This window comes from Zea mays, chromosome 2 (assembly GCF_902167145.1).
Source record: "Zea mays cultivar B73 chromosome 2, Zm-B73-REFERENCE-NAM-5.0, whole genome shotgun sequence".
NCBI classification, from domain to species: domain Eukaryota; kingdom Viridiplantae; phylum Streptophyta; class Magnoliopsida; order Poales; family Poaceae; genus Zea; species Zea mays.
In genome coordinates this window covers 76045406-76117494 of record NC_050097.1, presented here as the reverse complement: position 1 = coordinate 76117494, position 72089 = coordinate 76045406, and the positions used below count along the sequence as shown (strand labels likewise).

Here is a 72089-nt window from a genome sequence, read left to right as displayed (position 1 = left end):
GCCCAGGGCGAAGGGCAGTGCTCTTAGTGCCGGTGGCGAGATTCTGGCACTCACTGCCGTCAGGGACGAGGCGGGTGCTATGTCCCGCCGGCTGAAGGAGCTGAAGGGGGCATTAAGTCAGGTACGTTGAGCTAGACTTTGGTTTTTTACCGGCTTCGTTGGGGCTGAGGCCTTATGTGTGTCTTGTAGGCGGCTGACTTCGCAGACCGTGCGGCATCGGGGGCCCTTACGGCAGTTGTGTCTGCCGAAGTCGAGAGACTTCAGACGCAACATGCTGACGCCGTCCGGGAGAAATCGGCCGCCGACAGTAAGTGCCGCAAGCTGGCGGATAAGGTGGCCGTGCTGGAGAGTGAGAGGACTGACCTCCGGCGCCAGCTGGCGGAGGAGAGGAGGGAGGCTAATGAGGCCCTCGCCAAGGCGCAGTCTGCGCAGGCGGAGGCCAATTTGGCGCGGACGGAGGGCAGTCTTGCCAGGCAGCGCGCCGAGCAGCTGGAGGAGCAGCTCAACGCTCTGCAGACTCGTGTGCAGAGGGCCGAGGCCTCGACGCGCTCGGAGGCTGAGCGGACACACAAACAGCTTATGGATTCATACCATGAGCTGGGTGCGCGGACCGCTGACTTCGAAGTGCCGGACCGAGAGCCCGGACTTCGCTGCCTCGAGTGGATACAGGAGGAGTTGCTGGCGCTTCCCGCCATCGTGGGGGGGTTTATGTCCTATGCCTCCCTGGTCACCTGCGAGGGGGCGTTGAATGCACTTTCTCGCGAAGGGTGTCGGCACTATGAGGTCTTCGACCAAGCTGATGAGGATTTCGAGCACGATATCTACAAGGTTGAGGACCCTGTGGTGAAGGAATCCGCGGGAGCCCTCTACGACCAGATGTGGGGCCCCCACGGTCGGGAGGTGGTCAAGGAGCGGGCCGAGACGGCGAGGGGTCAGGTAATGTTTGGCTTTTGTTTGGGTTTGTTGAATGTGGACTATATGTGGGTTTGCTGAATTTGTGCGTTGTGTCTCAGGCGGCGCGTGGCGAGAGGGTGGATGACTTCGGGGCTTTGAACAGCCCGCTGCCTGACCCGGAGCCAAACCCGGTGGTGGCTGCGTCCGAGGCCGCCCTGGAGCCGCCCCCGGAAACCGCCGAAGGCGTTCCTGATGCCCCCGCAGCCACTGCGGCCGGCGGAGGCCCGTCGCCAACTGCCGCGCCGAGGGCTGATGATCCTGTGGAGGTGGCGGCGGAGTCGGCAGCGGAGGATCCCGCGACGGCTAGGCCCTCGCAGGTGGCTTAGTGGGTGTGGGTAGTTAGGGAATTTTGGATATGTTGTTGAATCTTGGTTGCTGCGCAGGTTCAAGATTTTGGGCCTGCGCACGCAACCGCTACTACTAATTTTTTGGCGGCTTCGACCGTGGATGATGGTAATGAATCGGATGGGTCTGCATCTAAGTTTTCTTATTTTGGTGACTCTGGGAGCTCGGTTGAGTGGACTGAGGAGTCGTCGGATGAGGACTTGGACTACTTTGTGGCCTTGGATGTGGCAGCGGCGGAGGCTTCGCCGCATGCTGCGGATGCTGAAGCTGTGCCTGGTCCGAGCACTGGGCGTAGGCAGCGAAGGGCGGTTGCGAAGTGTAGAGTGAGTGGCGCGGACGGCGGTCGGCTTCGTGTGAGTAGGGCTGGCAGGCAGGAACTGTTGTCCTTGCCGGCCGCTGTGAGTGCGGGTGAGGGGGAGCTGCGAAGTCTTTTTGCGGGTGAGGAGCTTAGGATAATGTTATTTAACTATAGGGAGATGGGAATTATTCCGAAGGTTGAGCCGATGTAGAGTGTGATGCCCTCGCTTGTACGTGTGTAATGGCTTGTATGATAAGGTTGTGTGCCTTCGCACATTCGGCTATGCTCGCAAAGGCGTTACGTACTTGGTCTGGAGTATTTGTTATGTTGGTCTGGTGCGCATGTAGTCGGTCTTTGCGCGGATAGTTCGGTGTAGTCGTTTTCGCGCTTGGTAAGCTTCGTCCGGCTGCACCCTTAGGCGACTTCTGCACGGATAGTCTTCACGGAAGACTATGATTTTTCGCACTCGTTGTGCTAGTCCGGCTGCACCCTTAGGCGACTTTTGCACGGATAGTCTTCGCGAAAGACTTCGATTTTTTGCACTTGTTGTGCTAGTCCGGCTGCAGCCTTAGGCGACTTTTGCACGGATAGTCTTCGCGAAAGACTATGATTTTTCGCACTTGTTGTGCTAGTCCGGCTGCACCCTTAGGCGACTTTTGCGCGGAGAGTCTTCGTGAAAGACTTCGATTTTTCGCATTTGTTGTGCTAGTCTGGCTGCACCCTTAGGCAACTTTTGCACGGATAGTCTTCGTGGAAGACTATGATTTTTCGCACTTGTTGTGCTAGTCCGGCTGCACCCTTAGGCGACTTTTGCGCGGAGTCGTCGCACGCGAGGGTAGCTAGCGCTGGGCCTCGCGGTGACCTTGTATTGGTCGAATGTCGAAGACCGTTAGCGCGGTCTTTTTTCGACGTAGATTTTTGCGGGGGATTTTTCACTTGTATATTACATGACTCCGCCTCGTTAAAAACCTCACCCCCCGGGAGGAAAAGAGTGCGAGCCAGAATAAAATTGTTTTTGCGAATTACAAGGGCGAACTGGCCCTGAGTAGTTAAACAAAAAATTTGCGGAGATTATCGATGTTCCAGGAGTGCTCCAAGTCTTCGCCATTTGGCGTTGCGAGCATGTATGCGCTGGGGGAGGCCTTCGTCTTGACAATGAAAGGGCCCTCCCACCTGGGCTCTAGCTTGCCCCTGGCCTCTATCCGAGCTGTTCGGACAAGTACGAGGTCCCCCTCGCTGAATTCTCTCGGGATGACTGCGTGGTCGCGCCATGCTTTTGTCTGGGCTTGGTATTTATTTAGAGCCTGTAGAGCGAAGACTCGGTCTCCATTGATGAGGTCCTTCGACGTGGGTTCGTCTACGTCGGGGACGGCTGACGAAACTGTTCGCGGGACCCATGTTTTATTTCTTGTGGGGTCATGGCCTCCGACCCGTATAGAAGGCGGAAAGGGGTGAACCCAGTCGCCCTGCACTCAGTCGTGTTTAGCGCCCAGACCGCCTCGGGTAGCAAATCGGCCCACTTGCCCTTTTTTTGTCAAGGAGCATCTTTTTGACAGCTGTGAAAATTTTTCCATTGACGCGTTCCACGACTCCGTTGGACTGCGGGTGATATACTGAGGCGAAGGCAAGCTTGGTGCCAATGGAGAAGCAAAAATCCTTGAAGTCTTGGCTGTCAAACTGCTTGCCGTTGTCGACTGTTAGTTCAGACGGTACTCTGAAGCGGCAGACAATGTTTTGCCAAAAGAATTTCTGTGCGGTCTTTGCTGTTATTGTGGAAACATCCCTCGCCTTGATCCATTTGGTAAAGTACTCAACAGCGACGAAGGTGAACTTGAGATTCCCCTGAGCCGTGGGCAGGGGCCCAACGATGTCCAGGCCCCAGCGCTGGAGAGGCCATGTGTGGGCGATCAGCTTTGTGAATTGCGAGGGGCTGCCTGATCGAGGAGAAAACTTCTAGCAGGCTTCGCAGGACCTTGTGACCCGATTTGCGGCGCAGATCATTGTGGGTCAGTAGAAACCTTGGCGGATCACCTTTGCGGCTAGGGCCCTTGGCCCTGCGTGAGAGCCGCAGGTACCACTATGGACCTCGCAGGATCTGGACGCCTTCGGTTTTGGTGACGCATTTAAGCATGGGTGGCTGGCCCCCTTCTTGTAGAGTTGGCCCTCAATCAGTGCGAAGTCCCGGCTTCGATGTTTGAGGCGCTTGGCCTCGTTGATGTCGGTTGGGTGGTAGTACCCCTGTAGGAACAGAGTTATTGGTGCCCGCCAGTCTTCGGTCATAATAAGGTTGACTATGCGGTGGCCCTCGTTGTCATTGGTTATTTGGAGCCCTTCGGGGCTCCGGACGGCTGGTGTGCCGATAACATGGTGGAACACGTCGGAGGGCAGGGGCTCGCCTCTGGCGGCAGCCTTGGCCAATGCGTCGGCTTCTTCATTCTTGGCCCGGTCCACATGCTGCAAGGTGAATCCCTTGAATTGTCTCTCGAGACTCCGGATGGCCGCGAGGTATTGCATAAGTGCGGGGTCTTTTGTTGCATAGTCTTTCTCGACTTGGCCGGCAACTACCTTGGAGTATGTTCTGATAATGCAGGTGGTGACCCCAAGGGCCCTCAGCTTGCGGAGGCCGAGGATGACTGCTTCGTATTCTGCTATGTTATTTGTGCACCTGTCAGATTCCAGAGCGAAGCTGAGGCGTGCCGCGTATCTGTGCTTGACCCCGGCGGGTGAGGTGATGACTGCAGCAGCGCCTGCCCCCGCATGGCACCATGCGCCGTCGCAGTGGATCGTCCAAACCTTCTCTGCGGACGGGTCCGGCTATGTTATTGGCCCGGTCCAGTCGACGACGAAGTCTGCCAGGACTTGTGACTTGATGGCTGTCCTGGGCTCGAAATTGATGTGGTAGCCGGAGAGTTCGGCCGCCCACTTGGCAATCCTCACCGATGCCTCCGGGTTTCTGAACAATTCACCGAGTCCCCTGTCTGAGGTGACTCGGACCTTGAATGCTTCAAAATAATGGCGCAATTTGCGCGAAGACATAACAACTGCATAGGCAATCTTCTCCAGTTCTGTCATGTTGCATTTGGACGGTGTTAGCACTTCAGAGACGTAATAAACTGGGCACTGCCTGATCACGCCCTCAACTGTCTGCTCCTGCACCAGTGCCGCGCTGACCGCATGCGGCGAAGCCGCAACATAGAGCAACAGGGGTAGCGAAGAGTTGGGGCTTGTGAGGACTGCCAACTCCGACAGGTACTGTTTTAATGAGGCGAAGGCCGCCGCCTGCTCTGGTCCCCAAGCGAAGTCTTTTGCGCCACAGAGAGTTTTGAGGAAGGGGAGACATCGCTCAGCGGATTTGGATATGAATCTGTTGAGGGCGGCCAATCTGCCCGTCAAGCGCTAGACTTCTCTGGGTGACTACGGTGGCGTCATGTTGATGATGGCCTGAATTTTGGTTGGGTTGGCCTCGATGCCGCGGTGTGATACCAGGTAGCCCAATATTTTCCCTTGGCGAACGCCGAAGACGCACTTTTCTGGGTTCAGGCGAAGGCGTGCGTCTCACATGTTCGCGAATGTCTCGGCGAGGTCAGCGAGATGGTCCTCCTTGCTCTTGCTGGCGACGACGATGTCGTCCACATATGTGAATATATTTCTGCCGACTTGCCCCTCGAGCACTGTTTTGGTAAGCCGGGAGAAGGTGGACCCGGCGTTCTTGAGTCCCTCCGGCATCCTGATGAAGCAATATGTGCCGAAGGGTGTTATGAAGCTGGTGCTGGCCTTGTCTTCCTCCTTCATGTATATTTGATGGTAACCGGAGAAGCAGTCGAGGAGTGACATGACTTCGCACCCAGCCGCGCTATCGACTATTTTGTTGATCCGAGGCAGCGGGAAGTTGTCCTTTGGGCAGGCCTTATTGAGACTGGTGAAGTCGATGCACATTCGCCACTTGCCGCTCTTTTTCTGCACCATCACCACGTTGGAGAGCCACGTGGGGTAAGCCACTGGCTCGATAAATTTGGCTTCCATGAGGCGATGTACCTCGGCCTTGGCGGCTTCTGTCTTTTCGTCGGACATTTTACGGAGCCACTGCTTTTTCGGTCTTACCGAAGGGTCGATTCCCAAGCTGTGCTCAATTATGGATCGGCTGACCCCGACCAGGTCGAGGGCGGACCAGGCGAAGACATCTTTGTTCTTGGATAAGCAGCAGAGGAGTTTCTCCTTGTCATGCGAAGTGAGGTCTTCGCTGATGGTGACTGTCTGGTTGGGCGTGGCCTGGTCGAGAGAAACAGTCTTGGTCCCGTCGTTGCTCTGCAGCTGTGCCTTGTCGTATTCCTTGTCGGTTGGGCTGGCGGACGCAGGGACGTCGCGCTGGGCCGTGAGGCAGTGCACATTTCTTTGCCCGGGGACGAAGTCCCGCTCTATGCTGCGCGCGGTCTGTTGATTGCCATAGACCGTGATGGCGCCTAACGAACCTGGTATCTTCATGCATAGGTACAGTCCGTGAATGGCTGTCTCAAATTTGTTGATGGAGCCTCGGCCCATGATGGCGTTGTACGGATATACCATATCCACAATATCAAATGTGACTTGCTCACTTCGGGCATTGGGTGCTACACCAAAGGAGAGAGGCAATTCTATTTTGCCGACGGGAAACGTGCCCTTGCCGCCGAAGCCGTACAACGGGTTGTCCGAAGGCTTTAGCAGGCTGTGGCTTATGCTCATGCGGTCGAAGGCATGGAGGAAGATGATGTCTGCTTGACTGCCATTGTCGACTAGGACTTTGTGCAGGTCCCAGCCTGCCACGCTGCAGTTGATAACCATGGCGTCGATGTGGGGGGCGCTGCGCAGGTCGACGTCTCGTGCGTCGAAGGTTAGCGGTACATGAGACCACTTTGTCTGCACGACTGGGCCGGTGATGGCGACGTGGTTGATGCTGCGGTAGTGGTCCCGCTTCTGCCGCTTTGTGTCGAAGTCGGTGCTGGACCCCCCAGTGATCATATGAATGACTCCGCGATACGGCTGATCGGCGAAGTCCTCTTGTTTTGGGGCGTGGGGGTGGGGGATGTTTTGATGTTGCTGGTGTGGAGGTGGGGGTGGGGGAGGTACAATTTGTACTTCCTGGTGGTGTTGGTATGCGTGGTGCGGTGGATGTGGAGCGGGGGCGTGGATGTATGGTGGAGGGGGTTGCTGATAAGTGTGCGCGACAACCCTAGGGTTGTCGGCTGGCTGCGCCCGTGCCATCCTGTCTTTGGTGGCCTTCGTCTCTGGGCAGTCTCTGGTCTGGTGGGCGCAGTCTTCGCCATGGAAAAGACAGTAGAATCGGCGCGGCGGCTGCGCACGCCCCCGACCCCTACCGTGAGTGCCATTTCCGCGGCCCTGGGGGGTATTCCTGGCGACGAGGGGCGTCAGCAGCGGGGTGCTGGTTGGCGATGTTGTGCACTTGCTGCTGATTGCGGCTGTCTCGACCGGAGTCTGGCTGCGGAGTCCTCGTCCACGTGCGACTGGACTGTGGGGCATCTTTGGGTTTCCTCTGAGACTCAACCTTGCGCTGGTTGAGCTCTTCGGATTTGGCGTATTTTTCAAATAGCTGATATAATTCCTTGAGGTTCTTGGGTGGATCTCTGATGCAGTGGCTATAAAGGACACCGGCGCGAAGGCCACTGATGGCGTAGTGGATGGCGATCTGGTCATGGACTGAGGGCAGTTGTGACTTGAGTGTTAGAAATTTGCGGTAATACTCCCGCAGAGTCTCTTTTTCCAGCTGCTTGCAGAGGGAGAGTTCGGCCAAGGCGTCGGTGTCTGGGCGGTACCCTTGGAAGTTGAGCAGGAATTTGTCCCGGAGGCTTCTCCAGGAATCAATGGACAGCGGAGGCAATCTGGTGAACCAGGTGAGAGCTGGGCCTTCGAGGGCGATGATGAAAGACTTGGCCATTGTGGTGTCGTCCCCTCCGGAAGATGCAACGGCGACCTGATAACTCATGATGTATTGTGCTGGGTCAGTGCTGCCGTTGTACTTGGGATAGGTCCCTGCCCGGAAGTTGGCAGGCCAGGGCGTCACTTGCAGGTGTGGCGCCAGGGGACTTCGCTCGTCGAGGTAGTTGACCCCTTGGAATGGCGCGGCGTGTGGGAAGGTGTGGTCGCGCTAGGGGAAGTGCAGGTCTTCCATTTGCGCGCGCTGTTGCAGGGGTGGCCCGTGCTGCAGGCCAAGGTGGCCCTCGCACATGTCTTCCAGTTGTGCGCGCCGTTGCAGGGGTGGCGCGTGCTGCAGGCCAAGGTGTCCTTCGCGCTGCATCAGCGCGATCTCCCGCTCGAGGTCCTGGGCCTTCTGCTCTTCGTCGCGTATCATTTGCCGCACCTTGGCTAGTGCAGACACACGCTGACGCTTGGCCTCCAGTATCTCCTTTTGCCTCTGGAGATTGTGGTTCTTGATGCGCAAGGCGCGCAGCTGTAACTGTTCTTCCGCTGAGAAGCCGAGGACCTCGCCGTCCTCGGTGAGGTCCGCGCCCTCCGGTGGGGCGAAGCCTGGGGGAGGTTGGGGTTGTCCTTCGGGGCCGCAGGTGCGGAGAGCGTCATCTTCGCAGGTGCGGAGAACGTCGTCTTCAGTAGCCTCTTGGTGGGTGGAGTGGGTGAGGGCGAGGGCCTTGCCCTTTTTTGCGGCAAGCAGTGCTGCCTTCGCAGCCTCGTCAACCTTCGAGTTAGCTTTCTTGGGTGCCATCGTGGGTGGTTTTTTCGTAGCACGAACGGTGGGCGTCAAATGTTGGAACTTGCTACCAGGTGCAAGGAGATCCAACGGGGGTGAGAGTTGACGTAAACAGGGTTCTCGCACGAGATGGCAAAATCTCTGTTAATCTGGTCTCTCAAGGGCACTGTGCGGGGGTATTTATAGGTATCTGAGTGCCCAGCGTCCTACGTTAAGGACGCATGTGCCCTCAGGCACCTAGGTTATTCCCGGAATATTCCCATAAAGCGGGGTTACAGACCGTAATTACAGGGATGCCTTTATAAATTAGGCCCGTAATGCGCAGCGGCCACGCAAGGCCTGTTACAATGGGTCGGATCACATGTGGGCCTTCATGCTGGACGAGGTCGTAAGATGGGATGACCTCGTCACAGGTCTTCGTCCGGTGACATATGGGGCGAAGGGTGAACCTGCCCGTTGTCTTTCTCCGTTGGTCCAACGACTACGGCGAAGGCATCGAACGAAGGGTGGCGTCTTCACCTTCGCCCCAACAGGCGCGCCTGCACGACACGTGCTACTGTCTGCTGACCTTGAGACGACTCGTAACAGGTTGATACCCTGGGCCGCGCGCGCATGCGATGAGATGCGACCGCGTGGGGTGATTCGCTTGTCACGTTGCATGGGCGACCTGCCAGGATAGTGTCGTCTTGTCTGTATCAATATTTGTGCTACCGATCTGAAAAACAAGATCTAGTCGTGATGTAGATTTAAATGTCCAGAAGGTTCTCAAATTTTAATTTTAAGTAGACGGCCACCAATGTAACAAGACGTTGTACAAAACAAATAATTGAAAAAAAAAATTAAAATTTATCATATAAAAAATACAAAGTCCAATATGCATGTGCATGTCTGGTAGGTTCCAGGTAGTGCTCAACGGTGTGGCTGATCTAAGATTTAGTCAAAACGTTGCCGCATAATTTTGTTTTGGTACACAATTTGGCAAAATTGTTTATTTACTTCATAAGCAATTATAAAACTAAGTAACGTAACAAGTTCTAGATTAAAACTACAATAAAATACAGTGTAAATAGTTCAAATGCAATTTAATAATGAAAATATAGACAAAAAAGGTTTACTATACTTTATGTCTAACTTTTTATAGTAGTCCTTCTAAATAGTTGTTGCTTTTTTTGGAGATGATATTCTTGATTATGACATCTTCATTCACTTTAAAGAAATAATCTAGCTTAATAAGTATAACTATAAAATCATTTAAAAGATTACTACATATCTTATCCTACCTCCATTCTCGAGTATATTTTATAACTTTGTTTTTATTGAAGTCATCATAAAAACCCTTTTAAAAGTTTAACCATCTAATTGAACAGACGGTGAACTATATGTGAATTCGAGATGTGGTATGCACGCATAATTTTTTTACTTTTATACATAATACTATGCAGGGTCGTACCGGTAAAATCCGAGGCCATGTGCCATTTCTGAAATGAGGCCTCTTTTACTAGTCGAGGGCGTCGGTCATCGGTGAACGAAAAATTACTGCAGGCATGTAGGCTGTGACTAAACTCACGTCTCACGGTCATAGAATAGACGTATGAGTAAAGAATTAGAGACTAAGGGCAACTCCAAGAGACTCTGTATATTCTTTCTAATGGATATAAATAGAATTTTTTTATAAAAAAATCCCTTATAAAACAGCTTATTTAAATGGTTATAAAAAATAGCCATATTCTATTCCAACTTTCTCGCTAGCCAAAATAGAAAATGTGAATGATTCTAAAAAATGCAAACAAGATATAGAAAAGTTGTTAGAGATTAAAAAAATATAGAAAGTGATTTTTATATAAATCACTCGAAATCATAATTTAGAGGGTAAAATTTAGAAATACTATTGGAGATGCTCTAATGTAGATTTTCTATTATATAAATGTACTATAGACTTACACATTTGGGGCCTTAGAATTTGTGAGACACTGTTCGAACAAACACCTTGCACGCCCCTCGCACAAGCCTGATACTATGTAGTATTATGTCTAGACTAGAGTACATCATGACATACCGAGCATGCTATATATGTATGGTGCTCAAGACATATGTGCTTTTAAAACATGGTTGGCTCCATATTCCATGGACAGACTGTTGATTTAAGGCATGCTTGGTTTGTTGTCTAACTTGCCACACTTTGTCTAACTTTTCTGTCTAAGGTTAGTTATTCAATACGAACGACTAACCTTAGGCAAAGTGTGGCACAATTAGCCACAAACCAAACATGCCCTTAAACCTGCAAAAGCTAGCCGGAGGGTTACAAGTGGCTAGGGAGCACCAGGAGAAAATGGAAAGGAAATGTTACCATCATAAAATTTGGATGAAGAAGGTGGCCTTGTTCCTCGCAGTGTAATTGCTAGGGTGATGCTAAGCAGGGGAGAATTGGTTTTCGGGAATCAGACCTTACGATGGTGATGGCTCTAGAAACCGGACTTGTGGATAAAGTGTACACCTCTACACAGAGTTAAAAATCTATTGGAGTAGTTTATGTCCAGCGGTATGGATGAGTTATGGATTGGTTCTAATAATTAGTATTTTTTAAAAATATTTTGAAAAATGGTTTTGAAAGGTCTAATGGTTGAGTCGTGAGCTACGATGGACAGGAAGTTGAAAGGGAAATGGGCATTAAGCCATTTCTATAATGGTTTTGGTGTTTGATGACCATCACAACCTATTGGAGTGACTAGTTTGGTAAGTGTTTGATTACAGAATCAGCAGATCAAATTTAGAAGATCAAATGCATAGATATAGCTTAGAATTAAAGAAAGATGGCATATTGAGTAGAAAATGTACTTTCGGCCATTGAAATATTTGCATAAGTTCTAAAAGTCCCTAGCAACATTTTGGTACCCACCGGAAAAAATGGAAAGATCAAATTTAAGATTTGGAGTTCCGTGGGTTAATTAAAGTCAAGTCTGAGTGTGAGGGAGCGAAAAGGTTTAGAAGATCAAAAGAGCCAAGACCTATGATTTGAAGTGGTTGGATGGACTCAAGATACATTTATCTAAGTCATAGAAGTACCCAAGACATTAGCTAAATGAAGTCAAGAGAGATCAGCCTATAGGAAAAACTTGGACGGCTACAAGGTGCACTAGACCTATAGTGATAGGTTTGGTGAGTACCCATACTGGGCACACAGAGAGGATATTTTTGGTACTTTGGCGGATTGGCACACTACATCGGAATTCCCTCTGGATCCAGCATACAAAGAGGTTGTTTTTGGACTTCGATGGTTGGTGCACCGAACCAGGTCCGGTGTGCATCGGATGCACAGTACAACAAACAATCATAAGCGAAAGATCCAACGAACAGCTAACATGGCGCTCACATGGTAGGACTGGTGCGCCACCAGACCAGTTCGGTGCACACTGACAACTAACAATTTTAACAAACAATCACTGAAGGGACAATCTATAGTGACAGGTCAGGTGCACCAGAGAGAGGCCCGGTGCGACTAGTTTCTGACCAGCTCGTGGAGGTAGGCCTCGGCCGAACCACGGGATAAATCGCCGTTGCGGCGACTCGACCAGATTTATAAGAGGTCAAGTATGAAAACCAACTCCCAACAGTGATTTAACACACTTGAACCCATATAAACCTAGGGGTCTAATGAAATCGCGAAGGATCTCAAGCTTTTTCCTTCGCAACCAAGATCATAACAAAATTAACATTCACTGCATCGCGTGATACAACATTTCATAGAAAATAAAGTAGATCGGAGTAAAATAGAGTTATTACAACTTAGTCGGCACAAATGCCCAAATGTATCATAACAAGTAGCATCACCATTGAGATAAGTTTTAGAGGACGCAATTGTTCAAGTAGCTCCCACAACACATGTGGGGTTTTCAAAATACAGTGCTAACATTAGGGTTGTTAACCCACCAAAAGCATGAGGGAAGAATGGAGAAACCATGCTCATGGCTTAGTCATCTCCCGTAACCGGGTATAAGCAATGCTCACAGTATCCATAAAACATCTGGCCATTTGCAACAACATTGGGACTATAACCCTAAGTACTAAAATGTACTCAGCTACACTGACCCGTCCAAAACCAGGAAATAAGAAAGTAAAAGACACCAAGGATCATGCAAAGCTTTATCTGTAGTTGGCTCTTTGCTATGTAAGAGTAAAAGGGGTTAATGTAATTATTAACAGCTTAAAGGGGTATCAAATTTTTTAATCCAGTTTTAGCAGTTAAGTATTAATACCTATTTTGCTGCAAAACTAGATTTGCACCTAATTATATAAATGACCATTGCCAAATTCACTATGAGTCTAGTTATGACTTTAGTGATGAATCAAGCTAAGAAATACTATTGATGATTAACCAAACAAGAATAACCCAACCCTTGATTCTAATCATTAATGTCATCATCTTTAATCCCTATCACCCTTCTCATGACTATCATGGTTTATACTATGATGATATAGCTCAAGTCAAATGCTCACTATCTAGGAGCGATGGCGATTCGAATCGTTTACTGACCAGCTGGCGGGGTACTCCTAACACAAGCCACATCCACAATACTTCGTGAGATACGGTCACCACCAAACGTATTCCAGAAGCGGCGCAACTGCACATCGCGGATTCCACAGGGGCCACCATATCCAGGGACCACCCTAATACCAGAGGGTTAGGGCGTGCCATGCACCATGGGTCATCTCGTCGTGTCCCCGTCACTCGTCAACCACACCAATAAGTGCACCCAACGAGCTCGAATCCAGCTGGAATAGTATTGTGGCTTCACTGTTGGAACGAGTTATCCGACCAGCTAAGTGCTTAGGCATAAATTCAACATGACTCAAGGGACCACAACGGAACGGTTCTTAATCGACACAGGCGAGATCACTATGGCCTACTTTCCCCATAAGACTCCGCCCGATCTCAATTTAACCTTCACACTATCATGGATATTACCCAATGATTTTGCCCCAAATCAAGTACAAGGTAACCACCTATATCTCGTAGGTGACAGGAAATCACATGACTTCTACCATTTAAGCAGGCCTAACATTTTAACGTATTTAATAAATTACCCAGGTGACAAGGATAGGATAAACAAAGGTTATCAAGGATAAATGCATCAATTGTTTCCAAACAACTCCTATAACCTAATGCAACAAACATAGGTGAGTGGTAAATAAATTAATCAATGCAAACCATAGGAATTAGATGTCGGGGCTCTCCTTTCTCGAAGGAACTGGGGCGGTGGTCTAGGCACTCCTGGTCTTCGGCTTCAGGCTCACTCTCTTTAGCAAGAACCTTCTGCAGCTCCTCGTCAACTCCTATTGGCACTTCCTTTTGTGATCCTGTATGATGCATGGTGTAGTATGAGGGTAGGTGATGCATAGTGCAAGGGATGCATGATGCTTATGGATGCATGCGGTTTGCAACATTATTTATGGTGTACTTTTCAGAGGTTAGCTACAAACTGGTTCTACAAGATAGTCTACATGATAGCTTTGTCGTTTACTCTTATCTTCTTTAGATCTGTCTTCATCTTGTTTGCCTTCATCATGAGGAAGAGGCTTGCATCCTAAAGACGAAGCTTCCTGTAATAGCTATGCTGAAAACAAATGGTTAATTATGTTTTTGAGGACCTTCGGAAGAGAAAGGCCCCCAACACTTACAATACGCGAAGTTGTAACATCCAAAGTTATTATGGAGGCATTTCTGACCCTTGGCCTTTGTTTGATAGTGTAAATCATGCACCCTGCAGAAAGCATCATCATCCGTGCAACTCCCCTGGCTTCATTCAACCCAAATGAAAATGCTAAGGCGAACAATGGCATTCGGAGTTAGTTGATGCATATATACCTCATAACGATGCAGCACCTTCGCAATCATCTTGTACATAGGAAGTCGAAGTCCTGCCTTGAAAAAACTCTTGTAAACGACAACTTTGTCTTTCTTCGGCTTTGGGGTTGTCTCGTCACCAGGAAGGCACACATTGACCTTGCTGCTAAAGTAGTCAAGCTTCTTCATTGTTTGCAGGCCTTTTTCCATCAAAGTAGTGCGGCCAATCTCAATATAGCTTGGTTTCGATGGTCTGTCCCTAGGCAGCTCTTAGACAGGCCTTGACGATGACGAAGCCTTCATGGCTTCGTAGATTGGCACGGTATCTTGGCGCTCTTCCAAACAGGTAGGCATGATGAGCTTAGCGGTTGAGCGAATTCTAGCCATCTGTGAAAATTTTACCAGAAACTGCTCTTGCTGAAGCTAGTATTCAAAGTGGAAGTGGATGGAAAGCTTCAGAGGCAATGAAAAATTTGATAGCAAGTGGCTATAGGAAGTAAATGTGGCTTGCTCTTGTCAGCCTTGTCACTTTTATAATGAGCATCGGACGCGAAGCGGCGCGAAAAGGCACGAACCGCGGAAAAAAATTCCTGCATAAAAGCAATAAATCCCTCACCTTCTCCCGGTCTGATGTGTCACCAGCCCAACTCGTTTTACACAATCATTTTACCTTCTCCATAACGAGCTTCGAGAAGGTGTTTTTCGTACCTTCAGCACAAGGCCTCCCAATTTTGATTTTTGTGATCTCGTCATGAAGAAACAAACTCATCCCGCAAGGGGCTACTGTTGAGGGCCTACCTTGCTGAAGGTCCTCAAAACACATGTACTTCTGCATAATCAAATGTGTTTCAGGTGTATAATGAAGGCTAAAGGATATTGGTTTTCAGCCGAAGCAATATGTAGCGAAGCTTCGTATGTACACAGAAGCGATGAAGGTACGAGTCGAAGCCAATAGCTTCGTCATGGAAAAAAGCTTCGAAAGCAAGCTAACGAAGGAGGAGAAGTTCAATACTTGCGCAGCAAGAGAAAGAGAAAAGACGGCAATGTCCCTACATCATTTGTAAACCATGTGTGTAAATCTTATGGGCATGATTGTAATTTTCTACAAAGTTGTTCAACTTCCCTATAAATATATGAACAGTGTCCTACATAAATTAACCTTTTTGAGGGCCATAGCTTCGTATCGCTTAGCCTTCAAAGAACCTTCGCGACACCTTGTGTTAAAGAGTATGTTTGTAAAATCATTTGATATGAAGGAAGATGGAATAAAAATTGCAAGGCATATGAGATGAGTTTTTACACTCAGTTACTCGTTGCCATTTCATTTTATATTGTTTTAATTATATCTCCTTTTTAAAAAGATCTCCGTCCTTCGTGATAACACTTCGAAGGACTGTTAAACAAAGGACAAAGGTTTACATATTTAACTTGTGTTGCCTTGGTTTTCAATGCCTTCATGGGATTAAAATCAAGTATCCAACAAGAACTATCTGGTTTATAAATATGTATACTAGCCTCTTCAGACTAGTATTTGTATCACATTTGAGTTCTAAAGGATGGATACGCTTCATCTAACCCTCTAAGACATATAGAACATTTGTATAAGGTAAAGGGTGTTCTTATAATTCCATAAAGAGACGTATACTGACCCAACCTTATAAATAGATGAACATTACTATTGCTACGCAATTGGCATTCGGTAGCACTGAGCTTGTAGCATCTTTGTATAGGAGAGCTCCCAAAGTTCTACAAATCTCAGGCGCCCAGTTTGCCTTAAGGAACCTTCAAAGGTATGATATTTCGAAGGTCTTTAAATCCAACTTGTAATTTACATCCTTGTATTATATGACATGAATACAAGGAATGAATATGACTCATGCCTTATGAATATGTTAAACATCTTACATATTTGTTGCATTATGTGAACTATAACCATTGAACGTGTTTTGCAATTCCCCTTTCTCACATCATTTGATCCCTTCAAAGGTGAGAGGAGGGGTTTATAATTTAATTGTGTTGTCCTATTGTGGTTCCTAGTAGAACTTCGTCCCGTAACAACCATATGTCAAAGGCTAACATCTCAATGTGAGCCATTTCGCTTTAGGCGAAGAAACTAGAATGGTGTTCTTTCCTTTGCTCTGATGTTCTTTCCACCAAACATCTACCCTCGTTGACATGAAAGGTTTGACAAAGAAGACGTCTGCAAAGTTGGTGTCTACTAGAATGTTGTACTAGGTGTATCCTGCTATGTTCACCCTTTTGATAAAATTATCTATGTGAAGATAATCATTAACATTGAATCCTATTCATCAAAAGTGAATGGGATCTGAGACCAAGATGGTTTGTTTAGCAACAACTTGGATGAAACGTTAAGTACTCTTCTCTCATAATTGCTCTTGGCTCACTTTCTCCCTTGCTCTTGGCTACAACAATTGTTTAAAGCCCTTTATAGTCAAAATTGAATAGAAGGGGATTTAATCTCATTCAATCCTCTTATATCCTTGTGCAACGAACAAGAACTAAGGCGGGGTGTGAGGTGCATTCCCTAGTGGCTAGGAGTGGGGATCGAACTGGGGACGTGGAGCTTCAGTTGATAGGCTTAGGGTTTTTGGGGCTTCAGTTGATGAGCCTCATTCTGATTTTTGAATATGGGCCATACACTAGGTGAATTGATATTTCTGGTATCCACTAGATGCCTATGGGTAAAATATGGTATTCATACCCTACCAGATATATTTTGGGTACCCGACCTGACAAGACCTACAGGTGAATTTCTTTACATGTATCCATATCCATCGGGTACGAAATCCGCGGGTATCCATACCCATGGGTCCAACTCCATCCCTAGTTGGATGGTACGTTTGGTCATATGATTGTGCATGCATGTTTTTGCGTGTGACGTTATGTACATGCTTAGATGGATAATTTTCTTTAGATGTGTCATATTTTCTTAGAGCTTCTTCACTAGTTTGTTTTATTTACACTCTGGTGATATGCCCCTGCATTTTTGTTGTATGCAAAACAATATGGTACACCTTAGCCTCTTCTTTTGTGACCACAACAAAAAAACACTCTTTGATGCTTGCTCAGCGTTCTAGTGTTTAGCTGCTTCCAAATAGTTGTACTAGGTTTGAGCCTAGTATTGATTAGACTAGGTTGTTTCTTCTTGGAGGTTATTGATTATGTGGAAGGGTCTTACATTTCACTATGTTTGGGGTTATGTTTGTCTAGGTACCTTGGTGACCTGCCTTTTGAGTTGGACGCTTCCTTCGGTCTCCTATGATCCACATCTAATTTGGCGTATTTGTCCATTGCTTCAAAAAAATACACTTACAGATTCCATGGGTGTGTCTGTTCGGTTAGGAGGGGAAAGGAGAGGATTGGAGGAGATTAAATCCCTTTCTAGTCAAAATTGAATAGAAGGGGATTTAATCTCATTCAATCAGCTTCAATTCTTGTGCAATGAACAAGAACTAAGGCGGGGTGTGAGGTGCATTCCCTAGTGGCTAGGGCCTCGATAGTTGTTGTGATGATGACTGCCTCTAGGACATCGGGTGTATGTGCCTTAAGCTAGATGAACATTTTCAAGTAATTGAATAGTGGCTTGTCATATCGTTGTACACAATTCATAAAATTCTGCTTGTTTTGATTTTGGGATGATACCCTTCAGATGTACCAAGTGGTTCATTTTTTATCTAATCCCACGATCGTATCGACAGTGGTTTCTAAGAAATTATACCTATCATGTGTGATGCCTTCAACTACAATGATTAATGATTTCGCTAATGTTGGGACATCTCCTCCTATTGAAACAATCTTTGTTTCATGGCTGGCTAAGAAGTTCCTTAGGTTCGATTGTCCATCTAAGAGTGGGATGCGAGGCTTGCAGTTCGGTGGCCATGGGTATTCTTAGAGCTACCTATAGAGTAAGGATGCCCGGGCTACTTTGACAACCCCAAGTTTTCCCCCTATCGACAAGGTTGCAATGGAGCACAACCCTCATGGTCTTCTACGGCTGCTAGATTTCCATGTTGAGCATGTTTCTCATCTGTTCGAGTTCTTTTAGTGAGTTCAACAATTGATCCACTCTGTTTCAAGTTGTTGACTACTGCAGGAGTTGCTTTTTTCGATAACATAGGAGAACTATGTGTAATTATATTAAGAAGAAAACGAATGGGGTCCTGAAGGGTCAATACATCAAAAGGCCTCCTTACGATGCTTCCATAAGGTCCACATCCCAAGAATAATGAGAGAATTTAGTCCTTGCGCCACACCTTGGACCTGTGTACATATCCATCTCCACCAGTCCATGAAAGCTCTTTCGCCTTGCTGGGGGCCATGTTTGGAAGGTTCACTCTAGCCAAAAATTTGAACCAAACTTCTCAGGCAAAAACACGGCCAAGTAGCAGATGATTAATTGTTTCTTGCTCCTGGTCACATAAGCGACATGCAGCGGGATGATCCATACTCCTTTTTTGCAACCTATCAGCTATCCAAACTCTTCATTGGGCAACTAGCCACAAAAAAAACTTGGTTTTTGGTGGTGCCCAATGTTTCCAAATTCTACGGAAAGGTTCAAAAGATGTCGACCCAGTAAAGAAACTCCCATATGCCGCCTTTGCTTAATACTTCCCATTAGCAGCAAAATGAAAGATGAGTGTGTCTGCTACATCAGGCCTTATTAGAATTGATTCAAGCAAATCCCATAATGTGAGATAGTCGGTAATAGCTCCGACAGTAAGGACTCCTTGTATATCTAAGAATTTGATAAAGCTTCCAGCACTGTTCTCTTGTGAACCCTTCTTTTAAGGATCAATATGTGTAACCGGGGTGCAAGGTGTTGAGCACGGAAAACAGCCGTGTGGACGGTCCGCCCCTTAGGCCGAACGGTCCACGGCCCGGGCGGTCCACGGTGGTGGCGCAGACGGTCCGCGCGTGCGCAGAGTCAGTTAGGGTTTCTAGTTTCTCGCGGGATTTGTTACCTAAAACCGCGGGATTAGCTCAGGAAACAGTTTGTAGCGGATCCATACCTCCCCCTTTATATAGATGAAGGGCTACGACCGATTAATCCCCCAACAATCGATCAAATCAAGTCTATTTCTCGTTTTTACCTTATGCATTAGGAGTAGTTCTAGTTTAGCTCTAGGTTAGCCTTTCCCTACCCCCAAATTCTCCGCTTCTCGACTCTACGTCGATCAGAGGAGTCTAGGTCGGCCTGCCGAGCCTAGACAACACCTAGGATCTCTCCACCCCGATGGGGTCCCTCCCGGGAGTGAGATCCAGGCGCCACCGACGACCTTCGCCGCCCCTACGTACGCGCGGACCGTCCGACCTGTAGGCGTAGATCGTCCGAATCGTTAGGCAGGGAACTCGAGCCCTGTGTCAGGTCGCGGCGTCCGCGCCTCTGCAGAGGGCACCGCCGCCGGTTCTCGTTATAGTGATTGGCGCCTGAAAAGGTGTCAACACACTTTTTAGCGACTCCGCTAGGGAAATGTGTTTAGATCTACTAAAAATCAGGCCCTCAAATGGCCAGTTCTAAAGATCACACCGATATCTCCCCGGACAATATCCTGAAGTCGACTGTTGAAAGTCTGACGGCCGATGAGCAACAGCAATACGAGGACTACATGAGTCAAACGAAGGAGAAATTTTTATCACAATACATGGTGGATCACCACCAGAAAGTTGTCAAACATGGAGAGACCAATGTCGCATCTCTTCTATCTTCGCTTCAAGTCCCCAACGTAAGTAAACCCGATGACATCCAGTCTATTAAACAGTATGCAGATCATCAGCAAAATCAAATGAAACAACAGATTGGAGGGTTAGAAGAGTCAATTAGAAAATTAACACGTACGTTGGAAAAGTCTGTTGCTCCTAGTTTTCCATCATACGAAACTAGTAATGGGGTATTTATGTCTGATGCATCAGCAACAAATGGGGATTCACAGCCCCAGCCTTTATATGGTATGCCGATGAACTCATATTCAGGGCAAATACAACCACTATTGTCCCTGCTTGGCAGATCGGCGCCCCTGAACATGGTCGAACCGTCCGGCCTGCCCATACGCAGGCCATTCGGCTTGCTCTACCGGACAGTCCGGGGCCGCCCTAGGACCACTGTCGTCCCTACTTAGTAGATCGGCGACCCTGGACGCGGTTGGACCGTCCGACCCTTACGCGGACCGTCCGGCTTTCCATACCGGACAGTCTGGGGCCGCACCAGGACTACCATGTGGCGTCCCGATAATGGCGAACACAACCGGTCAGTTCGGGTTTACCACTAGACAAACCGGATACGCATATGCAGAACCTGCTGTTGCACACCATGCACCAAATTATTACACACCACAGCAGCAGTATGTTTCGCCCTCTACATATTTAAACCATAACGCACCATACAATCACAGACCGATCAACACTATCAATCGGTCACGGCAAGAAGGTCGGTATACTAATGCCCGACCAAATGAGCCCCACAGCGCAAAATCCGGTGGTCTGCCATCGGGTGCAATGGAGAAAATTAGGGAAGAAATGACTGAACTATTTCGAGATAAGTTCGGAGTTAGTGTAGCCAAAGTGGGTAATCATACCAAAAGTCGTATAATCACCGGTTTGACACTGTCCCTTATCCACAAGGGGCAAGGATACCGGAATTTTCTAAGTTTTCTGGTGAGAATGGGAGAAGCACACATGAACACATAGGCCAGTTCCTAGCACACTGCACACCTAGGCGAATTGGCCGATGGAGAAGCATTGTGTGTTCGGTTATTTTCTTTATCCCTTACTGGTACCGCTTTTGCATGGTACGCCACCCTGCCTCCTAATTCCATTAATTCCTTGAATGAGTTAGAAATTAAATTTCATGAACATTTCTTTGCCGGGGAATATGAATTAGGGCTAGCTGACTAAGCTTCAATCCGCCAAGGACGCGAAGAATCGGTTAATGATTATATCCAGAGGTTCCGGGACACTAGAAACTGATGCTTTCGGATCCATGTCGCAGACAAAGAGCTAGCAGGGCTAGCTTTTAATGGGTTGCTATCCTACTTAAGAGACAAATTAGATGGGACTCAGTTCTTTTCGATAGCCCAGCTACATTAGCGGGCTTTAGCCTGTGAAAGCCGATTTAAAGAGACATTAAAATCGGTCGCTCGTACTATACATCTAATAGAGCGTGATAGTTCAGATGATGAATCCGCAGATGTATATACCGCTGAGTTTATTTGGCCAACAAAGGCCAAATCTTCGGCATGTTCTTCCTTACAGCCGGTTCAAAAGAATCGGCAAGAAGAGATTAAATTTAACTTTAATGTTGCCAAATGCGATAAAATATTTGACGAGTTACTAAAAATGACAACATTAAATTAACTCATATTATTCCTCCTCCTGATGAATTAAAAAGGTGTGCTTATTGTAAGTGGTATAATTCTTTTTCTCATGCCACTAATGATTGTAATGTCTTTCGTCGACAGATACAATCAGCCATAAATAAGGGTCGGTTAGCTTTTCAGGAGATGCAAGTAGATACACAACCATTTCCTGTTAATACAATAGAACTCACATGAGAAAAGGTCTTGGCTCGGCCCGAAATGGCCGATAAAGGCAAAGGCAAGGGCATCATCATTGGTGATCTTCGCATATCGAATATATCACAAAAGGAGATTACTCAAAAGGCTCCGAACAAGAAGGCTAAAGGGTCCGGAGGCGTCGAGGGCAGGCACAATTAATGAGCCAAACACGATAGCCTGGCCAGAGCATCGCGGACGGTCTGACGCCTATGTGCGGACGGTCCGGTGCTCAGACAGACGGTCCGGCTAACTCAGCCAGACAGACCATTTGTGGCCGAAGGCGTCAGCCTCTACACAAAGCAAGGAAAGAGACACAAGGGCAAAGCACATATGGTCGGTTGATCAAATCTTACCCTACTTTTAATCGGTTGCTCTCCAAAAATGCAAGCAAAAAGACTGTTCCACGTGATCGGTCAACAAAGAAACCCCGGTCACCTACTAAAACGAAACGATCGAACAAAACGGCCCAAAAGGCGACACAACAAGCATCGCATGTTCATCATATGAGACCAAGGTACTTTCCACCCGTTTATTCATCGTCGGTATATTGTCCTGTTCAAATACGGAATGGTACGACGATGAATCCATGGTATATGTACAGTCCCTTTGTCTATCCAGACTGGGGGGGCACCTGCATTTTATTCCTTTTGATCCATTGGTCAAATGATAATGGCCGAGAAAGATACAATCCGAAACGGCCTATATGCATTAGAGCTCTATTGAAGGATCACCCTATTGGTGTGAAAAGCCGGTGACTCACATCAAGCTTAGTACATATGCTTTTGGTTCGTCAACCTCCACCAAAAGGCAGGGACATATGTTGAGCACGGAAAGGAGCCATGCAGACGGTCCGGCCCTAAGGCCAGACGGTGCGCGGTGGTGGCGCGGACGGTCCGCACGTGCGCAGAGTCAGTTAGGGTTCCTAGTTTCTCGCGGGATTTGTTACCTAAAACCGCGGAATTAGCTCGGGAAACAGTTTGTAGCGGATCCATACCTCCCCCTTTATATAGATGAAGGGCTACGGCCGATTAATCCCCCAACAATTGATCAAATCAAGTCTATTTCTCGTTTTTACTTTATGCATTAGGAGTAGTTCTAGTTTAGCTCTAGATTAGCCTTTCTCTGCCCCAAATTCTCCGCTTCTCCTCTACTCTACGTCGATCAGAAGAGTCTAGGTCGGCCTGTTGAGCCTAGAGAACACCTAGGATCTCTCCTCCCCGACGGGGTCCCTCCCAGGAGTGAGATCCAGGCGCCGCCGACGACCTTCGCCGCCCCTGCGTACGTGCGGACCGTCTGGCCTGTAGGCGCGGACCGTCCGGCTCGTCAGGCAGGGAACTTGAGCCCTGCGTCAGGTCGGGGACCGTCCGGTCCCTGACCGCGGACCGTCTGCGCCTGTGCAGATGGCACCGTCGCCGGTTCTCCTTATAGTGATTGGCGCTCGAAAAGGTGTCAACACAAGGTCCACAATTCTATGTCACATCAGCCACCGATCAGACCAAAAAAAAGTAATAGCACCATTGTCAATTTTGGTTTGCATTGCCACCGAGAAGGCGAGAAGAAGTCTTTTACTTTACTAGGAACTTGAATAGCTAAAGAAGTCCAAGGACGTTATGCAGGAGTTGCTATTTGTGTTGCTCCAACCTTGAAATTTCTTAGTTATATTCCTCTAGCTTATTGAGGGCTCTAGCTTGCCGTTAGACTTTCTGGTCTGTCTTTGTCTTGGTCTTTCTGATCTAGAAGGTCTTGAACGTACATTTCTATGGCTTGAACGTCCTGGCATGATTTTCGTCAGGTGCGATTTGAGTCATGGCAGTTTTGGCTAGTGGAGCTAGGAGTCTAGGACCACTATATGGCGGTGACGGCTTCTTTCACTGCTACAGTCTCCTTTACTGCAACCTAGGCTGCCTTTAAAATGTGTCGTGTTTGATTCCCACTTTCACACGTTTCCTTGGGGCCATGGAAAGTTCGAACAACGACAACAGACACCAGTGTTATTCTAGGCCTAGAAGTATCTCCAAAAGACTTCCAAAAATTAACCCCCAAAATATGGTTTTGGGTAAACAATGTGGTATTGTAGCAACATACAGAATAAAAAGGCACGGGAGATAACCGATTAGATTTGACCTTACATCAAGTCACCTCATCAATGCGCAATGCTGATGATCTTAACAATGTGCAATGCTGGTCTAAACAAATTTTGACCCGTTGAGCGAGATGACATGTATAGACAATGCTCATGAAACAATTGCATCAATCACAGGGGAAAAAAACAGCTTCGATAAAAGCACTTGTAACTCGTGAGAATTGTCAACTTCCATTCCAAGATATTCTGGAATTTTAGATGATACACAATACGACAGCATGTTATAAGGTCAGATAGCAACAATAGGGATCAGTCTAGCATGCAATATTGTACGCCTCAATCTCCTTGACCCAAAATCGTGAAAAATGGTTATAGCATGCCAGAAAAAACATATAGTTTTGCTTTCAATCATAATACTGATAAGAAGTTAAGAACCAAGAGCACTTGGCACGCCCTGATTGTTTCTAACCTATTCATCCAAAATCCACGACTCTAAAAAAACTCATGGTGCCTCAGAAATGGGGTGGCCAGACAATAGTTGCATGAATCCTAACTTCAACCCCTCCAGCACGAATGTGTGATGCACGAGTTTTGTCAGATTTAATAAATGAAGTTCAACATGGAGATTGACTCGATGTCTCGTGGTTACACTAGTATCTTCACATTCTCATTGGTGACAAAATTGATAACTAGGGCAAATTGGTATGTTGGATATAGCCCTATACAACTACCTTGTTGCCCATATTCACTACCGCATTGATGTCGGCTGTGACAATTTCAAGAATACACAATTAAAGTTCTCTACCAGCAAATAGCTTTCTACTAGAAAGCAGTTTGCTCCCTAGCAAAACTAGAATTTACAGGTAACTCTCAAGCTCATTGCTTAAAAACCTCAAGAATTGGGATCAAAGGTCATTTGGTGACTACCATACACTGCTGCGGAAAGGCAAGCTCCATCGGTAACGCGTAACACTGGTGTGGAAAGGCAAGCTCCATTGGCAACAGGTACATACCACTGTTGCGGAAAGGTAAGCTCCATTGGTGACTGGTACATGCTGCTCTATAGGACCATATGAGACGCTCGATGTGGAGAGTAGCAATTAGGGGAGGATGTGTAAATGACATTTGTGCTGTCCCCGCTGACTCCATGGATTTTTGACAGGCCAGTTGCATGTTCAGTAAGGTTGTAGCCCTTCTCAAGCTTATCAACTTCAAAGGGGAATTCCTCAAGTGTCTACAAAACAAAGCTGTCAAAAACTGAAGGAAATATAGAAGTATGAAACAGTTAAGAAACTGTAAATACCCTATGTGCCTGTTCAAGAATTTCAAGCATTTCTTGGATACGCTGCCTTCTCATAAGTACTTCATCAGTTTCCCTCATCAATTCATTGAGCAGGTTCTCTCTGCACAATATATCATTGTTTCAGAACAATTATAATCAGAACAGAGATGTCCATAAGAAAATATACAACCAAATGTTGACTTATGCACCTATATAGTTTGCGAATTAGGAAGTTGTGCAGATCCCGCTTTGTATGGTTCACCTGCCAAAAAAACAATGCTGTCAAACAACAGTGTCCTGATTAGACAGTAATTTTGAGTACTGACAGTATATATCTACCATAAAACAAAATCCTCTAAGTAGGGTAGCTGCTATGTCAGGCAATAAAGCTTTTATCCAGACGTATGGTGGAGATTAAATATCATAACCCTCTAGAATTAAGAATTATTGCGTGAGGAAGTTGGAAGCACATAGTACCAAATTAGCCTTTACTGATATCACAGCAACTGTGTAAAGTAAACTTACCAGAAAGTGCATTACAGCTTTTGGGATTGCATCCTCAATGTTTTTTCTTACAATGTCATAGTAGGATTTGATCAATAGTTTTACAACGGCTACCTCTGTTGCATCCTGCTCAGTTTCTGATGGCTTCAAGGTAATGGGTGGCTAGTACAGACGTGGAGAAGAATCAGATATTGAGTAATAAACTAGATGAATACATATTTCCTATGCTCACTTGTGACAGGAAAATTTTACCTCTTTTAGAGGAATGATTGAGGGTAATTTGCTTGAACTCTCACCAACCTGTGAATTACCTATCTGATTACCACCAGTCAGACTTGTTTCTATATTTCCAAAGGAAGACAAAAGAAAAGTCAGACTCTTAGTCTTGGGCTGCAACACTCAAATTGGTTTATAGTTTATACATTGAAATTTTGCAACTACAAAAGAAGCTACAATGATAACTGTGAACGGAAACATATTCCTCACTCCTCAGTTCCAAAAAATATAAGTTGTCCTAAGTAAAATTTCTCTAACTTTGAACAAGTTTCTGGGGGAAAATGCACAAACATCTACAGCATCAAATTAGTTTCATTAACTCCATCATGGGATGTTTTGATAGTGCATTTATTTTGTGCTGCAGATGTTAATACATTTTTCTTCCAGATAGCACTGTAACTGATTGAAACTCATTTTAGACCAGCATGAGCTATGGCAATTTCAACTTGTTGGTAAAGAAATATGGATTACAAGCAATTGGCTGTTTCCTTCAGACAGAAAATGTGTGGGGTGGGGGGATTACAATGCATATTCTCTGGTTAATAGCTTTAGAATTTTCCAGTAATGTGAAGGTCTTGATTTTGGCCATATAGACATCAAAAGATAAGCTCTATCCAGTTTAAGCCCATTTATAGTGTTAAACAAGCGAACATAGTGCTTTGCTATTCAAAGAATATGAGATGTTTACAATTGGGTTGGTTACAAATATCATACGGCTAAATTAGCACCAGAGTGGCTCCAGAGCAAACAATGCTACTTTGAAAAGAACAATATGCTCAAACAGCTACCATGTCTAGCGCAACAAAATAAAGAATCAATTATGCAACCGCAAAACAACATTGCAATCCGTAAAGAAAACCAAATGCAGGTGAAGCATGCGATTAGCATAATTACAGGTGAGCAATTTACCTGCTTCCACAGAAGCCTGCAATCCCAATCACGCAGAAACAGAGGATGGACAAAGAATTCAAGCAAAAAAAAACTGTAAATACCTTCATACACGAAATCTTAAAAAAAAGTAGTATTTCAAACTCTGCTAGCCTGTTCAGATGTTACTCTTCTGATTGCATCTCTTGCGAAAACAGCACGTGACTTTTGGCTTCTTTCGGCTGCTAATTGTATCTCAGAACCAACAATAGTACCATCCTACATTGAAGGGAAGCAAAGTGGTAACCAGCAATAATTTTGAGCCAGAGTAAAAAAAGACAATGCCGAATAAGTAATAGATTACATGAATGATTTGAATAAGCAATATCCTTCCCAAGCCCAATATGTAATACCTTACGACCTGATAGTGAAGCTGATGTTTTGGGAGGTAGAACTTCATGCTTTGCAAGTTCAACAACCTTGGTGCCTCCAACAAAGCTTGGGTGCGAAGTATTTATATAATCCATCTACAAAAAAAAAAGGTGCATAAAACATGCCGCTGCTCAAAGAAACATAAGAAAATAAACAATACAGATATTAAGTACATGCAGAACAGCACAAGTGCAGGTTAAACCAAATGGTTCCATATTAGCATGTATATGCAATTTCACTAGATAACAGCAAACCAAAAAACATGACTAGGAAGCCAGTAAAATCTGACTTATATGTTTCTCTTTGAAGTGGCAAATGAAGATCTTAGAAAATATGGTTCTTTGTGATTCGATTAATTTATGAAAAACTGGTAACCAACTCCACCTTACTACTTCCAAAAGGATACATGTATTCAATAGCGCAATAAAATATTTTAATTTTCAATCATCAACATCAACATCAACATAGCCTAGTCCCAAGCAAGTTGGGGTAGGCTAGAGTTGAAACCCAACAAGAAGTCACCAAAAAGAGAAAGAGAGATAAAGGGGAGGGAGGAAAAGCTTTTGAGAGCACTAAAAGGGAAAAGGCTTAATCACGATTCGGGCACGTGGATAGCTTTTTTCAAGCACTTCTATCAAAACACAACTCTTTGGGAGATTCCATTCCTTCAAGTCCCTTTTGATTGTCTCCTCCCATGTCAAGTTTGGCCGCCCTCTACCTCTCTTCACATTATTGTCCTGTCTTATGATGCCTCTATGCACCAGTGCCTCTGGGGGTCTCCGGTGGATATGCCCAAACCATCTCAATCGGTGTCCAATAAGTTTTTCTTCAGTTGGCGCTACTCCTAGCCGATCGCGCATGTCATCGTTTCTCACTCGGTACAATCTTGTATGCCCACATATCCAACGCAACATACGCATCTCTGCAACACTTAGTTTTTGGATATGCCGACTCTTAGTAGGCCAACACTCAGCCCCATATAACATAGCAGGCCTAATCGCCGCCCTGCAGAACTTGCCTTTCAACTTCTGTGGCACTCTCTTGTCACATAGGACTCCTGATGCTTGACGTCATTTCATCTACCCCGCTTTGATCCTATGGCTAACATCTTCATCAATGTCACCATCTCTTTGTAGCATCGATCCCAGATAACAGAAGGTATCCTTCGTTGGTACTACCTTCCTTCTTTGGTACTACCTGGCCTCCCAAGCTTACATCTCCATCCTCATTAATTGTAATACCAAAGTCACATCTCATATACTCTAGGGTCTCCCGGCTTTCATCTACTAGAACTATATCTCAGCAAAAAGCATACACCAAGGGATATCTCATTGTATATCCCTCGTGACCTCATATATCACTAAGGCAAATATATAAGGGCTCAAAGTTGAACCTTGATGTAGTCCTATGTTAATCGAAAAAACATTTGTATCATCACCAGTTGTTCGGACGCTAGTCACAACCTTGTCATACATGCCCTTGATGAGTGTAACATACTTTGTTGGGACTTTATGCTTATCCAATGCTCACCACATGAGATTCCTAGGTATTTTATCATAGTCCTTTTCCAAGTCGATAAAAACCATGTGCAAGTCTTTCTTCTGCTCCTTATACCGCTCCATGACTTGTCTTATTAAGAAAATTGCTTCCATGGTTGATCTTCCAGGCATGAATCCAAATTGGTTCATGGTGATATGTGTCATTTCTCTCAGGCGATGCTCAATAACTCTCTCTCTCTCATAGCTTCATAGTGTGGCTCATGAGATTAATCCCTCGATAGTTGGTACAACTTCGAATATCTCCCTTATTCTTGAAGATTGGTACTAATGTACTCTTCCACTCATCGAGCATCTTGTTTGATCGAAAAATATGGTTGAACAACTTGGTTAACCAAACGATAGCAATATCTCCAAGGCATTTCCACACCTCTATTGGGATACCCTTTGGCCCATCGCCTTGCCCCCTTTCATCCTCTTTAAAGCTTCTTTGACCTCTGACTCTTGGATCCTACGTACAAAGCATCTATTTAAATCATCAAAGAAGTCATCCAATTGGGTGTCCATAGTCTCATTCTCACCGTCAAAAAGATTGTCAAAATACAACTGCCACCTCTGTTTGATGTCTTGTCCTTTCATCAAGAGTTGATTCATCTCATCCTTAATGCATTTAACTTGGTTAAGGTCCCTCGTCTTCCTTTCCCGAATCCTAGCCATCTTATAGACATCCTTCTCCCCTTCATTTGTACTTAGTCTTCGGTAAAGATCATCATAGGCTCGACCCATTGACTTATTCATAGCTCGCTTTGTAGTCTTCTTTGCCACCTTATACCTCTCTATGTTGACCGCGCTCCTGTCATGGAACAAGCTCATGTAACATTCTTTCTTCTCCTTTATTGCCTTTTGAACGTCCTTGGTCCACCACCAAGTATCTTTAGGTTCCATTCGCTCCCTTTGGTCACTCCAAACACCTCTGACGCCACCTTCCTAATACAAGTTGACATCTTCACCCACATGTTGTTTGCATCTTTTTCAAACCAAGCGCCCTCCACAAAAAAACACTTTCCTTAAAAACTTCGGATGTCTGCCTTTGAGTTTCCACCACTTCGTCCTCACAATTTTGGCTTGTTCATCCCTATGGGTACGGATCCGAAAACGGAAGTCCCCGCCACAAGATTATGTTGGGGCACAACACTCTCTCTAGGTATCACCTTTAGCGTTCTTAAGGCGCCTAGGCGAGCAAGTGCACCCGACAACCGCCTTAGCGCCTAGGCGGGTAAGGCGAGCAAGGCGGCCAAATTTGCTCGAGCGCCTGGATGCCTAGGCATCGCCTTAAGAACACTGATCACCTTACAATCCAAACATGCTTGTTTATCTTCTCTACTTGTGAGAACAAAGTCGATCTAGCTCGAACGATGGCCATTTCTAAAAGTCACCAAATGAGAATCTCTCTTTCTGAAGAAAGTGTTGGCTATCACTAGGTTGTAGGCTACAGCAAAGTCCAAAATATCCTCTCCTTGATTCCTACTACCATACACGAAACCTCCATGAACTAGCTCATAACTTGTATTTGTTGAACCTACATGACCATTGAGATCTCCTCCTATGAAAAGCTTCTCATTGGTGGGTACTGCTCTGACCAATGTCATATAAGTCTTCCTAGAACTTCCTCTTCTCAATCTCACTGAGACCAACCTGGGGGGCATATGCACTTATAATGTTCAATACTACATCCCCCAAAACTAGTTTGACTAGGTTAATCCTATCACCCTGCCTTTTGACATCCACCACTCCATCCTTGAGGCTCTTATCAATTAGGATACCTACTCCATTTTTGTTTGCCACTGCTCCTGAGTACCAAAGCTTGAAACCAATGTTCTCCACCTCCTTCACTTTTTGCCCCTTCCATTTTGTCTCCTGAACACATAGGATATTAATACGCCTCCTGCTCGCTGCCTCGGCTAACTCTCTTAGCTTACCTGTAAGGGACCCTACGTTCCAACTAACTACACGAATCCTAGTCGCTCAACTAGCTTCCTTACCACTCGCACCCGTTGAGACAGATGCGAAAACCCTTGCACATTTGCCATTACACCCGAGCGCCAATGTAGCGCGCCACTAAGGAAGCGACGACCCGATCCTTGCTCACTTGACACCGCATCCAGATCACGACATGACGCACCACCAAGGGGGTGGCGGCCCGGCCCTTGCCCATTTAACACCATACCCGGGTTCCGTATGGCGCATCACTAAGAGGGTTACACCCCCAACGGTTTTCTATTGGGTTTCATCCCCATTTGAGTGGCTCAGTTTTTTTCTAGATGGCGCTCCTTTAATTTTCAATGGTAAATATTTTTTAAATGCAAAAGAAATCCAATGGTTAATGATTACCTACTGCCAGAATAATACAACTGAAGGGACAAACAGGACAATTTTTCATGAGAGCAGTCCAGAAGCTACATGCTTTTGGAAGGTCAGAACTTAGGAAAGTAAACACTTGCCTCCATTTCGATGATATGGGTTATCATTGTTTCTGCAGGTCGAAGACCATCTCTCAAGAAACTGCAAACGACTTCACTCAACCGCTTTTTAAGAGCTGGAAATTTCTGAAGTTCGCTGATTAAGCAACTGTGGCTAATCTGCATCAAATAGGATGTTCTAAACAGTTCAATTAAAGGTTCACATGATACAAGCATACAACAGTAATGAACACATACTTTGATTAATTCATCATAGATAAACTGGGCACACTGAAGACTTGGGTCAAGTAGGCGACCTATCTGCTTCCGCACAAGAATCTCAAATGGTACCTAAAATTCAAAAAGGAAAAAACAAGGATTACATAAAAACAACACAAGGTAGTAGAAATATCAAACATAATAATCTAGCTAAACACAAACCTCGGGCAGAAACATAGCCCCTTTTGGACCCCCAGAATTCTGGATGGTCGTGCGAATATCTTCATCACTAATACTCTTGCAAGGGTCAATTTCCTGCTGGTATGAGTAGGTAATTAAGAGGTGCAAATTACACAAACAACAGACAATGCAAAAGGGCAATGCATATTCTTGATGATGAAATTGTGGAGATAAATAATGCTTTGTTGGGTAGGAAGGCATCAGAACCAACTAATTCAAAATGATAGGATACAAAGATCATTTTTCCAACATATCCTGGTACCAAACAAAGGTTAATGTAGTTCGTTGTGCTAGTGAGGTACGTCAAATAACTTGACAGTACAAAAGTATGAATGTATGATATTGGAAACCTAGAAATAGACTGAGCACTTTTGTCGCACAAAAATATTCTTCTATCACACAATGGCCTTTACACATTTTTTTCCCAGAGTGTGTTAATAAGGGAGGCAAGAGGCATAAAGTCAGACTTAGCAGCCAAAAGATACTATGACCAAAGCTTAACTGTTGTTTGCCTGAAGCACAACTTAAACTGAGAAATATCCAGTACTAGGATGGCAGGAAACTTCTTTTAACACAATGGCAAGAGATCTGCCTTTCAGCTAAGAAGAAATAGAATTGACCAAGTTTATTAGGAAAACCAGGCCTAAAAACATCAGTCACAGTTTATTAAAGGAGAACAGGTGACCTAAACACAGCAACCTAGACAACTAAACCTAAGCAACCCAACTACACACAACCGACAGAGCCCACCGCACGTCATCGTTGCGAAACTTATCACAAGTTATAATGATAAGCTGCTCCGACTTCCCACAACGAACATCAGCCAAAGCCCTAACACGCCGCCACCTACTCACAAGAAGCCCCAGACTCCAAAGAAAGTGAACACAGCATGTCATCACTGCAAAGCTTTGTCCCACCCCACAACGAAAGCAGCTCCAACTTCGCCACTGATCCACCCTACAAGCCACAACGAAAGCAGCTCCAACTTCGCCACTGATCCACCCTACAAGAGCCATAGATGTGCCGCAAGCAAGTAGTGAACAAAAGGCTTGGAGATAAATGTCCCACACGGACCAGCATCCATCAAGGAAGTGCAGGATCTCCTAGGCACCTGCAGGAAGGATAAGATGCTGAGTTCCTCTGAAGAACTCTGCAGGATGAGGAGAGGTGCCCCAGCGACATCTACAAGGAAACAACACCCAGAAGTGTCACCTTCATTTGCTCCGGCTAATGCTGGACAAGGATTGTGCCCAACACATCCCTCCTCACACCTACACAAAAGGCCGCACCACTGCTTGTCAGCCGGTCCTGCAAGTACAGCGGCTTGTGGTCACAGAACAATGTGTGGGGTAAAGCAGCTGCTCCTGCGATGTCAGGTGAAGTTGCTCATCTCGGCCATTGCACGCAACCACACACTGCTCGTGAGCTAAACTCAGACCCATTGCATATATGAAAATGAAAGGTCATGCCCACAGCAGGGTTGTTGTGGCCAGCTATGGCTGTCGTGTGCCATCAGGGCACCCAGAGACAAACCATGCTGACATCGCTACCGACGCAAGACTGCTGGTCTCCTCCTATGCCAGTCACAGGCCTACCTCATTCGCCTCGCCGACAAGCACCCCCTCCAGTAGCCTTGCCTGCCCCCAAAAGTAGCTACCGCTGCCACCCCCATAGCACCTTGCCATCGCATGCCTCACTCAACGCCTGCCATGGGCCTCACACTACTGCCAAGCCAAGGCTGAGCAAGTCGGTAGTACCACACCCGCCATGGGCCTCACTCCACGCTGGCTGCTAGTTCTGCCTATGTCGCCCATGAGAGGCGACACAAGGAAAACAAAAAAGAAAATCCAAGGTTCAAGTCTAAGTGTCTAAACCCTACGGCAGGAAACTTTCTCGATAGCTACAGCACGACACGTATCAAGAGGGGGGCACCTTATTAGAACTATATTGTGTATAATGTAAAGTTCTAAAGTCCTTAATCTATATTAACATAAAAAAGAATAATGCATTATTAACCAAAATAAGAAAGGATAAAAGTCGCCATCCATGATGGTTGTCTTATTCAAAAATATATATATTGTTCAATGTCCATTTCTCACTCGTTATTATAGAATTCTTATCCTCATGGTTTCGGTGACTTAGTGAGTCATCCTCACATTCACATGCCTGCTAGCTAAATATTTAAAGCTATTTCTTTCACAAACCTCCAGACTCTTGACAAATATTGACTGAAAAATGTAGTGTATCCTTGCTCCACCAGAAAGTTTATCTGTAGACACCCTGTTTTTCCCTTCCACCATGGAAGAAAAGGCTGAAAGTGAGAAAACAATAAAATGTTAGAGGAATATAGCTTTGAGAGAATTTAAACCGAAAGATAGAAAGAAGACATCACCTTGCATGTAATAAGATAAGCATCAAATTTCAATGTAATGCAATCTAAAGAGCTACAATAAGACCAAGTAAACTATTCCTGCTTTCTTAAAAACACACACATATGATTTCTAGTTGTTGCAATCAGAAAAATATAACAACAAAGTTTTTTAGTCCTAAACAAGTTAGGGTATGCTAGTGTTGAAACCCAACAAAAGCCACAAATAAAGGTTCAGTCGTGTGAATAGTTGTTTTCCATGCACTCACTCCTAATCAAAGTCAAATCTTATCCTTTCAAGTCTCCTTTTATTGTCTTTTCCCATATCAACTTCGGTCTTCATCTACCTCTTCCCATTACTATCTTGCTTTAGGATCCCACTACACATCGGTGCCTTTGAAGGCCTCTACTGCATGTTGGACATGTCCAAACCATATCAACCGGTGTTGAACAAGTTTTTCTTTAATTGGTGCTAGTGCTACCCTAGCCTATCACGTATATCATCATTCCGGACTCAATCCTTCTTGTATGGCCATAAATACAATACAACATGCACATTTTTGCAACACTTATGTGTTGAACATGTCTTTTTAGGTCTAATCGTCGTCCTATAAAACTTGTGTTTAATCTTTTGTGGTACCTCTTGTCACATAGAATGCCAAATGTATGTCACCACTTCAGCCACCCTGTTTTGATTCTATTACTAACATCTTCATCAATATCATTGTATCTTTGTAGCATTAATCCTAAATACCGAAAGGTATCCTTCCTAGGCACTACTTGACCTTCCAAACGAACATCTTCCTCGTGTGTAGTAGTGCAAAAGCCATATGCCCATATCTCATACATTCGGTTTTAGTTCTACTGAGTTTAAAACCTTCTGACTCTAGAGCCTCCCACCACAACTCACATTCGGCTTTCATCAACTAGCATTACATCGTCCATAAAAAATACATAAAGAGATATCCCCTTGTACATCCATCACCAAGGCAAAAAGTGAAGGGCTCAAAGATGGCCCTTGATGTAGTCCTATTCTAGAGTACTCTAATTGGGAAGTCATTCGTGTCTCATCACTTGTTAAAACAATAGTCACAACATTGTTGTACTACATGTCCTTAATGAATCCATTCCATTGTATAAGACCAATTTTAAATTCTTTCAATAATGAATGAGGGCACAAATGGCAACCATGATAGTAGAAATACAAATGTTGTCATTAAGGTTTTCAGGCAGAACAAATTATTCTTCACCTTCACAATATTTTCTCAATATATTCAGCAGTTTGACTCCCTGACCAGCCTGCATCCAGCAAGATTTAAGGTCTAAGATTAAAAAGGTAATAATGTAAATATTGTAAATTTCAAAAGTTTCCACATGTGTGCTAAAAATATCATAAAACCATGTCAAGAAAATATTCTAATTTGATGTTATCAACTATGTGGGAAACCCTAACACAGGGTTAGGTGTTGTATTAATAGACTGAGTTAGCTAGGCTTGGCCCATTACACAGGGGTGAGAGAGTAATTACACGGGGTAAACCCCAAACCCTAAATGGGTATTCTAACACCCCCCCCCCCTAGTCGCAACTCTATCATGTACAGATATTGAGACTGGATCGAAAGTCTAAAAATACACTCGACGGTAACTCCTTGGTGAAGATGTCGGTGAATTGCAGTGTGGTGGGGACACTGAGAACCCAAACGTCACCGGCAGCGACACGCTCGCGGACGAAGTCCAGGTCGATCTCCATGTGCTTCGTGCGCTGATGCTGCATGGGATTGGTGGAGAGGTAGACCGCGCTGACGTTGTCGCAGTAGACGAGGGTTGCGCGCTGTAAGGGGTTGTGTAACTCGTGGAGGAGCTGGCGCGGCCAGGAGGCCTCTGCCACGGCGCGGTACTCGGCCTCTGCACCGGAGCGGGAGACGACGCGCTGCCGCTTGGCGGCCCAGGAGACGAGGTTGGCGCCCAGGAACACGGCATAACCGGAAGTGGATCGGCGCGTGTCGGGGCAGCCAGCCCAGTCAGCGTCGGTGTAGACCACGAGCTCCGACGTCGGGGATGGTCGGAGTAGGAGTCTGTAGTCGAGGGAGCCACGGAGGTAGCGTAGGATCCGCTTGAGAGCGGTGAGATGGGGCTCCCGCGGGGTGTGGATATGTAGGAACACCTGTTGGACGACGTAGGCGATGTCAGGCCTAGAGAAGGTGAGCTACTGGAGCGCGGCGATCAGGCTTCGGTAGGACGTCGTGTCGGCGATCAGGGGCCTGTCGTCCTCAGAGAGCTTTGCCTGAGTGTGTTTTTGGTCATCTGCGAGTTTTTGGTTGCACCTGTTATGTTCTGCTAGCACCCCGAGAGCGCACCAGATTAGGTGCTCAATCTATTGAATGTGTCTTTTTAGGATATAGTTCTGAGCATAAGGGCTATAGATGCTATGATTCTTCAGCTCGTCGCATGTGTATCTCACGTGATGTGGCATTTGTTGAAAATTGTCCTTTCTTTTATAATTCTTCTACTTCCTCTTCGTATTCTCCTTTAGAGACCACATCTTTTTTGTCTTCTAATAATGACACTGTTTTATCCCCACACTTGTCTAATCCCATTTTGCCTATATCTCCACCAGAGACATCTTCACCACCAGTTTCGTCATATCGTCTACATATTACTCGTGTCTATACTCGTCGTTCCAGTGTACCTCCCCCTGTCTCGTCACCTCTGGCCAGTCCTGATACTCCTGTTTTTTATAATACTAACAATTTGGGCTACAGGTTGCCCAGGGATATAATTTATGTGATCATACTACCATAGCACCTCCAGATCGTTATGGTTATCCACGTGTTGTAGTAATTGTTGAACCAACCACTTATCAGGAAGTTGCTGGTATTAATGAGTGGCAACTTGCTATGATTGAGGAGCTTACTGCACTTGACCGCACCTGTAACGCCCCGAATTTTGCAGTTGAATTTTTTCTTTTCTTTACTCGCCAAAATTCGGGCGTTACCTTTTCTTTTTCTTTTTTTCCCTCGCTAGACCTTGACCTTTTCCAAAGTTAGCGGGATTCGGTTTGGAATTCCCGTGTAAGAAAACCATAAAACTGTTTTATGTTGTTTGATGCACCATGCCGAACTATGCATTCTTTGATTGTTTGAAAGTGCAAATGCATTCATGTAGAAAGATCGGATTTCGAAAAATAAGGAGAACCTTTTCTTTCTTTTTCTTTTTCTTTCTCTCTCTCCTCTCTTTCTCTCCCTCCCGCGCCGTGGGCCGACCCCGGCCGGCCCAGCCGCCCTTGCGCCCCCTTTTGGGCCCAAAAAGGCCCAACCGCCCCCCCCCCCCACCTACCCTTTTTCCCCAATTCTCTCTCCCTCCCTCTCATTTTCTCTCATTTTCTCTCCCCCACCCTAAGCCGCCGCCGCCCCTACCCCCCCTGCCCTAGCGTCGGCCGCCGCCCTCGCCGTCGGCCGCCCCTCGCCGGTGAGCCCCCCCCCCTCCTCCCTCTCTCCCTCCTCCCTCCCTCTCCCCTCCCCCTCCTCTCTCCTCGGCAGCCCAGCCGCCTGGCCGACCTGGCCTGGCCGCCTTGGCCGCGCCCCCAGCCGGCCGCTGCCGCGCCGCCCTGGCCCCAGCCGGCCACGGCCGCCCCTGGCCGCGCGCCCCAGCCCCCGCCTGGCCAGCCCCAGCCGGCCCCTGGCCAGCCCCGGCCGCCCGCCTGGCCGCCCCCGGCCGCCCTGGCCCCTGGCCGCGTCCCCCTGCGTAGGGCCGGTTCAACAGCCCTAGGGCCGGTTCAACCGCCCCCCTGTTTTTTTTATTTTTTTGTTTTATTTTATTTACTTTCTGTGATCATAGTTATTTTATTTTAGGTAGGCTAATCATTGTTAATGTTATTGAAATATGAAGCTTAATTTAGAATTCCGTTACGCTAATTGATTCATGTGATTAACTATTTATCTCGTTCAATGTTGATCAACTTAAAATGACTAAGTTTCCATTAGTGTATATAACAGAATTCTTTTGTCAAGAACCAGTTGTAACTAATCATTAGGGCATAAAACTTTAACCCCCTGCGAGACCCTTTCCCCGTTTCTTTCTAACCATAATGAATGCGATATGGAATGTCATACCTGATGCATATTCACTTTATTTGTTCCCTGGTATGATGTACTGTTTGTTTCCCAATTTGAATGGATGAATGTATGTATGCTTGCAATCGCATAGAGAACGATCCGGTCGAAGAGCCCGAGGAGCTCGCAGGAGAAGCCCCTGAGCAGCAGTCGGTTGGTGGAGGCAAGTGTCCCTTGACCTATCTATGTCCTATTCATTATTTAATTCACCTCCCGATTTACACATTTATGCCTAAGGATTGACTAGCTTTTGTGATCCATGTCCTTGTTCACCTATTTGGGTTGGATTATTACTGTTTAGCTTTATGCTATTGCTCAAACTCTAATCAATGAACATGATGAGATTATCTATGATACGTTGTTTTCCCTTCTCTTATTATGATGTTGTACTTGTGATCATCAAGGGGGCTCGAGCGGTTTCTCGAGTGCCTCTCCGTAAGGACCTGTTCTATGGATGACCGCCCGGGAAAACAGTGCAACCATGAGGGTAGAATGGGGTGCCCTTAGCTGAATAATTAGAGGACCCGGGGTGTAGTTCGCTTAGCCGTCGTGCCGTCAATGGGGCTCGGTGTATGCGGCTCGCTCTGCCAAGTTCGGGTTCGCCCCTTGGGGAGGAGTGCGGTGCATTTAGGAAACCTAACGGGTGGCTACAGCCCCGGGGAATCTTTGTAAAGGCTACGTAGTGATGCCCTGCTAGGCCACCTAGGTAGTGGTCAATGGGGAGTAGCTCTCTCCGGGCAGAATGGGAATCACGGCTTGTGGGTAAAGTGCACAACCTCTGCAGAGTGTTTGAAAACTGATATATCAGCCGTGCTCGCGGTTATGAGCGGCCAAGGGAGCTCCAGTGATTAGTGATACTTGATCAGAGATGGTTGGTTTACAGATGATGATGATGATGGTTATGATCATGCCTATGGTAATGGTAAGTGGTACTCTTTCCGTTTGGAAAAGAGTACGTTTGGGCTAATAACTTGGGTTAATGCTAAAACTTGGCTTTCTACTAATAAGTAATAATCTGACCAACTAAAAGCAATTGCTTGACTTATCCCCACATACAGCTAGTCCACTACAGCCAAACAGGATACTTGCTGAGTATGTTGATGTGTACTCACCCTTGCTCTACACACCAAACCCCCCCATCCCCAGGTTGTCAGCATTGCAACCACTGCTCAGGCGAAAATGAAGCTGTGGAAGGAGACTTCCAGGAGTTCCAAGATTACGACGAGTTCTAGGCGTGGGTTAGCGGCAACCCCCAGTCGGCTGCCTGTGAAGGCCGTGTTATCTACGTTTCTTTTCCGCACTTTGATTTATTGTAAGAACTATATGGACGTCTCAGACGTATGATGTAATCGACTATTTCCCTTATTAATACTATTCTGAGCACTGTGTGATGATGTCCATATTATGTAACTGCTGTGTACGTGAATAACTGATCCTGGCACGTACATGGTTCGCATTCGGTTTGCCTTCTAAAACCGGGTGTGACATAAGTGGTATCAAAGCCGTGCTGACTGTAGGACCGCTAACCTAGAGTAGAATGGTCGTTCTAAGGACTATAGACCTCTGTCTCTGCCTTGACTTTGATATCCCTTCAAAAATTGGTCATACCGACCAAACCTATGTTCTACTATATATTATACCTTGCTGAAAATTATGTTTTATTCTAATCCTTCATTTACTTATGATTCATTAATTGCTGGTCATATTAATTATGTTCTTACCATTTTGCTTGCGATGTCTGTTGTAGATGGCTCGACTTAGACACACTGCACGAAAGTCAGTCATCCCCTTCTTACCCTCCCGCCTTGCTGAGCGTCCGCTTCGCCGTCCCGTGGCCGGACAGTCCAGCCACTTGGAGAGACTACACCACCGCCTGCGTGAGGAGCAGGAGCGTCGACGACAGGAGCAGCAGAGCTCTTCCTTCTCGCTCCACCAGGAGATAGAGTCTGTGAGGAGCTGCTCCCCTGTGCTTCCTCTGGAGCCGCCCCCTGCACCACCACTGGGCGCCCCAGCTTCTGGAGTAGCTGCTGGAGGAGACCCAGACGACGGAGATGGCGACGACAGTTCGAGCCACGACACCGACTTCTCTGCTAACCCTGAGCCGGAAGGATGGGTTGCTCGACCCATCACTCGCGACGCTGCTCGCGGGTGTCACTTCCATGATGCGCTCGACACCCTGCTTCGTCGGGCATTTAACCGGCATACTTGGTCCGTCGAGTATCGCTGTGTGGTCTACCAGCACAGTCGCGGGGTCTACCCGGACCGCTGGGAGGCAACTTGCTTGGTGCGCTGCCCGGAGAACAGTCTCCAGGGTGCAGAGGCCTGTTCAGAGCACTATTCTATCTCTGAGCGGGACTCAGCTGAGGCAGCCATGCAAGATGCTGCACGGCGTGCGCTTTCGCACTACTGCTCGGTTTTCGGTGGGGCAGCTGATGGTCTTGACCTGAAGTATTACCCCCGCCGTCCATCTGGCAGCACAGGAGGCGTGATTGTCTCACCTGTCGGTGAGGGCAATCCTAGGTTCAGCAGCACAGTCAACCTAGCCGCCGTGCTAAACACGGAGCTGGACCATGCATTAGATGAGCTGAGTAGGGCTCGTGCTGAGATCGCCCTGCTGCGGGCTGAGCGCGCGGAACGTCGTCACTTGGATGGTGGTTCCCCCGCTCCCGTCGGGACTCAGCACCCGTACCGCTCACCTCAGCGTGGACACCAGTCTTATGGCAATCCCGACTGCAAGACCAAGATAAATCTAGAACCATAGATCGTTAGAGTTGGATCTTGTAATTAATACGAAATATATGCATAGAAGCTTCAGTCTTAGCGTTAATCTCGGTCTTAGTTAGTCTTAGTTAGACAGGGTAGTTTGCTATATCCTGTGCATTTATGTTTGTCATGATGAACTATGTTTGGTTTGGATCTTTGTAATGATTGTCACCAGAGTGTGGGTATCCCCTGCATTTTGGTTTACATATTATGTTAATGGAGTTAGTTATATAGTTGGGAAAACCTTTATTCTACTTTCCTCTTTATCTGAGAAGCTGTGTGGTCTGTGTTGGAGATCAGTGAAGATGCTCATCTGTTCAGTGCTGTTGGAGAATTCTATACTCTTTTCTTATGCTGCAAGATTTGCCAGATCAGTTCTGATGTGTGGTTGCGTTCTGCAGATGTCAGAGAACAGGCGCAGAGGAGGAAGGCGTGCTCAGCAGGAGCGAGCCGCTCAACAGGAGGAGGTGCCCCAGCAACAGCACCTACCGCCTCTGCCCCCGATGTCGATCGAGCAGATGTTTCTGATGCAGACTCAGGCGGTTCAGGTCATCGGTCAGACTTTGGCCGCCATTCAGCAGCAGCAGCAGCAACAGCAGCAGGCCCCACCTCAGCCTCAGATGCCTCAGATGCCCAGAGACAAGCGTGCTGAATTCATGAGAGGTCATCCACCAACGTTCGCTCATTCTTCTGACCCCATGGATGCTGAAGACTGGCTGCGCACTGTGGAGCGGGAGTTGCATACTGCTCAGTGCGATGACAGGGAGAAAGTCCTGTATGGTCCCCGTCTGTTGAGAGGAGCAGCCCAATCATGGTGGGAGTCCTACCTCGCCACCCATGCTCACCCTGACGCCATCACCTGGGAAGAGTTCCGAGGGAGCTTCCGTCAGTACCATGTACCTGCAGGTCTGATGACAGTGAAGGAGGAGGAGTTCCTGGCTCTCAAGCAAGGGCCATCGTCTGTCAGTGAGTACCGGGACAGGTTTCTGCAATTGTCTCGCTATGCTCCTGAAGATGTCAACACCGATGTCAAGCGGCAGTACCGTTTCCTGAGAGGCTTGGTTGACCCTCTGCAGTATCAACTGATGAATCATACCTTCCCGACGTTCCAGCACCTGATTGACAGAGCGATCATGACAGAGAGGAAGCGTAAGGAGATGGAGGATCGTAAGCGCAAGATCAGTGGACCCCAGCCTGGAAGCAGCAGTCGTCCTCGTTTCTCAAGCAATCAACCTCAGCAGTTCAGGCAGAACCAATGTCCACCTCAGCAGCATCAGCAGTTTCAAAGGCAGTACCCTCAGAACCAGTACCAGAACCGTCAGAGCAATCAGTCAGGAGGTCAGTTTCAAAGACAGAACCAGCAGGCACCTCGTCTTCCTGCCCCAGCAAATCAGCAGAACAATCAGGCAGCACCAGCTCAGGTTGGAAACAGAGCATGTTTCCACTGTGGAGAGCAAGGCCATTGGGTGATGCAATGTCCGAAGAAGGCAGCCCAGCAGCAGTCAGGCCCCAATGCCCCAGCGAAGCAGAATGTGTCTCAGTCTGGAGTAGGCAACCGCCCTCAGCAGCGCTATAATCATGGAAGACTGAATCACTTGGAGGCTGAAGCAGTTCAGGAGACTCCCGGCATGACAGTAGGTATGTTCCCAGTCGATTCCCATATTGCAGAAGTGTTATTTGATACTGGAGCAACGCATTCTTTCATTACTGCATCATGGGTAGAAGCACATAATCTTCCAATTACTACCATGTCAACCCCCATTCAAATTGACTCAGCCGGTGGTAGGATTCGAGCCGATAGCATTTGTTTGAATATAAGTGTGGAAATAAGGGGGATAGCGTTTCCCGCCAACCTTATAGTAATGGGTACTCAGGGTATAGATGTCATCCTAGGGATGAATTGGCTAGATAAGTATCAGGCAGTTATCAGTTGTGATAAAAGGACAATCAAGTTGGTGTCCCCACTAGGAGAGGAAGTGGTGACCGAGTTAGTCCCGCCTGAGCCAAAGAAAGGAAGTTGTTATCAGATGGCTGTCGATAGCAGTGAAGCAGACCCAATTGAGAGTATCAAGGTGGTGTCCGAGTTCCCAGATGTGTTTCCAAAGGACTTACCGGGTATGCCACCAGAGCGGAAAGTTGAGTTTGCCATAGAGCTTCTTCCCGGAACCGCCCCTATCTTCAAGAGAGCTTACAGAATATCTGGACCAGAGTTGGATGAACTTAAGAAGCAAATTGATGAGCTGTCAGAGAAAGGTTACATCCGGCCAAGCACCTCGCCTTGGGCCGCCCCTGTCCTGTTTGTGGAGAAGAAAGATGGCACCAAAAGGATGTGTATCGATTATCGAGCTTTGAATGAAGTCACGATCAAGAACAAGTATCCTTTGCCCAGAATAGAAGATCTGTTCGACCAGTTGAGAGGAGCCAGTGTGTTCTCCAAGATCGATCTGAGGTCAGGTTATCATCAGCTCAGGATCCGACCTTCAGACATACCGAAGACGGCATTGATTACCAAGTATGGTTTATATGAGTTCACAGTGATGTCTTTTGGTTTGACCAATGCACCAGCCTTCTTTATGAATTTGATGAACAGTGTATTTATGGATTATCTCGATAAGTTTGTGGTGGTATTCATTGATGACATTCTGATTTATTCTCAAAGCGAAGAAGAGCATGCAGATCATTGAGGATGGTATTGCAGAGATTGCGAGAGCACCAGTTGTATGCAAAGTTGAGCAAGTGTGAGTTCTGGATCAGTGAAGTCCTGTTCTTGGGTCACATAATCAACAAAGAAGGATTGGCTGTGGATCCGAAGAAAGTGGCAGACATTCTGAACTGGAAAGCGCCAACGGATGCTCGAGGAATCAAAAGCTTCATTGGAATGGCCGGATATTATCGGCGATTCATTGAAGGGTTTTCGAAGATTGCGAAACCAATGACAGCGTTGCTAGGCAACAAGGTTGAGTTCAAGTGGACCCAGAAATGTCAAGAGGCCTTCGAAGCGCTGAAAGAGAAGTTGACGACAGCGCCTGTCTTAGTCTTGCCTGATGTGCACAAGCCCTTCTCGGTGTACTGTGATGCTTGTTACACAGGTTTGGGATGTGTGTTGATGCAAGAGGGAAGAGTTGTGGCTTACTCGTCCCGACAGTTGAAGGTTCATGAGAAGAATTACCCAATCCATGATCTAGAGTTGGCAGCAGTGGTTCATGCACTGAAGTCATGGAGGCACTATCTGTATGGACAGAAATGCGATGTTTACACAGATCACAAGAGTCTGAAGTACATATTCACCCTGTCAGAGTTGAACATGAGGCAACGAAGATGGTTAGAGTTGATTAAAGACTATGAGTTGGAGATTCATTACCATCCAGGCAAAGCGAACGTAGTGGCAGATGCTTTGAGCAGAAAGAGTCAAGTCAATCTGATGGTCGCTCGTCCGATGCCTTATGAGTTGGCCAAGGAGTTTGACAGGTTGAGTCTCGGATTTCTGAATAATTCGCGAGGAGTCACAGTTGAGTTGGAACCTACCTTAGAGAGCGAAATCAAAGAAGCGCAGAAGAATGATGAGAAAATCAGTGAGATCCGGCGACTGATTCTAGAAGGCAAAAGCAAAGATTTTCGAAAAGATGCAGAAGGCGTGATATGGTTTAAAGACCGCTTGTGTGTTCCCAATGTCCAGTCCATTCGGGAATTGATTCTCAAGGAAGCTCATGAGACGGCCTATTCGATTCACCCTGGCAGTGAGAAGATGTATCAGGATCTGAAAAAAAGAAATTCTGGTGGTACGGAATGAAGAGGGAGATCGCAGAGCATGTGGCTAGGTGCGATAGTTGCCGAAGAATTAAGGCAGAGCACCAGAGACCTGCTGGATTGTTGCAACCGTTGCAGATCCCTCAGTGGAAATGGGACGAAATCGGTATGGATTTCATAGTCGGATTGCCTCGCACTCGAGCCGGCTACGATTCCATCTGGGTAGTAGTGGACCGTTTGACCAAGTCAGCCCACTTCATACCTGTCAAGACCAGCTACAACAGTGCAGTATTGGCAGAGTTGTATATGTCTCGGATCGTTTGTCTTCATGGTGTGCCAAAGAAGATAGTGTCAGACAGAGGAACGCAGTTCACCTCTCATTTCTGGCAGCAGTTGCACGAAGCCTTGGGCACGCATCTGAATTTCAGTTCAGCTTATCATCCGCAGACAGATGGCCAGACTGAAAGGACCAATCAAATTCTCGAAGACATGTTGAGAGCCTGTGCGCTGCAAGATCAGTCTGGATGGGACAAGCGATTGCCTTATGCAGAGTTTTCTTATAACAACAGTTACCAGGCCAGTTTGAAGATGTCACCATTTCAAGCGCTTTATGGAAGGAGTTGTAGAACTCCGTTGCAATGGGATCAGCCTGGAGAAAAGCAAGTGTTTGGGCCAGATATTTTGCTTGAAGCTGAAGAGAACATCAAGATGGTTCGAGAGAATCTGAAGATAGCGCAATCGAGGCAGCGAAGCTATGCCGACACAAGAAGAAGAGAGCTGAGTTTTGAAGTCGGAGACTTTGTCTATCTGAAGGTGTCACCGATCAGAGGAGTCAGAAGATTCGGAGTGAAAGGCAAACTAGCACCCCGCTACATTGGTCCGTATCAGATTCTTGCAAGACGAGGAGAAGTGGCCTATCAGCTCAGTTTACCCGAGAATTTGTCTGCTGTGCATGATGTCTTTCATGTGTCTCAGTTGAAGAAGTGCTTGCGTGTGCCAGAAGAGCAGTTGCCGGTGGAAGGTCTTGAAGTCCAGGAGGACTTGACCTACGTTGAGAAGCCAGTGCAAATCCTTGAGGTTGCAGACAGAGTCACCCGAAGGAAGACCATCAGAATGTGCAAAGTCAGATGGAATCACCACTCTGAGGAAGAAGCAACCTGGGAGCGTGAAGATGATCTGATGGCTAAGTACCCAGAGCTCTTTGCTAGCCAGCCCTGAATCTCGAGGGCGAGATTCTTTTAAGGGGGATAGGTTTGTAACGCCCCGAATTTTGCAGTTGAATTTTTTCTTTTCTTTACTCGCCAAAATTCGGGCGTTACCTTTTCTTTTTCTTTTTTTCCCTCGCTAGACCTTGACCTTTTCCAAAGTTAGCGGGATTCGGTTTGGAATTCCCGTGTAAGAAAACCATAAAACTGTTTTATGTTGTTTGATGCACCATGCCGAACTATGCATTCTTTGATTGTTTGAAAGTGCAAATGCATTCATGTAGAAAGATCGGATTTCGAAAAATAAGGAGAACCTTTTCTTTCTTTTTCTTTTTCTTTCTCTCTCTCCTCTCTTTCTCTCCCTCCCGCGCCGTGGGCCGACCCGGCCGGCCCAGCCGCCCTTGCGCCCCCTTTTGGGCCCAAAAAGGCCCAACCGCCCCCCCCCCCACCTCCCCTTTTTCCCCAGTTCTCTCTCCCTCCCTCTCATTTTCTCTCCCCCACCCTAAGCCGCCGTCGCCCCTACCCCCCCTGCCCTAGCGCCGGCCGCCGCCCTCGCCGTCGGCCGCCCCTCGCCGGTGAGCCCCCCCCCCTCCTCCCTCTCTCCCTCCTCCCTCCCTCTCCCCTCCCCCTCCTCTCTCCTCGGCAGCCCGGCCGCCTGGCCGCCCTGGCCTGGCCGCCCTGGCCTGGCCGCCTTGGCCGCGCCCCCAGCCGGCCGCTGCCGCGCCGCCCTGGCCCCAGCCGGCCACGGCCGCCCCTGGCCGCGCGCCCCAGCCCCCGCCTGGCCAGCCCCGGCCGCCCGCCTGGCCGCCCCCGGCCGCCCTGGCCCCTGGCCGCGTCCCCCTGCGTAGGGCCGGTTCAACCGCCCTAGGGCCGGTTCAACCGCCCCCCCTGTTTTTTTTTTTGTTTTATTTTATTTACTTTCTGTGATCATAGTTATTTTATTTTAGGTAGGCTAATCATTGTTAATGTTATTGAAATATGAAGCTTAATTTAGAATTCCGTTACGCTAATTGATTCATGTGATTAACTGTTTATCTCGTTCAATGTTGATCAACTTAAAATGACTAAGTTTCCATTAGTGTATATAACAGAATTCTTTTGTCAAGAACCAGTTGTAACTAATCATTAGGGCATAAAACTTTAACCCCCTGCGAGACCCTTTCCCCGTTTCTTTCTAACCATAATGAATGCGATATGGAATGTCATACCTGATGCATATTCACTTTATTTGTTCCCTGGTATGATGTACTGTTTGTTTCCCAATTTGAATGGATGAATGTATGTATGCTTGCAATCGCATAGAGAACGATCCGGTCGAAGAGCCCGAGGAGCTCGCAGGAGAAGCCCCTGAGCAGCAGTCGGTTGGTGGAGGCAAGTGTCCCTTGACCTATCTATGTCCTATTCATTATTTAATTCACCTCCCGCTTTACACATTTATGCCTAAGGATTGACTAGCTTTTGTGATCCATGTCCTTGTTCACCTATTTGGGTTGGATTATTACTGTTTAGCTTTATGCTATTGCTCAAACTCTAATCAATGAACATGATGAGATTATCTATGATACGCTGTTTTCCCTTCTCTTATTATGATGTTGTACTTGTGATCATCAAGGGGGCTCGAGCGGTTTCTCGAGTGCCTCTCCGTAAGGACCTGTTCTATGGATGACCGCCCGGGAAAACAGTGCAACCATGAGGGTAGAATGGGGTGCCCTTAGCTGAATAATTAGAGGACCCGGGGTGTAGTTCGCTTAGCCGTCGTGCCGTCAATGGGGCTCGGTGTATGCGGCTCGCTCTGCCAAGTTCGGGTTCGCCCCTTGGGGAGGAGTGCGGTGCATTTAGGAAACCTAACGGGTGGCTACAGCCCCGGGGAATCTTTGTAAAGGCTACGTAGTGATGCCCTGCTAGGCCACCTAGGTAGTGGTCAATGGGGAGTAGCTCTCTCCGGGCAGAATGGGAATCACGGCTTGTGGGTAAAGTGCACAACCTCTGCAGAGTGTTTGAAAACTAATATATCAGCCGTGCTCGCGGTTATGAGCGGCCAAGGGAGCTCCAGTGATTAGTGATACTTGATCAGAGATGGTTGGTTTACAGATGATGATGATGATGGTTATGATCATGCCTATGGTAATGGTAAGTGGTACTCTTTCCGTTTGGAAAAGAGTACGTTTGGGCTAATAACTTGGGTTAATGCTAAAACTTGGCTTTCTACTAATAAGTAATAATCTGACCAACTAAAAGCAACTGCTTGACTTATCCCCACATACAGCTAGTCCACTACAGCCAAACAGGATACTTGCTGAGTATGTTGATGTGTACTCACCCTTGCTCTACACACCAAACCCCCCCCCCATCCCCAGGTTGTCAGCATTGCAACCACTGCTCAGGCGAAAATGAAGCTGTGGAAGGAGACTTCCAGGAGTTCCAAGATTACGACGAGTTCTAGGCGTGGGTTAGCGGCAACCCCCAGTCGGCTGCCTGTGAAGGCCGTGTTATCTACGTTTCTTTTCCGCACTTTGATTTATTGTAAGAACTATATGGACGTCTCAGACGTATGATGTAATCGACTATTTCCCTTATTAATATTATTCTGAGCACTGTGTGATGATGTCCATATTATGTAACTGCTGTGTACGTGAATAACTGATCCTGGCACGTACATGGTTCGCATTCGGTTTGCCTTCTAAAACCGGGTGTGACAGCACCGGTAGTTGGGATGTTGTTCCTTTATCGTCACATGTTGTACCTATAACATGCAAATGGGTGTTCAAAGTAAAGATCAAATCAGATGGTTTTGTTGAGCGATACAAGGCTCGTCTTGTTGCTAGAGGTTTTCCGCAAAGTCAGGGTCGAGATTATGATGAGACTTTTGTTCTAGTTGCTCCCATGACTACAGTTCGTACTATGATTGTCGTAGCCGCTACACGTTCTTGGAAAATTCACCAGATGGATGTCAAGAACGCCTTTGTCCATGGTGATTTAAATGAAGAGGTTTATATGAAACCACCTCCCAGTGTTGAGGTTCCCTCTGGTTATGTTTGTCGCCTTCGGCGTGCCTTATATGGTCTCAAACAAGCTCCCTGTGCTTGGTTTGAGCATTTTGCCTATGTTATTATGGTTGCTGGTTTCTCACCTAGTAATCATGATCCTGCTCTTTTGTTCATCAATCCTCACAAGGCCGTACTTTACTTCTACTCTATGTCGATGATATGTTGATTACTGGTGACAATGAGGAACACATTTCCTCTATGAAGACGCAACTTGGAAAATTGTTCATGATGACTGATTTGGGCTCTCTAAGCTATTTTCTTGGCATTGAAGTGGTGCACTCCACCAAAGGTTACTACCCTCTCACAACACAAACACATTCAAGATCTTCTTGCACGGTCTGGTATTACTGATACTCGGACAGCTACCACCCCTATGGATCTTCACTTACAGCTTCGTCCATCTGATGGCACACCTCTTGCTGATCCTTCTCGCTACCGCCATATTGTGGGGAGTCTAGTCTATCTTACTGTGACGAGACCTGACATAGCTCATGAAGTACATATCTTGAGTCAGTTTGTGAGTACTCCAACTTCGGTGCATTATGAACATTTACTTCGGGTCCTACGCTACTTACGAGGAACAACCACTAGGTGTCCTTTTATGCTCAAAACAGTCCACTCCAGCTTTATGCTTATTCTAATGCAACATGGGCAAGTAATGTTAATGATCGCTGCTCTGTCATGGGCTATTGCATTTTTCTTGGCTCCTCTCCTAGTGCCTGGAAATCTAAGAAACAAGTTGTTGTTTCTCGCTCCAATACTGAAGCAGAACTCCGTGCACTTGCCACCACTACTATAGAAATTGTCTGGTTTCGTTGGTTACTGGCTGATTTTGGCATCCTGTGTGATGGTCCCACACCTCTTCTGTGCGATAATACTAGTTTTATACAGATTGCTAATGATCCAGCAAAACATGATCTTCAAAAGCACATTGGTGTAGATGCCTTCTTTACTCGATGACATTGCCGTCAGAAGACAATTAATCTACAATATGTACCTTCAGATTTGCAACTGGCATATTTCTTCACTAAAGCTCAAACTAAGGAGCATCATCGACTACATTTACTCAAACTCAATGTCTCTGATCCACCTTGAGTTTGAGGGGGTGCTAAGGCCCATATTGGCTCATATACCTATCTATATATACGAGAGTCATCAGGGGAAAGATCCATTCTATATATACGGTGTCGTCGCCGCACCGGTAGATGAAAAAGGACGTGTTCGACTTGGCCTCCACGAAGCCAATGGAGGCCAAGTAGGAGGTGAAGCGACTGTACCATGCTCGCAGCGCCTGCTTGAGGCCGTATAGGGAGCGGTTCAGCCGGCAGACCAGATTCGGGCAAGTGGCGTCGACGAAGCCGGTGGGCTGGCTACAGTAGACAGTCTTCGTCAGAGTGTCGTGGAGGAAGGCATTCTTGACATTGAGCTGATGGATCGTCCAGTCCCGGGAGAGGGCGAGGGAGAGGATGGCGCGGACGATGGCGAACTTGACGACGGGGTTGAAAGTCTCGTGGTAGTCCACTCCGAGGCGCTAGGTGAAGCCCCAAAGGACCCAACGAGCCTTGTAGCAGTCCAGGGAGCCGTCCAAGGTCGGCTTGTGGCGAAAGAGCCACTTGTCGGTGACCACGTTGGTGTCTGGTGGACACGGCACCAGGTCCCAGGTGTGGTTGGCCAGCAGGGCAGCGTACTCTTCCATAGTGCGACGCTAGTGGGGGTCAGCGAGGGCAGTGCGAACGGAGGAAGGGACCGGGGAGGCGTCTGGGGGAGTGGCAATCGTATCAGCTGCCTGGATCAGCCGGTCGACGGGGCGGAGAACGCCGACGGCGTGCCGAGTCACCATCGGGTGGGCGTGCCAGGGGTCGCGGTGGATGGCGACCAAGTGTTACACAGGAAGCTCGACGCGGGGCGTCGGGAGCCGCAGGCATGGCATGCTCGCGGCAGTGATAGACGACGACGGGGTCAGCGAAGCGAGCTGCGCACGCCGACGGGCCCAGGTCAGTGGGCATTGAGGGAGTGGCACGCCCTCGGCGATGGTAGACGAGGGCGGGGTCGGCAAAGCGGGTCATGCTCGTCGATGCTCGATGGGGTCAGGCATGGCGCAGGCGTGGTCGACGGAGCCGCACGTGGCGCAGGCGTGAATGACGGGGCAACGCATGTCGCAGACGGGATCGACATGGCCGCACGAGGTGCGGGAGGAGGCGTGAGCTGAGGCTTCGAGGCCGCGCGTAGCGCGGGTAGAGGCGCGAGCGGAGGCGGCAGAGTCGCGCATGGCGCGAGCAACGGCGCAAGGCGGAGTGCCTGGGGTGGAGGGGGAACCGGATCGAACTCGAGGAGGGAGTCGAGATCGGTAGGTGGGGAGGAGCCAACAAGGTTAAACACATCTTCGTCGAAAACAACGTGACCAGAGATGAGGATGCGGTGTGAGACCAGGTCAAGACAGCGATATCCTTTGTGGTCAGGGGAGTAGCCAAGAGGCAGCGAGTGGAGCGAGGAGATAGCTTATGGGGAGTGGTGGCGGAAGTGTTGGGATAGCAGGCACAACCGAACACGCGAAGGTGGTCGTAAGAGGGGGCTATGTCGAACAGGGCGAAGTGGGGAGTAGGGTGGCTCACCGCCTTCGAGGGAAGGCGATTGAGGAGGTGTGTGACAGTGTGCAAGGCCTCTGCCCAGTAGCTGGCAGGGAGAGACGACTAGAAGAGAAGGCAGCAGATCATATTAGTTGTGGTGCGAATCATGCGTTCGTCTCGACCGTTCTGGGGAGAGGTGTAGGGGCACGAGAGACGCAACTGGACGCCATGAGTGAGAAAGAAAGAGCGGGAGGCGTGGTTGCCGAACTTGCGGCCATTATCACACTGCAGGGCACGAACCGGGTGACGAAACTGGGTGGATACCCACGCGAAGAAGTGTGTGAGGGTGGTTAGCGTATCGGACTTCAACCGAAGAGGAAAAGTCCAAAGAAAATGGGAAAAATCATCCAAAATCACCAGATAGTATTTATAACCAGACAAACTGAGTACAGGGGAGGTCCAGAGAACACAATGAACCAGATCAAAAGCTTGCTCAACCCTAGAAGTAGTGAATGGGAGACGAGTATGTCGGCCTAGCTGACAAGCATGACAGAGGCCCTCAAAATGTCCCCTACTACATGAAAGATCTAAACTACTGGTGAGCTTGGTCATGGCGTCGGGTCCTGGATGGCCGAGGTGATGGAGACCAGGACAGGAGGTGGAGACACGCCGGTGGAGGAAGGTCGGAGCATGTTGAGGAGCCCCGAGCTGTCACAGCGGGCGAGAGGGGTCCTAGTGGCCAGATCCTTCACAGAAAAACCAGAGGGGTCAAACTCAATGGAACAAGAGTTGTCGGTGGTGAACCGACGAACAGAAAGAACATTATAGGTGATGTGAGGGGCTACAAGAACGTCGTTGATATAAAACGGCCCAGGGAGAACCGAGACACCTACTGAAGTGACTGGCAGAGTGGTACCGTTTACAACGACGATCGAGGAGGGGTGGGAGGAGTGGGTGGGATGGGATCGAGAGAGCATGCTTGTAGTGGGAATGGTGTGGTAGGAAGCACCGGAGTCGACCACCCAGTCGGAGGGGGTGGGGTCATCGCCATGGTGCTGGAGGCGGCGGCGAGGGGCTGACGGCCGGATGGGAACGCCAGCGGCGGCTGGGTGTGGGGAGGGAGGGGAAATAGAAAATTGTAACCTAGCTCTATACCTTGTGGGAAACCCTAACACAGGGTTGGGTGTTGTATTAATAGACTGAGTTAGCTGGGCTTGGCCCATTACACAGGGGTGAGAGAGTAATTATACGGGGTAAACCCTAAACGGGTATTCTAACAAACTGCTCTTTTAACGTCCATTTGTTGTCATCAAGGAATATATTAACGTCTACAAGTGCAAAAAATGCACTATAACAACATATCTAAAAAACTCGACCTGCGGGGGTAAGATAGCCTCGAGCATTATATTAAGAAGACCTTCTCACGCAGGTCGAGAAAACCCCCGAACCTCTGCCCCACCCATACACAGTGGCATCGTAAACCATGTGAAAAACGACCGCGACCGGGACCGGGCCTTAGACCTATGTTTTGGCATGGGACAGACGAGGGGATTTTTTTAACCACAACCTGAAATTCGCTCCTACGAGGAGTCGAACCCAGTACCTAAGGAGTGCTACTCAGACCACCTAACCAACTCGGCTTAAGGCCCTTTAATGAAACTAATTTGATGTTGTAGATGTCGGTGCATTTTTGTGTAAACTTGATCAACATTAGAGAAGTTTGTCTTGGGACATAACCAAGTGAACTATAATTTGGAATGGAGAGAGTGCATCTCCAGTGCTCCATGACAATACATCATGATGCATGCTTTACAGTTTTAGAAGTATAAAGGCATCTATCGATGTAATTACCACTGATTCTACAGTATCACCATAGGCAGCGTGTTCCTTCGCAACTGCTACCAACTGAGCATTTATGCGAGTTTTCAAGCCTGGAAGCATATTTGTGACATGCTTTAGTAGAATCTACAAAAAAAAACATGATAAATCATAATAAGTTGAACAGATAAATCATTAGAAACATACTAATATTATTTGTAGAAACATCAGTACATCACAACTTCATAAGGGTAAACGAAGGTGTCTACATAGAGAATAACCACAGTTGGTAAAGAAGCAGTACCAAAGCCTTAAATCTTGAAGTTAAAATATCAAACATCATAATAAATTCAGTAAGCATTGTGTGCTAATTATAACCTAGCTTCAAGAGTTTTACTGTATTTTTACTGTGTACCTGACTATGCCATATAGCATTGCTCATTTCAATATAAGCATGAGGCATGAGAATTTAACTTCCAGTCATTATCTTGAACTAGTTGAGACTGATTCATTCTTCATCATATTAGGGCCCTGTTTGGATATGCTTAAAATCAGATTCTCGGTGGGAATAAGTGAGAATCCCACCCAGATGGTTTGATTATCTCTGACTCTCCCTGTTGCTCACAATAGAAACAATCACTATTTGCACTAAAACTCAGGAATCATGTACCGCGAGCTCGCACGCCCATTTCTTCCACGGCGAGTCGATTTTCCACCGGTTGGACCTCTCATGCTCTATGGTCAGCACCACAGGGGCCGCAAGCATCATGCCGCCTCCGTGTTTGCAGTGCAGCTCGCAAAACTCGCTCTCCCTCTCGCTCCTTCGCACTGGTCCACCATCGCTGCACACGCCCACTGCTCTGCGCCATCCCCCACCACGAGCAGTGGCCCATGCCATGCCGAGCAACAGGCCAAGCTGTCATCACCCAGCCTCGCCTCCCTCTCCCCACGGTCGCCCGGCCTGACCTCCTCCTTCACATAGCCCCGAGCGCTGAGGAGCCGGCCATGGCTGCACAGTAGGTGCCCAACGAAGAAGATGCATGTTTTGCAGAAAGGCCCACAACGAATAATGTAAATATTCTCATATATCTTGTGTCTAGGTAGCCTTCCAAATAACCCCCAAGTTCCTTTAAAGCTATCAAAGAAAAACCCAAGACACATGTCTTTATATCAACATCAACTTTGCCTCAAGGGTATAATGTTTCTGCAGGATATTAACAGATAAAATCCAGAGGATGGAAAGAAACATAGTATACAGAGGCAAAGTATAATGAGCAGAAATTTAACAGTAATATACCATATTTAGCTTTTTAGCCAATTGAGGAACACCACAACAATGTGCAAGACCATGGTAAGCCTGTTAAGCACAAAACGAAGAACCAATTTTTTAAGCAATTGTGCTCCGATCTAGAGTACAATATGTTGCACAGATAGAATTTAATTTCCTGACATACAGGTAGAGTCAAGAAGTACTTTTCCTCAAAAGCTAGCGCGTCTTTGACACTTCGATTGAAGTTGATATCCTGTTGCAATCAGCTAGTTAAAAGTAAAAACATAAAACTTCAGAAAACAACTAAGCAGGTACCAAAACCCTGCTTCTAAGATCAAGATCGTAAAAAGAACAAAACGTAAAAGCAAACCAATACTTCTAATATCAGAAAATTCATTTCTCATTAATACAACATAATGATCTCCATTGTTTGTTCCTTATGGTTGCAGACATCAATCTAGCATTATGTGAGGTCATAGAACCAACGAACCAACAATAACAACGCTTTTTATCTCAATCAAGCTGGCATTGGAAGGCTATAGAATATTACAAGGCATGTGGTTCGGCAAAGAATATACCTCTTGGCTGCGATTGACAACACCTACATAACCAAACTTGAGTGGAATCACATTTCCCAGCAAGAAGTTACGAGCATCAGTGCCCCTGTCCATGATATCTAACTAAAGACATTGAGATGAGGTTATCAAAATGACCATACAGTGATCAAAGAACTATACAACATTAGCTGTGTACAGTAAATAAATACCTTGGTGATAACACCAATTGTACGAGACCCTGCCAGTAAAACAACCAGCAGTTAAAGGTTTACACTTAGCTAGCTGTCTACTACAACGAAAATAGTAATCAAATGCATTATTTAAGTAGATTAAGTACCATCAGGATCAGCAAGCCTTGCCAGTTGGAGAGCATCAGAATTAGCTAAATCAGCATTTGCAGGAGAAACAGCCAAGATAATACAACTTGGATGTTTAATGTATTGCATGATCATTGCTCTTATTCTTGACTCAATATCACTGGGCTGGTCTCCAACTGGTACCCGTGTTATTCCAGGGAGGTCAACCAAGGTGATGTCTAGGACATTTGGTGAGAAGATTTTCAGACGAATTTGCTTCTCAGAAACCCCTTTATTATCTCCAGCTTCTTTGTCCGTTTCAAGCTGAAAGCAATTAGCTTCTTTCATCACATGAGAACTTAAGAAGGAATAGAAGATTTTTTTTCAAAAAACGGTACCAATGTAAGAATAGAATAAGAGTGCATTGGAGTTCAATAAAAGTGTCCAATAACTGTAATAGTGGATAAACAAAAGAGGAGTGAAGTAAAATGTTAAGAATTTAAGTTTTTATTGCAGCAACTCTGAAAAAACTTAGGAAGGAAGCACATTCAAAACTGACTCAAAATGCAATGGACAATATCGATACTAAGCAAGTAGATTATCGCACTGGAGAGCATATTGTTGTTAACTTTGAGTGTATCATGCAGTATTCCTCATGAAATGAACAATCAGTAACAGTGTGTGGCTGTCTCACATGGCAAAGCATGTTTCTTAAATATTAAAAACAAAATGTACACTCTTGCCAAACATCAGCACCACAAGATAGGTTCTAGGTAAGCAAGTGCATGAGATACTGTTGGGATCGCTCCACATAAAGGGTGGCATGGCAAAATTCTCATTATTATATAGGAATTAGAGCAACTCCAAGAGCTTATGTATAATCCTAGCTAAATATAGAGTTTTGTAGAAGGCTATTTGAAATAGATAGGTAAATAAAATGTAGGGTAACCAACAGTCTATCCAAATTTAGCCTTTGTTTCCATGCCTATAGTCCAGCCGTTGTTTCCGTTGTTGTCGGGCTGTCCCGTGCATGCATTGTTGCCATCTGATCGCCGCTTGAGACCACAGCCCAGTCCCTACCCCTGGTGGACAGTGGAGCCGCCGCACTGACTTGCGTCATCGAAGGAGAAGGAAGCCGTGCCAGGACACACAGGCGGTATGCCACAAAAATTCGATCACCAAATCCCACAGGCAAGACACAGGACGCACAGGCGCAGGCTGGTCGCGGTTGCGAGGATACATGGGCACAGGAGCGGGAGCACGCGGGCTAGGCGCGGTGGCAAGTGTGCGGGAATGGGAGGACGCGCGGGAAAGGGAAATTCCCACGACGGCGGGAGAGCAGGAGGGCACGAGGCAAGAGATAGCGAGTCGCAAGCCCTCGACAAAGATGCCCAGCGATGGGAGGACGCGCGGGAGAGGGAAATTCCCATGACGGCGGGAGAGCAGGAGGGCACGATGGAAGAGATAGCGAGTCGCAAGCCCTCGACAAAGATGCCCAGCGAAGAGGAGGAAATGCCGAGCGAGATAGAGAAGAGAGAAAGAAAGCAAGTCTGTTGGATGCAGTTTTCAGCAGCCTTTTCTTTTTTTTATGCCTAATCGAATCAATTTACAAAGGCTGTTGGAGTTGCTATTAAGCAAATCCACAGTAATGCAAATGTATGCTAAAATGGCTCATGTTGTGATCCTAGGAAAAAATCAAAACAAAGTGTCAGTCTTTACATGGTCATCTTTCCACTATTCAGCCTTGACCATAACTACACTAAAAGTTTGCAAAAATCTTCATATTGAGGTTGTACTGAAACAAAACGACAACATCGCACCAAGATTTAACTCCTATTAGCTTTTGCAAATAATACTGGCTGTATCGATATGCTATCGCACATCATCTCCAAAAGCTCAACAAAATAAACAGGGAGCTCTATTTTTGCCTACATTCAAATAGTTTGTAATAATTAACATACTAAAACTCGAAAACTAGATGAGAGGGGGGAAACATGCAGGAAAGGAGGAAACCACAGTGGAGGGGGCACCCCGACAGATAGTGTGGAACGCAGGCGTATATATATGAGTTGTGTGTGTGTGTGTGGGGGGGGGGGGGGGGGGGGGGGTGTATGAACTACAGGTTCAGAATGGTTTTATGGTTGCAATTGTACCCAAACAAATACCCCTCAGCTAAATAGGAGTAGATCCCTAGTGTCTCAAGCATTGAATCAAAGTATCAAACACATCGCCTATTTACAGCCAAAAAACAAGATATGTAGAAACCACAGCAGACGGCACTTACCTGGATCTCGCGCTTGATCTGTTCGAAGTCGTGGAACTGGCGGCCGGGGACATGGAGAAATTCCCCCCATTCCTCAGGGGCCGCGTGGCGCACGAGCTGGAGCACAAGGGGGCGGCGCGTGCAGATGTCGGGGCCCCGAGGGAGGAAGTCGCGGCCAACGAGCGCCTCCAGCACACTGGACTTGCCGCTGCTCTGCCCACCGATCGCCGCCACCTGCGGCAGCTCCAGGCCAGCAGCGGCGTCGCCATCCAACCGCGCGATTATGTCCTGCAGACCGTTGATCAGCGGGATCACCGCTTGCCCCACCGTCTCCGGTACCGCCGCCCCTGGGTTCGGCATCTCCAGTTCTCCACCGGCAGAGTAGGGTTTTGAGATAGATGAAGCGGGGTTTCTCTTATTTCCATTTTTGTCTTCATTTTTTAAAAACTTTATGCTCCATTTGGATGTCCCTATTGGAGGACATGGAATTAAATTGGTTTAAATTTTAAATCAGTCATGGTATTTAAATGAGATACAATTATAATTTTGTTGTTTGAGTTTAAAATTAGATGGTTAAATTTCACGCAATACATAGGAGTGACCCTCCGAATTAGGAGATAGAGTTTATTGTTATACTCCAATTCCACGAAATTGACTCTGTGATTCCAAATCTCAATTCCATGTGTAGTCAAACGAAAAAATTCACAAAAGCTGATTCTAATTTCCAATTTGGTGCACCAATATGTACATTCAAACGGGGCATTATGGGTTTTGTATTGGCTATCTCCAGGTTTCTACACGGTTGGGGCCAACAACTAGCCAGCAGCATCGATAACTGATTTAAGCGATTAATTACGATAAATAAAACCTATTAAATTCAAATTAAAACCATTTTTTTGATTTTAACCGGTTCGAGAACGGTTTATCGGCCGATGTGACTGATTAATCGGTCACCAATTTGATAAAACGGTAGCAGTGCACCAAAAACAAATCTCTTGTTTTTTTTGCAAATAAAGCATATTTAGGTAAAAAAATGTATAAATGTTATCACAAGTCAAAAAACAATATTTATCGCTTCAAAATGCATTGCATTGCACGATTTTTGGTTCAAAACATTACATGCCACAATTTCATAGTTCACAAATACACCCTCCGGTGAAGATCATTCTCATGGATGTGCATTCCATTGATCTTATGTCGTACTAGAATAAGGCAGCGCCCTATCGGGCGCTATACAATTGCTGGATACAACACTTCATTTGACAAGTTTTTAAAAGCGGTAGTAGGCATGCATATTTGGCGAAAAAGATATTTTTTTGCTAACTACTGATTAGGTGTCCAAAATGGTTTGATGTACAGTAGAACAAAAGAGCAGCATCTGGAGTTTAATTTGCTATGTAGTTTCTATTGTGCTGACCTTAAAAAGTATGTTATATGTAATGAGATGTAGGGACCATTATGGCCATAAAGGAAAATTTTAGATGACATAAAGTTCAGTAGAATTTTAGTAGTCACCATACAGTCATCTCAAACGCTTCCTGCAAAACTACCTAGCTCATTAGACTAATACTTTAGCATGTCAGATAAAACAGAAATGATCTTGATGCCTAGTTATTTAGCAGCATCAAGGCTTAAGTGCAATTGGTTTTCTTATGAACTCAAATATTATAGTAGTTCGAACTTGGACGAATCCTACTTGCACTCTTAATTATTCAACCCTTTCAGCCATGTCAGATTTGGCTTAGGGCTCAGCTATGTTGGATGATCAAGGGATCTTCTCCCAACTTAAGTTTAGTAATCTCATAATATATCAAGCTATGTAAAACAGGTATCGCACATGCCACATGCTCTAAGAGAAATAAATTTAGTTAAGGAACATTATTGAAAACCATAAGAAAATTAGACCCACAATATAAAATAAAATATTAAGAAAGAAATCTTATAGAAAATAAGTTCTCTTTCACATAAACGCCGGAAGACAGGGGAAGTTGATTTGTGAGTAGCTTTCGTTTCACAACATTTTGTAATATAATTGTATTAAATAAAACATACAGTACCAAGAAGCTAACGCTGGTCGTAGAAGAGCCAAGAAAAAGAGGGGAAGAGAGATGCTAACCTAGACGACCTCGACTATGGTGCACGTGACGGCTGCACGCTCGAATCTCGATGTAGTGGCCCCGAGCGACGATCCTATCGAAGAGGTCCCCTCCCTCACAGAACTCCATGGGCGAGGTGCACGACGTATATGGCGCAGGTGCATGGTATCCTCATAAACGGCACAGAAGCTGACGATGCTGGGGTGTGCCGGCATGTGGCGCAGGATGTCCACCTCTCGGCGCACGTCCTCCACATCCATGGGCGTCCACAGATAGCGTTTGGAGAGGGACTTGCACGGGTACCATGCCCTCATGGCGGACACATGTACGTGACGCCGAACTCGTCGCGTCCCAGCTCGCCGTCGAGCTCGTACTGTGCGCCGAGGTCCCTCTGCGCCAGGTCCAACAACACCACTAGGCCGAGGCTTGCCGGGGCCACCGCCACGCAGTTTTACACGACGTTGTAGGGGTTCACCTTCTGCTGCTTCTGGTAGCTCTTGTCGCTTTCGTCCGTCGAGGGTGTGGCACAGCAGTTGCCCATGGTCGTCGCGGCCTCCTAGCAGTAGCAAAATCTAAGGGGGAATCGACCGGACCCCGGGCGAGCTGGTTTCAACTTCCAGTTCAGCGGCGGCGACGACTGACTGGAAGCGGACAACTCGAAACGAAGGTGGGGAAAGTTTTGTAGGCTTTGTATTGGGATCTAGCGCGTGAGCTACTGAGCTGGGGCGGGGCGATGGGGAGTGGGGAGTGAGGAGTCCACGAAATCTAGACGCATTGTAGAGGTGGGGCCCGCGTCGTGGCCGAGCTTCACTTTGACGACAGTAGCGGCCATGCCTCCCGAGCATCACGGCGGTGAGAGGACTTTCGTGTTCCCAACAGTTCCATTCCTTGTAGTAAACAGCGAGCTGACGCATGTCTCAGCGTGGCATAGTGAGCAGCTCATCAACTCATTCTTCACCCTTATGCGACAGTCCTTGTAAGGTGTGGGGGTGCCATGAGCTCAGGACAAAAGCGTGACACACTACTCAGCCACACAGCACACTCGCACTGTTTGATGGCGACGCATACCACTACCCATACAGAGCCATACCACGACGCTGTCGCGCAGGACCGGACGCTGGGCTGCCACGCGTGGGCACGCAGATGGCTTGCGGGCCCGTGAAGCACGGAGAGGGCTTCAAACTCGTTGAGGTTTTAAGTAACAAGATTATATTTCTCCGATGAGAGCAATATAATATCTTGCTCACGCATCAATTGTGCCTTGTACTTCGCCCAACTCTAGTCGCTCCACATAGAAGTGTACTCCACGAGTCCACCAACATTTGGTAGTACTCAGGCTCCTATTGGTACACACACCTCATCGGTTGTCGAGTCACTTCACTGACCGGATAATTCACATACGGAAGAAGAAGAAGAAGAAGAGGTAAAATGAACCTTGTCTTTCACTAGTAATTGGTGTGCGCTCTGCGCACGTAGGGAAAAACCACAATATAAGTTATTATAATATTATATCATTTGCAAGATGTACATACACAATTTGTAATATAAGTGATAATTCAGCAGGCTACACATATATATTACAAAAGCTAGAACAATAGTTGGTGTTCATACTACATATTACAGTAAAAAAATCCAAGTAGGTGTTTAACAATTTACTTGTTTCAAACGTTAAAACATGTCACCTTACAATTACAATACATCTCAATTACATTTTTTGTACCGTAAATAAATGTGTCATTCTCCACTTCCTTTTTTTAAAGGAACTTTGCTTTCCTTCAGTATCAGAAGAAAGATGACATCTATCATATTCATCTAGGTCGAAATGGCATCTTACCTGACTATTGTCTGGTTGCCACATATGGATGTCAGTTATTAGATCAGAGTCAAGCACTATTGTATTCCACGACTCCGAAAACCATAGTAAGCAACATGCATTGAAAGTAAAGGCAATACAGGAACAATCCTTAAGCAAGCAGATTCACACTCACTCATGTTTGGAACTTCCAAATTCCAACATGAAAGCATGTAGGGATTTATACAGATGTCATCTATTGGATAAAACTTCACTTCCTCATTTTCACATTTCAGAGCGTCATTCATCCATCAATCAATAGCAAGCCATGCATCTGTCAATATTGAATTAAAACCAACATGGATACAATGTGCAAAGGCAATAAGGTCCACAATATCAATAAAAATCACAAACTTTCTAGGGCATACAACAAAACAGAATCATGATCCCCTTGATCACATTATCTAATAAAACAATATTCATGTAAATGTATGTATGTATATGTGTCATTAAATATTAGCACATAGTTTCCATCTTCGAGAACATCCATCCACTATGGGAAGGTACCAACAAATGTTTGATCTTCAGAATCCTAGACAATAAAACCTTTCCTAGTTGCATCAAATGACAAATTAAAATGTGCACAAGTAGCAAGGGTGATGAACTTGCCATCGATTTTATTGAATCACAAGTATTCTTTAGTGGACAGTACATTAGCTGGGTTATCAAAACTCTGCCAAATCACCATGAAACTGCTTACTCGGGCTATTGGGATGTTGTTGTTGCACTTGAGTTAGAAGTACGGCACGGGGCCAACCGAGGAGGAGCAGTTACATAGCGGATTGGGGATGGAGGGGTGGCAGCGGTGCCATAGTGGGTAATTCTGCAGACCAAGCACGACCCGACAAATCTCCTTGGCGAAGAACGCCATGTCGTGCCCGCGCGCTCTCAGCGCCTCCTCCGGCTTCTCTAGCGTCGGGATCTGCTCCACGAACGTCGTCCACCAGAGTTGTGGTTGTTGGTCACTTGTTTTTGATCGCTAAACACAATCAAGAAACAAGGCAACACAGTATTAAAAGAATAGATAACCTTTGTCACGAAGGAGTTAACCCTTTGAGGTAACTTCTTTGACAACGAAGGTAATTATTAAGTGAATACATGAACGTAGAAGGAATATAAAAGAGTTCAGACATAGTAACTCGATCAAGATATCTTCCTGTTATATTTCTCTTAACTTAAATTAACTTTACAATTGTACCTTCGGCAATTGTAGAGAGAATTACAACAGATATGTCGTAGAGAGAGAAGTATAGAGCAATTGTACCGTCCACCAAAAAAGATACTTTTATGTAGGGCACTGTTCATCTATTTATAGGGAGTCGTACAACTTTGTATGATATTACATTCATAACCTCATAAATTACACACAAAGTTTACAAATATCATAGGGACAGCATTGTCATTTGCTCCTAGCAACTTGGATAATACATTCTCCTTGTATCGTCTTCCCGAGTCGTTGTGACGAAGCTAACTTCGTTGCGCTTCCACCATTCTACGCAGAAGCTATTTTGATTCTGAAGCTCCTATAACACTTAGTAATATGCTGATAACAAATGATTAACCATGTTTTTTAAGACCTTCGGAAGACGAAGGCCCCCAACAGTAGCCCCTCGCAGTGTTAGTTTGTTTCTTTGTAACAAACTCAGACTGTGAAACGAACGAAAGCCTTTAGCCGAAGGTCCGAAAAAACACCTTCCCTTCGCTAGAATAGCGAAACCTTCTGAACCGTGGGGGCCACTCTGTAGTAGTGCTTTGCATTTATATATGAGGATTGTGATAAAATATTTTTCGTGCTATCAAGTTTCCGTTGGCTTTTAGCTTGTTGCTACTATAACCGCGACTGTTTTCGAGCTTTGCCTTTTTGTTTTAACCAAAGCTGAGATGGCCGAAGACAAGAGGAGTGAGGATCTCGCACTGGCTGGGTTTTACAAAGCTATGAAGAGGACTAATGTTGAGAAAATAACTGATGAAATTTTAGCTAGGCTGTTTGAAGATTCTGGAGACAGCGAGGATTTTTATGTTGACAGTGGTAATGATGATGTCGAAGATCGGCCATGGAGGTCGAGTCACGTGGTCTTCGGGAAATGAACTGTAAAGAAAGGGCATGTTGAGGCTATGAAGGGTAGATATTTTCATGATGTATCTATAGTGAGAATCGATGGTGAGAATATTGTTCCTCTTCCTAAGAAAGATGAGGTAATGGTTTTTCGAAGCTTCATGAAAGTTGGGCTACGGTTCCCCTTACACAGGATGTTGGTTTAAGTCTTAAAAAAGTTTGAAATATTTCTTCATCAGCTTACTCCTGACGCATTGGTTAAGGTTGGGATCTTCATTTGAGCAATAAGAAGCCGAGGACTGGAACCAGATGTCGATTGCTTTTGCATTATTCATGAATTGTCCTACCAGACGAAGGCCACTCGAAAAGAGCAATATCATAATAACTTTGGATGTTATACCTTCGTGTACCAGTCAGATCCTAGGCATCCCGTGCCAACTTTTCGAAAAAAGTGGTTGGGCTCATGGATGAAGCAGTGGTTTTATGTAAAGAATGACCCGAGTCAAAGAAGTGATAGTATGGATGTAATCTAGTGGCCTATCCGATCATGCTTCGGATTGAGGAGGCCTGCTATCGTGAATATAGAAAGATCTCAAGGCTACCTGGTGGCATTTAATGTTGTGTGCAACTACATCAGCACTAGGGACTTAGCAGGACCACATAGCCTTCAAGGTTTGGCCCCTAACCGTCGAATGGGAAATGCCAAAGGAATCAATTTAGTGAGCCAGATGATGATTGGCTTGATGCCATTGAAGCAACAAGTGATGAATTGTTAGGGACCTATACGAAGGCTGAGGACGAAGCCATGTATGTTGCCTTCGGTGCCCGAGGAAAATAAAGATTGAACAGGGTTTTTGATGCTATTGGATTCATTTACCCTGATTACTGCTTCCCTGCTCGAAAGAGGGGGTAAAAAAGGAAAAGTGCACCAAAAACTTCTTCTGTTGTGCTAAGGCCAAAGAAAGCAAAAATTCTAACCCACCAGCCGAAGTCGTACTTTTTAGAAAGGGCTGCAAAACTACTTACTGCAAGGACTTCAAAAACAGAAACTGTCGAAGCAGTCGAAGGCCCCTCCTAGCTTCGAAGGTAATACTTTTTCTTTTTCTTTGATTCATCTCAAAACACTTTTGGTCTAATATTACTTTTGGAATTTTTGAGCAGGAAATGAAAAGAATCAAAGCAACTGCGCGGAGTGCCCTATCCCTCATTCATTTGGGATTAGCTTCAGAAAAGAGCCATGGGCAAGATCAGTCGAAGGTTCAAGAACTGCCGAAGGCGCAAGCGTTATCTCATATAGCAACTGCTCCAGTGGGAACTCCTGGAAAAGGAAAAAGAATGGCCAATGTGCTTGAAGCTATTTTGAGGCCTTCGAAGATGGCAACACCTGCACCGCCGAAGGTTTCCAAGGACAAGGTCGATGAACCGATGGCCGATATTGTAGATACTTCTCCTAATTTAGACAAGGCTGGACCTTCGGAGCCCATTAAGTCAAAGAAAAAATCTAAGAGCCTACCAGAGAAAGTGACAACGCCATCCTCGAAACGACATCGCTTGAAAATCTTGACTTCATTATCCGCCATGCTTTGGGAAAGCAGTTGACGAAGGAACAAATTGTCGAAGTTAAACATCATGCTAAAGATTTGAGGTGTCCTCGAGGGTCCTTAGTTTATGGAGGCAACAACGAAGATGATTTTCTGTATTGCCTTCCTGATAACAAAGAGATTGATGCCTGCTAGAAAATGATGTACAACATGGGTTACCCGAAGCTTGAGCTTGAGCTATCCTTAATGCCGAAAGACCATCTATCAGATTGCTTGGCATACAATAGCTTAAAGGTTTGTGTTTACTTTTTTCTTCTAGCTTTTGATAACTATTTTAGATAAATTATTTACTTGTTTTCTTTTTGCTGCCATTATGGACTTATTTTGCGCAAAGCTTTGAAGGCGCAGAAGGAATGCGAAGATGAAAGCACTCAAATAGCCTTCGGAAATCTGTGCTCAGAAGTTATAACTCTTCAGAATGAAGCCCTTGAGAAATACAAGATTCTTCTTTCTTTAATCGAGAAGCTAAAGATGAGTCAAGCTAATTTGACTAAATTCTTTGAGACAGATCAAAAAAATTCGAAGCTTGAAAAAGAAAAAGAAGCTGACACAAGACGTATAGCCGATTTAGAATATGCTTGATCTGCTCAAGTAGAACTGCACAAATCTGAAGTGACAAGGTTGGAGAAGAAGCTTGACGAAGTCACTGAGAACTTTAATGTTGAACATGCGAAGCGTGAAATATCTATCACGGAACGATCCAGAGTGCAAAGGAATGTTGAAGAGCTTCATCAAGCAAAGGAAGAATGCTACTCTGTTGTTATGCAATGCTCTGACAAATTGAAAAATGCTTTTGCTAAAGTTGGTGCATTCTCAACTGAGCGAAATTTTACACATGGAGGTCCTGAAGGTGTTGTAAAATGGATTGAAGGTGAGATTGAAGCTTTTGACAAAGTCTTAACTGACAGAGGGGACTTTTGTGCCTGTGTGGGTGCTCGAAGGGTCGTGTCTAGGGGTGTAATCGAATCGAATACAGACAGATATCAATGAAATCATGTTTGTTTTCATATTTTACTCGGATTCGAATTCGAATACGGATAGCTTCGAATACAAATACAAATACGAATGTTCTCGAATACAAATACAGATAGTCGTGGGTCGAATACGGAACTAGTCGAACACGGATAGCGTCGGTAACGAATATTTTTATCGAATATCGTGTAAGGCACCATTCCACATGTATCGTAGTTGTAATCATTTAGCCCCTCCTTTAGCCCAAACATTTTTTAGGATTATATGTGAACATATGCTACACCTCCATAAAATTCCATGAATTTCTACAAGAATATAACATCAAGTACCCACATGAAAATGATAAAAGTGAAGTATTGTTTATGTTGAAACTTAGATGTTTATGGTGGTTTCACATGTAAATCACACAAATAAGTGGAAATGAAATGAAATAATTGCTGACATCTTATGGATTTTATGGTTCAAACATTTTTGAGGAAGCTATATGGATATATGTTGCCCCTACCCCAAATTTCATGAATTTCTGAGACTATTTGTGTATTATTAATTTCTTTCTGCAGAAGATCATCAAAATGCATTTAAATCCATAAAATATTATAGTATCGATCAAAAATTGCAAATAAGTTACCAAGACTAATAAATATTCCATAAGAAGATAACCTCAAGTCTCTACATGAAAATGATAAAGTGAAATAAAGATTATGTTCAAACTTCGATACTTAAGCTAATTTCACGTGTAACTCACGCAACAAGTGGAAGTGAAATGAAAAGAATCACATGCATTTTACGTGTCTCTACACTAGATTATGTTTGGACTTTTTGGCCCAAACATTTTTAGAATTTTACGTGGACAAATGTTAACCCTCCGTCAATTTTTATGAATTTATGAGACTATTTGTGTATTATTAATTTCTTTCTACAGAAAATTATCAAAATGCAATTAAATTCATAAAATAAACTAATGTCTACCGAAAATTGCAAATAAGTTACTAGGACCAATAAACATTCTATTAAAGATAATATTAAGTCCCTATGTGAAAATGATAAAGTAAAGTATTGATTATGTTGAAACTTGGATACTTATGGTGATTTCACATGTAACTCACGCAATAAATGGAAGTGAAATGAAAGAATCCCTCACACATTATGAAATGTATGGTCCAAACATTTTTAGAATTCTATGTGGACATATGTTACCCCTCCGTCAAATTTCATGATTTTTTCAAGCTATTTGTAAATTATTATATTATTTCCGTAGAAAATCATCAAAATGCAATTAGATCTATAAATTATTCTAATGTCGACCGAATATGGCAAATAAGTTACCAAAACTAATAAACATCATATAAGAAGATAACCTCAAGTCCCCATGTGAAAATGGCAAATAAGTTACCAAAACTAATAAACATTATGTTAAAATTTGGATACTTAAGGTGATTTCACATGTAACTCACGCAACAAGTGAATGTGAATTGAAAGAAACGCTGACAAGCTTTAGATTTTATGGCCCAAACATTTTACAGGATGCTATATGGGCATATATTCCCCATCCGTCAAATTTCATGAATTTTTTAGACTATTTATGTATTATTATTGTTTCTATAGAAAATTATCAAAATGCAATTAAATTCATAAAATATTCCACTATCGATCGAAAATTGCAAATAGGTTACGAGGAGCAATAAACATTATATAAGAGCATAACCTCAAGTCCACATATGAAAATGATAAAGTGAAGTATTGATTATGTTGAAACTTGAATATTTAGAGCGATTCCACATGTAACTATCCGAATATCCGAATTCTGAAATCTGGTAAGATATCTGTGAAGATGTCCGGATATTTGAAATCTGGACAGGTATCCGAGAAGATATCCGGATATCCAACGGATATCAGTCATCCCATATCCGTATCCGATATCCGAACTGTACTATCCGAATTCGAATCCAAAATCCGAAAATTCTGCGGATATCCGAAAAAACTACCCAGCCGGATAATTAGCCTGTTCATACGGTTGGATGCTTAAATAATATTCGTACTGTTTACACCCTAGCCGTGTCATTGCTCGAAAAAGCTGGCCGTGAACATGCGAAGGCTGTAATTCAGCCAGAATTCTTAGTTTCAGCGAATGATATTAGAGAACCTTCAGCTAAAGCTACCGCCCTTGGCGGGAAATTTTACTTTGAAGTGTGGATGAACTGCGGAAGGGAGATAGCAGACAAGGCTATCAAACAAAGTGAAGAAGAATCCCATCTAGCTTTAGAGAAAGCAAGAAAAGCTGAAGAAGTTGCAGAGCATGAAAGACGTATAGGTATGCTCGTGTCACATTTTAGCTTTGTAAGTGCTTTAGCTTCATGTATAACAAAACTACATTCTTATGTAGCGGAACTTTCTCCCCCAGAACCATATGATCCTGACGCTGATCCAGCTCTAAAGGGGATCCTTGACGAATTCAAGATAGTAAACGCAACAATAGATGAAGCTGTTGATAGACTACTAAACTAAGCTGCAGAAAAAGTTCAGAAGGAAGATGACAAATTTATGTGTGAAAAACATTGTAGAATTTATGTGTTTCTTTCAAGAAAAATACAAGTGTAAATTGTGGGTTATTCATCGTGTAATGTATTTCTTTGTGTAGCGTGAAATTATCGTACGTATCGTTTTTGAGCCGAAGGCGAAAAACACATTCCCTTCTTTTCACGCTTCATAAAGAAAATCCCTTTTCTGTCGAAGGTCATGTGAATTCATAACAAATACCGTTGCCGAAGTAACAGTATTGGCCCCTTCTTCGTCTTGTTTGAGGACAACCGTTGGAGATACGATATCTTTCCCTTTGCCCTGCTTTATTCCATAATTTCTCAGCAAACACATGTTTAGCTTCTTAATTCAACCGCATCTGCGGATGAAGGAGCAATTTCCCTTCTCTCTTTATGGATGATTGAAAGTCACCTAGAGGGGGGGTGAATAGGCGAAACCTGAAATTTAAAAACTTAAACACACACTAAGGTCGGGGGTTAGCGTTAGAATTAAATTCAAGTCCAAAAGAATATCTCTCTTGCTAGGAGTTGCTCAAGGATTGCGGATGACGTGTGGGAGCCAACTCAAATTCACACTAGCTAGGAAACGTTAGAGAGGGGAAAACAAATCAAAACAAGAATCAAAGCGAGTGAACACGATGATTTGTTTACCGAGGTTTGGTTCAAAATAACCTAGTCCCCGTTGAGGAGGTCACAAAGACCGGGTCTATTTCAACCCTTTCCCTCTCTCAAACGGTCACTTAGACCGAGTGAGCCTTTTCCTTAATCTCTTGGGTCACTTAGACCCCACAAGGACCACCACACACTTAGGTGTCTCTTGCTTCGATTACAAGTCTCTTGAGAATAAGAAGTGTCGGCGTTTCGAGACCGGGGGGTCCCTAAGCCGACGAGTGAGTGTGCCGCGTGCCCCAGCCCAGATGGGTCGAGCGCGTGGGCGAGCGCGAAGGGGGGAAGCGAGGTGGCCGGAGACGGGCGTGAGAGAGGTGGAAATCCCGCGGCCTTCGTGTTCGTCCCGCGCCCAGGTCGGGTGCGCTTGCAGTAGGGGGTTACAAGCGTCCACGCGGGTGAGGGAAGCGAGCGGCCCCAAGAGAGCGCCTGTCTCGTCCTCGTCCCCGCGCGGCCAACCCTCTCTAAGAGGGCCCTGGTCCTTCCTTTTATAGGCGTAAGGAGAGGATCCAGGTGTACAATGGGGGTGTAGCAGAGTGCTACGTGTCTAGCGGGGGAGAGCTAGCGCCCTAAGTACATGCCAATGTGGCAGCCGGAGAGATCTTGGCACCCTGCTGGTGTGATGTCGTGGCTGTCGGAGGAGCAACGGAGCCTGGCGGAGGGACAGCTGTCGGAGCGGTTGAGTCCTTGCTGACGTCCCCCTGCTTCCGTAAGAGAGCTGAGAGCCGCCGTTGTCACAGGGCTTGCGGGGCGCCATCATTGCCTATCTGGCGGAGCTAGCCAGATGGGACACCAGTCTTGTTCTCTGCGGCCCGAGTCGGCTCGGGGTAGGGTGATTATGGCGCTTCCTGTTGACGTGGCGGGCCTGTGCCCTAGGTGTGGCAGAACCACCCGAATTATTCCAGCTTAAGTGCCTAAGTCACGCCTCAGGGGCCCGTAACACACTTAAATCGGAATAACCCGTCAGTCCCTCAGATCTAGTCTGATGAAGCCACTTAACCAGGATCAAATTCCACAATCCCACTCGAAGGTGAGTCACAGAAGAAATACAATAAAACAGGAAACCTCAAATTAAGTATTGAGTTATTACATAAATCGGAGTTTTTGAGTAGCAAATAAAGTTCATAAATTAAAGTGCAGCGGATAATCGATGTCGTCGGTAATGAGGAAATGGGCAAGGCCTAGCCCACTACTCCTCATGCTCCTCTCCTGCCGGAACAACATCCCACTCGACCGTCCAACCCGGTGGCAGGGTGGTAGGCCAAGTCACACCATCAACTACATCCTGCATGGTACCTGCAAAAATGGTGCCACAAGCAAGGCTGAGTATACTAATACTCAGCTAGACTTAACCGGTGTGAGGAGTCTACTCCTCTACCTCTAGACTATGCAGCTGTTTGGCTGAGGGGTTTGGTTTGCCAAAAGCACTAGCTGTTTCTAAAATCAACTTTTAGCTTTTCAAATTCTACCATCATTAACTTAGCTAGATTTGCTCCTTCTAAGCATACATGGTAACGAGCAATTAGCTCAATCAACAAGTTATCTCATGTAATCCACATTTCACTTCTTACTCGATGCAGTACAAGGAATCAAGCAGTCTCATTAGCTGCGAGAAGCAGACAATTCGAATCGAGTTTTTAAAACCTTGCAAGGTAAACCTAAACACACGGCATGTCAGGGTACTCCGACCCCACACATGACAACCGTCCCCATCGATTCCCCGTTCGCGTCCAGGTCTCACCGCCTTGGCATACAATGCTCCACTGACCCCAGCTGCCGCCGTGCAGTGACCGCACTTGTACCCACCATAGCTAGCATGGGAGACCCTGTCTCAGGTCGCATGAGGGATAAAGTCCGCGCCCGGCTTCACTCAGGTACTAGGTTTACCGGTTACCATTTTTCCCGGCATGTGCTTAGTACGTTCAAAAGCTTGACTCAGGTATCCACACATTAATCCTTAATTCATTTTTCCCGTCTCATGGACAAGGCATCCTCCCTGGATCCAAGTCCATAGACCAACATATATCCCATTATCAAGATGAATACAATCAATTCCTGACCTCGCGCGAGTGCTAGAAAAATCACTCGACTTCTACCGAGATCCTGATTAGCAAGCAGCTACTCGACCTAGCATACTAGTATTCATCTCAAAAGGAATCCTAAGTTCATGCAACTAGAGGTTTTAGGAAACTCCTACACTTAAGTGCACATTACAGTCCTACAAGCATTAAGTGTAGTAAAGTAGCATATATTAACATGGTTATGCATAAAACCGGGGCTTGCCTTCAACTGCTGGGGCTGCGGGGAGATCCTCAATAGCAGCCTCTGAAGCCTGCTCCTGGTCCTCCTCTTGGACAGGTCCTTGCTCGGGGATGAGCACGTACTCTCCGTCGGCAAGATTACAATCTAATGAATGCAATGCGTAAGATATATGCATGATATGATATGTGCTTTAGAATTTACAACTTTGAAGATGTATGGTCTTTTTGAATTCAAACAAGTTAACCTTACTTATGTAAAACCATTTAGTGGTATACTTGGTAAATTGGGTTAGTTTTAATGGGATGAGGTTTATTCCTTCTTCTCTTTTCTTTTATTCTCTTTAATGTTTTGGAGTAGGTTTGAACTACAAGTTGCTTTTATAAAATTCCAAAAATTCTGCAAAAATTACAGTGGCTTGTTACTGGTGTATGATTCTCTGTCACAAAATTTGGGGTTCAGAAAGTGAATG

The 72089-nt window shown here is 46.0% G+C and overlaps 1 protein-coding gene across 3 annotated transcripts; it reads right to left on the bottom strand.

Annotated features, from left to right (window-relative positions):
• Positions 1–24368: 24368 nt before the first annotated feature.
• LOC103646597 (dynamin-related protein 3A) lies at positions 24369–58101 on the bottom strand. 3 transcript variants are annotated; one of them, XM_020548338.3, is made up of 20 exons: positions 57600–58101; positions 55357–55639; positions 55229–55257; positions 55041–55142; positions 54647–54715; positions 54490–54549; positions 53226–53339; positions 35184–35232; positions 33770–33876; positions 31548–31643; positions 31365–31457; positions 31149–31286; positions 27133–27246; positions 26894–26998; positions 26762–26777; positions 25829–25917; positions 25598–25738; positions 25282–25334; positions 25094–25193; positions 24369–25024 (listed from the first exon to the last, which is right to left on the bottom strand). In XM_020548338.3, exons 1-20 carry the CDS (start codon positions 57936–57938, stop codon positions 24851–24853), a joined length of 2271 nt encoding a protein of 756 aa, XP_020403927.1. In that variant the 5' UTR covers positions 57939–58101; the 3' UTR covers positions 24369–24850. The 3 variants fall into 3 exon arrangements, with proteins under 3 accessions (XP_020403927.1, XP_020403929.1, XP_020403928.1); XM_020548340.3 differs by having other exon boundaries at positions 26909–26998; XM_020548339.2 differs by having other exon boundaries at positions 31548–31640.
• Between the last annotated feature and the right edge of the window lie 13988 nt (positions 58102–72089).

Coding starts and splice junctions, on each gene's coding strand:
- LOC103646597 (XM_020548338.3), bottom strand. CDS start 57,938: ATGCCGAACCCAGGGGCGGCGGTACCGGAGACGGTGGGGCAAGCGGTG. Junction 55,143..55,228: donor CAATTGGTGTTATCACCAAG/GTATTTATTTAC, acceptor CAATGTCTTTAG/TTAGATATCATGGACAGGGG. Junction 31,458..31,547: donor GGGCTATGTTTCTGCCCGAG/GTTTGTGTTTAG, acceptor TTTGAATTTTAG/GTACCATTTGAGATTCTTGT.